Source organism: Talpa occidentalis, unplaced genomic scaffold (assembly GCF_014898055.3).
Source record: "Talpa occidentalis isolate TD23 unplaced genomic scaffold, MPIMG_talOcc4v2.1 talOcc4.3, whole genome shotgun sequence".
In the NCBI taxonomy this organism is placed as follows: Eukaryota; Metazoa; Chordata; class Mammalia; order Eulipotyphla; family Talpidae; genus Talpa; species Talpa occidentalis.
This window is the reverse complement of record NW_023603184.1, coordinates 53,699,268-53,771,356: the sequence shown is the minus strand read 5'-3', so window position 1 is coordinate 53,771,356 and position 72,089 is coordinate 53,699,268. Positions and strand designations below refer to the sequence as shown.

At 48.9% G+C, this 72,089-nt stretch overlaps 1 protein-coding gene and 1 pseudogene across 1 annotated transcript; both read left to right on the top strand.

The window, feature by feature from the left end:
- Window positions 1–4,157: 4,157 nt before the first annotated feature.
- Window positions 4,158–5,101, top strand: LOC119255074 (olfactory receptor 14A16-like; annotated as a pseudogene).
- Window positions 5,102–12,894: 7,793 nt separating this feature from the next.
- On the top strand, window positions 12,895–71,156 carry LOC119255073 (high mobility group protein B2-like). The gene is given in 4 exon segments (XM_054699448.1): window positions 12,895–12,980; window positions 13,804–13,939; window positions 70,340–70,992; window positions 70,994–71,156. Coding segments are annotated over 4 exon segments (1,038 nt in total).
- Window positions 71,157–72,089: the final 933 nt, after the last annotated feature.

Sequence of the window (72,089 nt, the reverse complement as noted above, 5' to 3'; positions counted from 1 at the left end):
GAGGCCAGAAAAAAGCTGCAGGAGAGCCAGTCAGCCCCTGGGTCAGCGTTAAAGACCTGACTAACTCTACCAAGGCCCCAAAAGCATCTTCATGTGTGAGAACCGACCACGACCCACGCAGCCACCGATGGCTGCACAATGGGGCCCAAACCAGGCTCCCAGAGCCCGTGTTGGAAGATAAATTAGCCTTTCAGGGACAGATGGTAACGCGGGAATTTCTCACTTCACTGGAGAAGCCGTTTTAATGTCGGTTCCCAACTACAAGACATAGTTTCAGTAACTCTTCTGTTACCGCAACATCACCGAGAGATATATTTAAATGGCCTGAAAATGGTGGAGGACATTGCGTAGGAAGAGTCTCACCCCAGCCTCTCAGCCTCAGCCACATGCACCGCCGTGGGATGGTCACGTGGAGGTGGGTGACAGCGGCTCCCAGGTGTGGCAGGACGCAGAGATCATCACAGGCACACGCCACACGCAGCCCCTCTGGTCAGAACTGTGGCATGATCTGCTCACTGAGGTACTGACCATTCCCAAGCATCTCACAGTCCAGGCCACACACAATAGTCCTCTTCCCACGGGGCTGAGGACACAGCAGGCATGATGGCCACCCAGGAGCCACACATCACACACAACAGCCCACGACCACGGCCACCGCCACGGCCCCTCCCCCGTGAAGACCACGGAGAATCTCCCACAAGCAGCAGCCATCACACCCCACCAGACTGGCAGGTGTGAGGCGGAGTAGCTATGCGTATGTGACCAAACACACACGCAGCAACACGTGAGGACACGAACCATTCCCTCTCAGAGGGTCCAGTTTCTTCCCTCTGTCGTTCATTCTGCTGAATTTTCCCCTGACATCCCCTCCCCTTTCCCCCGCCTCTCTTCCTTGCCTTTTCCCTTCCAACCTGTATTTCCCTTCCTCACCCTCATCCCCCACCCACATCCCAGGTCCCCCATGAAGGGCACACGTGAGCTATGGTGATTTTCCAGCTCCCTTTGGATGTGGTTCATCATGGCTTTGATAACAGAGCCACACCCAGGTCCCCCGAGACCGGTCAGTGATGATAAAAGAGACCTTTGAGGAAGATTAATTTCAAGCCTTTCCTACAGGGTCAAACGACATACAAAATTGCCTCTGACACACTCAGTGTGCTAATTACTCACTATGACATGTGACAGGATGACGCCAATTAACACAGTCAAGTAAACACGACACTATCCCTCTGGAGGAAGGGCCCTGAGGGCTGGAATCTGGTCAGTGCCCAACACACGGACACCAGCTCCAGAGCTTAAATAGTTCAGCCCTGAGGCCCTGCTCTGTCCATGAGGCGGCAGCAGGACGGGGTGGAACATCCTGTGAGTGCTCAGAGGCGGCCCCACAAGCCCTGACCATGGAGTGAAAGGCCAAGACACACTCTGTCCACGCCATGGGAACAACCTCAGGAGAGAGACAGGACAAGTCTGCTAGATCTTTCCCCTCAGACTGCAGGTATCTGCCCCTAGCCTTTGCAGGGGAGAATTCACTCAGACCTGAATGACTTTAGATCTCATCCTTTATTTCAGACTTGAGAAAGTGTCATAAAGTATTCATTTTATAAATAGTGAAAACTAATGCTAAAGTTACACAATGCGTTCAACTTCTCAATGCCGTATTGTGCTGAGATGACTTGCAATGTGAGAAAATATGTTTTCCTCTAACTTAAGGTGTTCAGAAGATTTTTCCTTGAACCCATTTGTGATATCAGAGGCATTTCACATACAGTGTCGCCTCACATGGGTGGCAGCCTTGGGGGCGGCGCGGGGCAGCGTAAAAATGACTCCAAGTGCAAGCAGAGAGACTCCTAGAGGGCCACGTGTCTGGACGTGACCGCTCCCTGTGGCAGATCTCACTAGTATTTGGGGGTCACACTCAGGCAAGGCAGGCAGTCCATGGAGGAAGGTGTGGGGAGCATGGCAGGTGGGGATGGGGATGCTAAATGTGTGGCACAAGTTGGGGGAGGGAATAGGAGCTGCTGTGGGGGCTCCATGTAGCAGCGCTCAGGACCTCCCATGTCTAGCCCTGTCACCACATCCTTCCTGTCATGGTGGTCACTTGTGAAGCTGCTCTGGCACCAGTGTCTGCCTGTGTTCCCAGCAGGTGTGCTCAAACCAAGACTTTGTCCTGAAGAGAGGCTCCTGCCTGACCTACATTAGCTCAATAATCAGCAGAACCTTCTGGGCACCAAACAACATCCCAAGAACAAGGGGGGGGTGGGGGCCCGACAATAGTCTATGTGACCATTACTGCTCATGACTGTGATGTGAGCGTAGAACACAGGGAGTAGCTAGAATGTGAAGCACAGTCACAACAGTCAGTGACGTGCCATCACTGTGAAAGTCAAGGGACACTTCTGGCTGGGAAGGGGCTGCGAACAGCCTGGCCTGGCTCTGGGCCACAGGGGGTCCTGCGCTCAGAGGAGCCCGTTCCCTAAAAACCCCAAATTTCCTCTCTTACCGGGGGAGGGGGATTGGGGGGTAAGAGGGTTGGGGTGGTGGGGGTGTCGGGAGGGCTCAGAAGGGGATGGCAGGGCAAGGGGCAGGGAGTGGAGACCTGGAGCAGACACAGGGCACATCTCACAGGGAGACGGCTCCTCAGTGGGGCGGGGGCTGCTCTGAGGACAGAGGTGCCGGGCATGTCAGTTGCCAGCAGGCTGTGGCATCAGGTGAGCGGACAGTCAAGGGGTTTCGAGGCAATTTCTGGTGAGACGGATCTTTCTCTCAACAAATGGCACAGCTGAGACTGTGTCTATTACTGGACATGAGCTTCGGGGTGATCGACCTCATCACCGTCCGAGTGCAGGACACTGTCTCACACTGTGAGGAGAAGCGGTTCCCGTATTTGATCAGGGCCAGGGCAGAGATGTGTCTTGTGTATTTTGTCATGAGACATTTGAGTTTTATGTCACTCAGAAGAATCCCAGGCCCTTGACCACAGCATGATCTCAATTATTCCCCTTTCAATTAAAACATCTGGGTCATTTCTACTAACCTTTCACAGTTATTTCAAATCAGCACATTCTCCTAAAAATCCTGCGCTCCCCAGGGCCTGCCCTTCTGTCACCCCACAGAGCAGGGAGAGGATGATATTGGGGAGGGGGAGCAGAGTGAGCAGGGCTGCCCCGTGTCCAGACGTCCCCACTCACTCACGGGCCTGGGGTGAGGAACAAACCTTCACACGGGGGAACCAGGTCCTTGGGACCTGCAGGGACAGCCACACGCACAGACCGTCTGGCTCAGCCCCGGAGCGGCCTTCTCCCTGCACAGATGTGCATGAGTCTGAGGGGGACAGAGGGGCTGGGGAGGGACCTGGGGATGGCCAAGCCCATCCTGAAGGAGGGATGTGTGGGTGTGACCCAGGAGGAGACTCTGCGGGAAACGTGGTCTCTGGGTCCTCAGATGTGGGGGAGTCAGGGGCAGGGAAATGAGGAGAGGAGGAGATGGACCAGGAGTCAGCAGTGAGGCCACAGGGGCAGGAATCTGACAGAGGAGGTATCAGGACACGCCACATGGGGACGCTGAGCCCAAATCATTCAGTTCCAGGACAGTGTCGGGTCCTGGGAAGCAGGAAAACAGGTACCCGCACACCCCATCTCCCTACACACCTGTCACAGTGGGGCCTCCCCAGACCAGGGCTGTGCTGGAGGAGCAGACACAGGCTCTCTAGGGTGGGGAGGGGCTGGGCATGGTCACGTGTCCTCTGGGAATGTGCCCTGGACAAACTCTGGGAGGTGTGCTGGGCTGAGACGCTGGGGCTTGGGCAGGAGGGAGGAGCAGTGGAACTGGGGAGGGGAGGGTGGGAGCTTTGTAAGTTAGGTTTGTTGAAAGAGAAGAGATTCTAATTTGTTCATGTTTTGTAGTGGTGAGTTGAAATTTTATTCTTCACCTATTGTGGGGGAATGTTTGTACAGTGTAATAATGGCGCATTCACATTATATGGAAATAAATGGGCAGGATGAAACAGTATACACAAATTATTGTGTTAGACTCCATAGTACCTCAAAGGAATAATTGTGTAGAAAAGAGATAGAATTATTATCTTATATTTATAACGCATTATATTTTTCAACACTGGAAGAATTAAGGCTTTATTTTTCTTCCTTTTTATACAGATGATGGCTCCAGTGGTGACCAATATCACGGTCATGACAGAATTCATCCTCCTGGGGTTCCCACCCACGGGACCATGGGCTTCTTGCACCCGCTGCTCTTCTCCTTGGTCTACCTGTGCGCCCTGCTGGGGAACGGGCTCATCATCCTCATCACCACCCTTGACCGGCACCTCCACACCCCCATGTACTTCTTCCTGAGGGGTCTGTCCTTCATGGACCTCTGCCTCATCTCAACCATAGTCCCCAAGTCCATTGCCAACTCTCTGAGGCACAGCAGTTCCATCTCATTCCCGGGCTGTGTCCTCCAGGTGTTTATGCTGGTTATTTCAGCAGCTGCAGAGATGACCCTCTTAACAGTGATGAGCTTTGACTGCTATGCTGCCATCTGCCACCCCCTGCACTATGACATCATCATGAGCAGGGACAGGTGTGTGCAGCTGACAGCTGTGTCCTGGCTGAGTGGGGGTATATTGGCTGTGATGCACACAGCTGGAACCTTCTCCTTGTCCTACTGTGGGTCCAACGTGGTCCACCAGTTCTTCTGTGATGTCCCTCAGTTATTGGCTATTTCCTGCTCAGAAAATGTAATGAAAAAACTTGGCCCAGTTCTTGTTAGTGCAGTGTTGAGTATCTGCTGTTTTATTTTCATCATCATTTCCTATGTCCATATCTTCTCTGCTGTCAGGAAGATCCCATCCACAGAAGGTCAGTCCAAAGTCTACTCCACGTGCCTTCCCCACCTGCTGGTTGTGGTGCTGTTTCTCTCCACTGGATGCTTTGCTTATCTGCAGCCAACATCAATGACCCAGTCCCTTTCTGACCTGGCTATTTCTATGTTCTACACTATGGTGCCCCCCACATTTAATCCCGTCATATACAGTCTGAGGAACCAAGCCTTGAAAATGGCTGTGGGGAGACTGATAAAAGGCCAATACACCAACAAGTGAGATATCACAATCTAAAATTATAACTCCTCATTCATTCTGTTTTTCCTCTCTAACTTTTACATGTCATCATTTATAAAGTGTAGACTCTTGCATTAGAAATTTTCCTTTTCCAGAAATTTATATTCTCATATTCTTCCATAAACTGTAGTTTCTTAAAATACTGCAAACATTTACCAAACCTCCAACTGTGTGATGTTCGTAAATTGAATTCTCACTCATTGTTTAACTATGCATTTGGTGTAGAACGAATATTCTAGAACTACACATTACGAACATTTATGTAGAGTGAAGCAATGGTGAACAGGATTGCTCCTTGGGAGCCTGTGGCTCACCAGACTGCAGTTCTGGGCTCTCAGTTCCTCCAGCCTGTATTGTCTCCACTGCAGGGCCCCCGTCCTAGTGGAGGGAAGGTGTGTACCGTTGAGTGGATCCCTCACCTTCATGAATGCAATGGGTCACCTCCCTCTGAGACAAATTAATATTTCTGTTCAAAGGACAAGGAGAATCTACTCCTGAATCTGCCAGAGATGGAAGGATCGAAGTATTCTTGGGGAAAAGGAATCTGTGATTGAAAGTGACAATTGATGTGAATATTAATCCCAGATGTCTGATTTGTTTCTAACAGGACTACTCTCTTTGATGTACTATAATGAAAGCAAAATATACGTGAATTCTTATTGAAACTACATCTGTACAGTGAAAGTGTTTAGCTAGGAGACAATGGTTTGTATGTGTGTATGTTTAAACTTCCTTAGCTTTCAAAATTGTATTTTTTTTTTAAAGATTTATTTATTTATTTATACAAGCACTGGGTACAGTCAGAAGCACGGGAGGGTGAGAGAATTCACCAGAGCCAGAGCGGGGAGCAGAGCAGGCAGAAGGACCGAAGTACACTGCTGAGGGGAGCAGCGGGCAGCAGGAGAGGTCTGCGCGCCATGTGGGACCCTCCTCTGGTGGCCGGGGAGCAGCCGGGGATCGAACCGGTGCCGCAGAGTCTGCGGGCAGCTTCGCAACCCAGCGCTCAACCGCTGCGCCACCGGGGAGGCCCCAAAATTGTATTTTGATGTCTCACACCTGGACTTCTTGTCAACTTTCCTGTGGATATTTGTCATTATTTTCTACTTTGGAACTATGTTATTTTTTACATTATGTAAAGTATATTACATAAAAATAAAGCATGGCAATATTTTCAATTTTTCATCTCCAGCAGCTTCTGTGCTATAAGTCCCCGGGCCCAGGGCTGTGTCTCCAAGCTGAGAACATGAGCTGGGGGTGAGGTTCCTCCTCTCCAGTCTTTTACTCTGGGAGCCAGTCACTGTGTCTCCAAACTCTCCTGACTGATTATAACACATGAGGTCCACAAAAATATCTCTTGGGGGGTGGGGATAATTCTTGACCATAGGTATTATTAACTTGTGGATGCGACACTTGCAGTTATGGCCACTGTGTCCACCACGACCACCTTGAGCAGCACCACAGCTGCCCCTTGGCCTCATGACCTCCCCTGAGCTCATAAAGACTGTCCCCAGAGGCGATGATCCCGCCCTGGCCCGTGCCTCCTGACCCCTTCTGAGTAGGAGAAAAGAGGGTGTCCCTCCCGGGAGTGCCTCTGGCTCCGAGGAGAGCCCAGGGTTTTGCGGTGACAACACCCTGGCGAGCGGGAGCCTAGGCTTAGGCTGCCCAGGTCAGGATGCCGCTGAGGAGCCAGGCCCGGCCCCTTGGTCCTGGAACTAGCAGGGGCAGCTGTGGGGCCAGAGGACCCCGGGAAAGGCGGGCGAGGCGAGAAGGGGCTGGTGCCTCAGGGCTCGGGGTCGGGGTCCCCAGGTCTCTCAAGTAGGCCACGCAGCACTGAGATAGGGGCCAAGCCCTCCCCTGGCCGCGGGGTGGGTCTTATCGCACGTCCACGTGTCGGCTTCTGGGGTCCCTTGTCTGGCACCGGCGACCAGCCCCCAGGCTCCCGGGCCCCCTCGTGATGCGCGCCCTTCCCAGCGCCCCGCTTTCGGGCTGGGCTGGTCTGAGGGCACCTGCGGGGTCAGGCCCTGCGGCCGAGGCCCAGGCGGCCCTGCCTTGGGGGAAACACCTGCAGGGGACTGGAGGGCTGCTCAGGAGGAGCCACCCCTGGGGGACCCGCCGCAGGCACCAAGGTTCGGGTGCTGCACCTCCCCCTGCAGTGACCCTCAGGGCTAATGGTTGTTGCCATGGTCCCTGAGGTCTGGCGTGGGCAAGGAAACATGCGCGCAGGGGGAGAACAGCAAACTCCCTAAGTTGCAGAGAAGCCGAATGCCTGCCAAGAGATAACGACCACCAGAAGCCGCAGCAAAGATTGTTAAGAGAAATGCTGACCAGACAGAACCTTTTCTCGCTGTCTCAGATCTACAAACTTTATTCTGCTATAACTGTATTTCTAAAATCTTTCCCTTTTTCTGGTCATTAGTTGCTAATTAAAAAATATATATAAAAAGGCTAATACAAATGAAACATTACTAAACTCTATGTAACAATAGAATTGTCAGTTTAATGATTTCTCTGTTGTGTCCTTGGCTTTGTTAGCTTTTATCTTAATGATAAAAATATTATTTTGTGAAAAGTATATTCACTGTTCCTATGCTTTTAGAGAACATATAAATACTGGCCACAAACCCAAAGAATATTACACTCAGATTTACACTCTCTCTTGAAGTGTGTCTGTTTGTCATTTCTTTAACCGAATCCCTGACCACCTTGCGCAGTCTCTCAACCCTGAGACGGCCTCATCGTCTACTGCTGTGCTGGTCCGCGGCAGTCCGGGCCTGTTTGTCAGGAAACATCTCATAAGTCACAGTTTCTCCTCATTTACATCATTTTCATTAAACTCTTGTTCTGCTGAGAGCACAGGTTTGTGGACGAGGAACGCTCAAAAGTATCCCTCCAGTTGAGCTAAAATGTCGCAACAGCATTTCATTTCAGGCCGCCCTGGGGGCCACGACAGGGCCCCACGCCCCGGGACAGGAGTTTTCCGGGCCCCGGACAGGGAAGCTACCAGCCGGGGAGGGGCTGGGGGGCTCGGGGGCATGAGCAGAGAGCAGGGGCGGGTTCGGGTTCACCCAAGCAGTGGGGGCCCTCGTCATCCAGTTACTGTCCTCACTCCTGATTCTAGACTAAGTGGGGAGCAACCTCACCCCCCCTTTTCTACTTGCCAAACGCCACCCAGAATCAGCGCCGAGCTCATTCAGGGGAGCTGGGGTGGGCATCCTCGGGGAGTGTCCAGGGTGCCCGAAGGCCTGGCCCCAGGGAGATGAGGCTCCCCCACCCTGGGTCACCTCCTCTTCCAACCAGGTCTCCAGTGCTAATTCTGTGTCTGACATACTTGTTCCCCTTTAAAATACCAAACAATATTATGAAGTTTTATAAATAAACGTTCCTGTGTAATAATTCTCCATCTCACATAACACTATTCACAAAGTTCCTATATGTTCTCTTTGGTTTTCTTCTATCTAAAATTAAAAGTACCCGTTCTCACTAAAAACAAACATTTAAGAACTTATCCTCAACCTGAAGCTGGAGGGACACTTTGGCTGAGGGGGGCAGATTGAATCCTACTATGATTTTCTTCTTATGCTTCTGCACCTTTTATATGTGAATAAAGTTTGGGCCTCCAGGGTAGTTGAGTTAAAAATCAGGCTTTTTTCCAGCATTCCTGCCATCAGCCTCTGTGGCTCGCCCCTGTGGTCTTGCACATGTGCCTGTGATGGTAGGCACCTGGGCCAGAGTGCACAGGGCATGCGCATGTACTGAGGACACCAGTGCCCTCGGGTGAGGGGGTGGAAGGTGTGGTGCCTCTAAATCCAGGGGGAGGGGAGATGGCCAGAGAAATGCTGAGGGCGAGAGCTGCTCAGTCCTGTCAGTCAGCACTAAAGACCTGAGAAATCTAAAGGCCACAAAATTCCCTTTTGTCTGTGAGAAGCGAGGATGCACCTCCTCGAGCTGAAGGCGTGGAAAACAAGTGGTGCAGGTGGCAGGAATTTATGCAAACAGAGAGAAGACAGAGCGAGTGGCCTCTGTCAATGGAGTCAAAGACATCATTGGAGTCTCTGGGGGAGCACAGCTGGTGGCCAACGTCCAGGAAGAGCGACCAAGCGCAGGAGGTGGACGAGGCCCGGGAGATGCAGAGCAAGCTGCTGTGGAACACCTGGGGCCTTGAGGGGAGGAGGAGACAGCCCGACTAGCACCTACCCCCCACCCCTGAGGCTGCAGACTTGACAGGGAAAGCGAGGCCCCCACCCATCATTTGGAGCTCCCCAATGACAAAGATCACACTGATGACCCCAACAGACAATCCTACTGAGGCAGGGGCTTGGACAGGTGGGAGGCTATAATTATGGGGCCTGGGGGGGACAGGGTCATCTGCATACCCCAGGACATGAAGATCCAAGGATGGCCACTGGGCCTTGCTGGCCTATTGCAGCCTATTGCAGGAACTGCCATGTGCTCAGCCTGGCGTGGCAGTGCGCCCTTGGGATGGCTGAGAGTGGGGGCAGGGCCAGCGTGACAGCACCCCAGGGCTGGCAGAGCTTGGCACCCTCGCCAGGTCTCTGCAGCCAGGCAGGAGATGCATCAGGAATCCAACTTGGAGAGGCCAACCACTGGTGCCAAGGTCAGGAAGTCCTGAGCGGTTGAGAAGCAGCCAAAGGGGATGCTGAAGAGGATAGTGAGCCTCTTAAAATCACCCATGGGTGATGCCTGGTCAATTTTGAGTAAGTGTCAGGTGCCAAAGAACCTATCCATTGGGGGACGGGCGGGGAACATGGCTTGTGCTGGAGACCACAGCTGGCAGGGGCCAGAGAGAGGCAGTGCAGGGTGCGGGGGTGGCGCTGTCCTCAGGTCCCCGCTTGTGATGCGCAGAGGGTTGGCTGCAGTTCACAAGACCCAGTTTTCTTTCCCTCTTCATTTAAATCAGATTCACTTTTCTTCCTTGCCTGCCCTTGTCTCCCGCCCTCCTCATGCCTGTCTCCTTAGTTCCTTCCTACCTTCATTTTCCCTTCTAACTTCCTGTCCCCCATCCACCTCCCAGGCCCCCAGGAGGGCGCACAGCAGGTGACAGTGACTTTCCAGCTCCCTGTGGACGGGCCTCATTCATGGCTCTGATGACAGGACCACACCCGGGTCCCCACGGCAATCAGGGGAGGTGATGATTCTGAGGGGGACCAGGTCCTTCTTGTGGAGTGTCCTTGGACCCCTGACAGTGCCATTGACTCGGGAGGCTCATTACTGGGGACTCAGTGGAGACGTCCACAGGGACAAGGAACACCGCGGGCCCTTGGTGTGAGGTCCCTGAGAGAGGGGACAGTGGGGAATGAGACAGTGAGCCCTACAACCCGTCTGCGGAGTTAGTGAGCCAGAGGCTTGGACCCCGGATGTCAGAGGCCAGCACAGCAGAGGGCAGCAGGTGACCAGGCCTTCAAGAGAGGTTTGCGTTTCCTCCTGTCTCTGCGAGGGTGAGAGTTTTGTGGGAAGCAACTTCTGGGTCAGTGGGCACATCAATCCAGACTGGACGTGTCTGTCAAAATTTTTTTAAAAAGTAAGGTTTTCAATTTTTTAATTACTGACATATTTCATTTAACCCCATACGTCAAAGTGTTAGTATTCAACATGAAATACTTATGTTATTGTTTGCTTCAAATAGTGACTTTATTTTCTTTCTTAAGGTAACATTTTTTTACCACACAGTATTGTTTCAAAATGTAGTTAAAATATTCATCTTATAAATGAAAACAAATAAATTATAAACTCAGACAAATAGTTCAGTTTCAGAATGCCCTGTTGTTCTGGGATGAGTTTCTAACAGAGAAAATACATTTTTTACTCTACGGTGTTCCACATATTGTGATCTTCACTGCATTTATCATTTTATAACATTTTGATTTATGGTATCTACAGTAATTTTATAACATTTTGATTTATGGTATCTACAGTAACTATAGTATAAAAACCATAGTATTTCAGCATTTGCAAACTGAGTTGAAACTATATAAATGTGAAATGAAATCTCACTTCATGTACACCTTTAGTAGGCAGTGAAGATGAAACTCAAGAGAAATTTAAATAGTACAATAGATCAGAAAGGAAAGCTACACATATTCATCACAAATTATTATAACAATGAAGTAAATCGGACAGAAATCCATGTCCTTTCCCATGATCTATGTTCATATACACATGTGATATCTATTTTGGACCTAATCTTGTATTTTAATTCCAACAGCAAAAGAGCTACGTGAAGCCTAATTTTGTCCATATAAATATGTATCTAAATCACTGGAAAAGTTTTTACATACGCAAAACTAGGTTCAGAGTTTATTTTGTCCTATTTTCCTGTTTTCATTATAATAGCTGAATTATTGTTCTAACCTCTTATACTTACTTCATATCAGCACATTCTCCTAAAAATCCTGCCTCCCCAGGGCCTGCCCCTCTGTCACCCCACAGAGGGTAGAGAGGATGAGATTGTGGGGGGAGAGTGGGCAGGGCTGCCCCATGTCCAGACGTCCCCACTCACGCATGGGCCTGGGGTGAGGAACAAACCTGCACCTGGGGGACCCGGGTCCCTGTGACCAGCAGGGACAGCCACATGCACAGACCATCTGGTTCAGCCCTGGAGTAGCCTCCTCCCTGCACAGATGTGCATGAGTCTGAGGGGGACAGAGGGGCTGGGGAGGGACCTGGGGGTGGACAAGCCCATTCTGCAGGAGTGACGTGTGGGTGTGACCCAGGAGGAGACTCTGCAGGAAACGTGGTCTCTGAGTCCTCAGATGTGGGGATCAGGTGCAGGGATACGAAGAGATGGACCAAGAGTCAGCAGTGAGGCCACAGGGGCAGGAATCTGACAGAGGAGGTGTCAGGACATGCCACACGGGGACACTAAGCCCAGATCATTCAGTTCCAGGACAGTGTCCGGTCCTGGGGAGTAGGAAAACAGGGACCCACACACCCCATCTCCCTGCACACCCATCACTGTGGGGCCTCCACAGACCAGGGCTGTGCTGGAGGAGCAGGGACAGGATCTCTAGGGTGGGAGGGGGGGCTGGGCATTGTCACGTGTTCACAGGGACTGTGTCCTGGACAACCTCTGGGAGGTGTGCTGGCCTGAGATGCTGGGGCCTGGGCAGGAGGCGGGAGAGCAGGGCTGGGGCGTTGGGGAGGGGCTGCTAGTGGGGCTATGAGATAAACCAGAGCAGAATCCTACGATCAGCTAAAATGTCCCTCATTCCCAATCCCTGATCCTATGCTATAAAGGCGTGTTTCTGAAGCTGAAAGCAAAAGGTCCAACAGAAAGCGAGAGACACGAGGCTCCTCCACTCCACACCCTAAGAGTGACCTGAGAGTGACCTGTCCTTGTAGGTGTCATCTAGACTCAGACTAGAAGGCTTCACTCTCATATTATTCTGCTCAATATTATTACACAGTGGTGACCAATTATTACTCCAGTGGTGACCAATCTCACAGCCGTGATGGAATTCGTCCTCCTGGGGTTCCCCACCCAGAGGACCATGGGCTTCTTGCACCCGCTGCTCTTCTCCCTGGTCTACCTGTGCACCCTGCTGGGGAACAGGCTCATCATCCTCATCACCACCCTGGACCGGCACCTTCACACCCCCATGTACTTCTTCCTGAGGAATCTGTCATTCACGGACCTCTGCCTCATCTCAGAAATAGTCCCCAAGTCCATTGCCAACTCTCTGAGGCACAGCAGCTCCATCTCCTTCCCGGACTGTGTCCTCCAGGTCTTTATGCTGATTCTTTCAGCAGGTGCAAAGATGAGCCTCCTCACTGTGATGAGCCTTGACCGCTATGCTGCCATCTGCCACGCCCTGCACTATGATACCATCATGAGCAGGGACAGGTGTGTGCAGCTGACAGCTGTTTCCTGCCTGGGTGGGGGTCTCTATGCTGTGATGCACACAGCTGGAACGTTCTCCTTGTCCTTCTGTGGGTCCAACGTGGTCCATCAGTTTCTGTGACGTCCCACAGTTACTGGCTATTTCCTGCTCAGGAAATTTGATGAACAAACTTGTCCCCATTCTCATTAGTGTGGTCTGGAGTATCTGCTGTTTCATTTTCATAGTCATTTCCTATGTCCACATCTTCTCTGCTGTCAGGAAGATCCCATCCACAGAAGGTAAGGCCAAAGTCTACTCCACCTGCCTTCCCCACCTGCTGGTTGTGGTGCTGTTTCTCTGTACTGGATTCTTTGCTTATTTAAAGCCAACCTCAGAGAACATGACCATGTCTGACCTGGTCATTTCTATGTTCTACACGATGGTGCCCCCAACCTTTAATCCTGTCATACACATTGTGAGGAACCAAGCCATGAAGTCGGCTGTGGGGAGACTGATGAAGGGCCATTTCACCAGCAAGAAAAGCTCGACCTTCTTTTCCTCAGTCACAGTGACTGTCTACAAGTGCACACCCATGTCCTCCAGCCAGACACATGTAGTTATGTCACAGGGACACCAGTCCCTCTTTGTCCCCCACGTCTTCCCCTGCCTTCTTAGAGCCCTCAGGAAGTTGTTCCCCAAGACTATTACAGTGTTTCCTGCTCAAATGCCTGTTCTCTGCAACTCCCCCCCCTGTGTGTGTCCATGTATGACCTGCTTTGTTGCATGTATTTCTCAAACCCTCTCCTTTCACAGGACTCTGACCTCTCCCTGTCGGTGCCTGCCCAGGTGTGGATGCGCCACCATCTGGTCCTTGTCCAGTGGGGCGAGTGGGGCTGCTGTGGATGACGCCGCCGTGATGATTGCAGAGCCGTGGGAGAGTCCTGCTCTGCCCGTGCCCGCGTGTGACCTGCTGCTGGAATCTGTCCTGCATTTTTTAAGGAAATGTGGGGTGCTCTATGTAAATTTTCACTGTCCTTGTCCACTAGCAGTACAACAGTGGCCTTTCTCCACACCTTCTACTGCCTCTGGGCCCCTATGACAAAGCTGTTGTCCTGGAGTGTGAGGGTGTCTCCTTGTCTCAATCTACCTGTCACCTATGTGCAGTGGGGCAGCTTATTACCCCATAAAATCAGGGTTCTACAGGGGGAACTGCCCCTCCCATAGGCAGCCCGGTCCAGACAAGGTTGGGGGCTGGTGTCCTGGGTAGCCTGCCCGAGTCAAGCACTAACTATCCTTTGCCCAAATCCCAGGGGGTCATCATCAGACCTGGATCAGTGACCATGGCCTGGGCTCTGGCTTCCTCCATGGCTGAGCAGCCCGGCCCATTGCCCCACAGGAGCTGTGACCTGGGTACTCTGGCACAGCTGGTTGGGGTTTTAGGGAACAAGAGAGAAAGGCTCAGGGAGGTCTGGGACATGGGTCAGGTGGGTCCACTCTCAGCCTCGCACATACAGCAGTGCTGCCCATTCACCACAATGGACACAGGGCTGGGGTGGACGCTGTATCCTGGGCTGGTCGGATCGGGGCCCAGGCCGACCCAGGGCCCCCATGGGTGTGGGTACATGCCCAGTCGGGAAACCGATGTTGGTGTGTGGCCTCAGGATGGCGGGCCCAGAAGAGGGTGGTGAGGCTGTCAGAGGGTCCAAGGGCAGGGGCTGTGGCAGAGCCTAGGGAGCAGCACCCCAGAGCACCCTCAAGCTGGGATGCGCCCCCCCAACCATGCCCACCCCAGGGCTCTGGCTCTGCTTCCCTCATGGCAGAGCCATATTGCTGGGCAGTTGGCATGGCCTGGCAGATGCTGCAGAGACTGGCAGGACCGTAGGTGGGCCCTGGGACTGTACTGTGTCTCTTTCACCAATACCCCCTGTTGTCTGTGAGCGCTCACAGGGAGCTGGAAAGTCTGTGAGCATGGGGAGAGCCACACTCGGGAGAGGGATCCCCAATTTGCTGTGTCAGAGTCTGAGACACAGACCACCCCGTGGATACGTTGACAGCGCCGTCTCAGGACTGACCCACATTGGGAGATAAACACAAACCTCTGTCACAAACACAACAGTTCAAATGTAGTGACAGATTTATAGGTGCTGAAAATAAATGGCATTTTTAAATAAACAAATTCTGAGAGACATGAACAAATTCTCATGTTAGAAGATTCAGGTGCTTCCCCTTTTGGCTCTTGGGGAATTTCTCCCTGGTTTTCCTCCTTCGCTCCCTCTCCTGCCTCCACCACTGCCCTATCACCCTCCCCCACCTCCGACCTCCCCCATGAAGGGTGCACAGTGGGTGACAGTGACTTTCCAGCTCCCTGTGGATGTGGCTCATCTGTGGCTCTGACCACAGGGCCACACCAAGTCCCCACATTGGTCAGGGGAGGGGATGGGGCCTGAGGGGGAACCAGGTCCAGTCTTCCCTGGGTAATAACTAAGGAAATCACCTCTGATACACTCAGTGCCCTAACTGCTCAGTGATGGTTATTTTAGGTTGAGGCCAATTAAGCAGGTGAGCGAGGAGAGAGCACAGCCCTCCTCCCCAGGGATGAGCCTGGGTCGGGATCGAGGACGGAGAGCACCCGGAGGACCAGCAGGAAGGTCAAAGCTCCTCAGGCCCCTGCCCTGGAGTCAGACTCTTGACTGCCCTGAGTTTTCTGAGGCCTCAGAGCCGGCATCATGGCCGCACAGCTGGGATCTGACATGTCCTCTGTGCACGCCACTCGCTGGCTTAGCAGGAAGCAAAATTTAAAAGACAACTTTCCTCCACAGGCTGTGGGGGTTGTGCTGGCGTGTGTCTGGGAAAGTCACTTGGGTTAAGGGGATGGTGCTGTCATGGAAGCCAGAGTTGAAAGAGACCCAGAGGCCCTCCGGGGCGGCCCAGAGCCAAACCGGAGCTGAACCAGTCACCGACGTGCCGGGCAGGACCACAGGTGCAGGGGACAGGGCAGTAGATGAGGCCAGGTGAGGTCTGTGGTGCTGGGGTAATGGGTGTGGAGACGCCGCAGCTGGGGGGCTACCCCCTAGGCCATGTTCACCCTGTCAAGCGATATTACCTCAGCGATGAAAACATTGCAATTTTTAAAAATCCATAGGTTTTAGGGCTTCCCCGGTGGCGCAGCGGTTGAGCGCTGGGCTGCGCAGCTGCCCACAGCCTCTGCAGCGCTGGTTTGATCCCCGGCCCCGGCGAGGGTCCCACACAGAGTGCAGACCTCTCCTGCCACGTCTGCTGCTGCCCTCAGTAGTGTCCTCCGTCTGTCTGCCTGTTCTGTTCCCTGCTCTGGCACTGGGGAATTCTATCACCCTCCCATGCTTCTGACTGTATCCAGTGTTTGCATAAATACATAAATAAATAAATAAATACATCCATAGGTTTTAAAATTTCTAGATTTGAGAACAAAGTAGAAATTGTTCATTTCACAATAAATGTAGTAATATCTAAAGGGGTATTTTTATTGCCTTTTGCAAAAATTGTGCAGTTTTCTTTTTTCTTTTTAGATTTATTTATGCACACAAGAACTGGGGTACAGGCCAGAGGTGTAGGGGTGAGAGGATCCACCAGAGACAGAGCAGGGAACAGAACAGGCAGACTGACTGAAATACACTTTAAGGGGAGCAGCAGGGAGACAGGAGAGGTCTACTGAGCCATTGTTAGTAGAGGGCTTACCAGCAGAGGGACCTGGGGTAGTGGTTGCTTCCACTCAAGCATGATTCAGCAAAAGCTGATGCAATAATAACCGGATGTTATAAGATCCACGTAAAGCTCATGTGCAGGCCACGTAAAGCGCATGTGCAGACTTTCCTTTATCTATCCCCGCCCCTCGGTAATAAAGAGAGTTCCTGCTTCCAGCCAAGTGAGTGTATGCATCTTTCATCCCCAGGCCCTCCGCTGTGTTCCCAAACCCCGTCAGCCTGTGGGACGAACGGACAAGTGGCTCCCAGCGTGGGACATGAGTGCGAGGGATCCTCTGAGGGACCGATCAATCAGTAAGGTAAGGATTTGGTAAGTGATTGGCATCATGGGCAATACCATGTCCAAGGGCCAACTTGTTAGAGCCCTACAACTTCTCCCTAAAAATTATGTAACTCCTGTAAATTTAGACCCTTCATAATCTAGTCACAGTCCTCGCAAATACCAGCAAATGGTTCCTTCAGCAGGACACGGTTTCTGTACAAAATTGGGAAAAGGTCAAGGCAGATCTTCTTCTTCACAGGGATCTCTACGGAGCCCAAACAGTCCCCCGCCCCCCGTATCCTTTTGGTGTGGCAGTTAATTCACAATACCCTCAGTGAAGGGGGACAGGCTGCTTGCGAACTGGCGGCTGAGGCCCTACGCTCCGTGGCCCAATCCGAAAGTGAAACTCCACCCGCAGCATGCGCAGCCACGGAGGCCGCGGCCGTTTCCGTGTCCCATTCCCATTCCACAAAGCTGATGGAGGACTCTTCCTCCGACGAGGGGGATGTGGAGGACAATACAGACGATCCACCTCCCTATGATAGACCACCACCGTCAACCAAAAATTGGCGGTATCCCTCCCTTTCTTTCCTTTTCTTTTTCCTGTCACCTTCTTTTCCTTCCTCGCCTTCCTCATTTCCTCTCCTTCCATTCTTTCCTTCAAAATACCATGGACATTTACTCTACTGTACAAACTTAATACATTTAATATCTAAATAACTCAGCATTTAATATCTAAGTATCTTCCTTATGAGAAAGAAATTGCCTTTAAATTTCACATGACTTTGAAGAAATTATACACAGATGATGAGAACAAATTAAGCTAAAACTTAGTAGAAGGAAATAATATATGGCAATGAGAATGAAAGCAAATGAAATAGAGACTAAAAAGACCATAAAAATACAGCAAAACTAAGTTAAAAAAAAAAAACAAAATAGTGAAAACTTTAGCTAGATTAACCAAGAAAAATAGAGATGCTCAAATGAAATTGGTCATGAAAAAGTAGACATTATACCTGATACCACAGAAATATAAAGGATCATAATATTCTATTATGAGCAAATATACACTAACACATTTGGCTATCTAGAAGAAATAGATTAATTCCTAGAAATATGTACTCTTCCAAGTCTGATTCAAAGAAATAGAAAATCTGAACAGATAGATTTTTAGTAAGGAGATTGAATCAGCAATTTAAAAAACAAACACACATACAAAAATCCCCCAAAATGCTCAACTAAGAAAACTCTAGGATGATACGATTTCACCTGTATCCCTCCCTTCCCACTCTACTTCTGGGGGCTTGTGCTCTTTCAAAATTCATCTCCTCAAGCCCTTCTCAAACATCCCGTGAGGATCTTTCCTCCAGGTCAACCTCAGCCTCGTTGGATCCCTCTTTGGCTGACCTTCTGAAGATGATCCTCCACCTGCTACTACTCTTCCATCTCCAACTGCAAGCACCCCCCCTCCTTTGCAACACGATTCACTGGACGATAGTTAATAATCCTCCTTTCCTTCTGCTGGTTTCCAGAAAGGGGGGTATTCTCCCATCATTCTTGTCTACCAATTCCACCACTGGACTCCCTTCTACACCCTTGACCTCCGCTAGTAACTTTACCAGCCCCTCTACTATTTATTTGTCATCACTACATCTTACCGCAACCACACAGAATATCACCTTTCCCCCTTGCATTCCCCTTACTATAATGACGACCGCTGACATAAACTGGACAAAAGGTAGTCTCTCCTTCTTTGGTCCCCATCCCCCCTCCGTGCCTACGGTGCTCCATAGAGAACCCCACTCCACTGAAGGACAACATCCCATTCGCTCTGGCTGGTTTCTCTGCAATTCCCTTCCTATAATGCTACCTATGGTAACCATCCCAGCACTCTCTCTGACAATGCCACTCTCAGTTCCAAAGTTAATTTTACTGTTCAAGCAGGTGTTTGCGTCCTGTCTCCTTTTTATATAGTGTCTTTCAATCTATCGTTCAACAATCAATCCTCCTTCAATTGTAGCTGTCACCTTTCCTCTTGTTGGTCCAGAACCCTCAGCAATTCCTTTGTTGTCATGCATTTCCCTAAGGTTGTTATTATGCCTGTCAATGTGTCTGAGTCTACTTCTCAGGTAATCATCCAAAATCGACAAGCAGGTCCACCATTGGTTGTTGGCGCCTTGATCTCCGTCTTCTCGACGCTGGCAGCTGCGGCCGTGGTGGTCGGCGGCCTAGCTCTATCCAACTCCAAACTCAACGCAGATACCATCAACCTTCTCTCAGAAAGAGTCTCCAGCGCCTTTCTCACACAAAATTCCATCAACAACCATCTCGCAGTTGGACTACTCCAGTTGAATCAACAAGTTTCCTTAATACAGGAAGAAATTGACTTATTGACTTTAACTGCTCATGTTCCTTGTATTCCTACCTATGTCTTCACGTGTGTTACACCTGCCAACCTTTCCAACCATTCCTTTCAAGTTCATACCCTTAATGCCTACCTGCGCGGCCCGTGGAACCAAAACTTTCTCAATTTTACTGCACAATTGGCTAATCACAAAGGCCTGGGGACTGACAAAATCCTTGGGGTGAGCAATATCACTCCTAGGTACAATCCTCTTCTACCTGGGAATCATCTTCTACATCCTGTGGCACCAGTGCTAAAGACGCAGGGCCCTACGACTGGCTCTGCAACAGGTACGGTACTCTCCGTTACAATGCACTGCAGACCCTGGCGTGTGGGTCAATATTGCCCTTGACCACCTGCAGGCCAATGACGGGTAAGATGGCGGTGTAATCCGTTGCAACCTAAGACAGCTCCACTACCTTACCTAGGAATCTGATGGTGGGTGGCCATGATAGGTAAGCATGTGAACATGACCGCCACAACCTAAGACAGGCCCCGGTGCGTCCCCCCTCCTTTTTTCTTTAAACGTAAAAACGGGGGAGCTGTTAGTACAGGGCTCACCAGCAGAGGGACCTGGGGTAGTGGTTGCTTCCGCTGAAGCATGATTCGGCAAAAGCTGATGCAATAATAACCGGATGTTATAAGATCCACGTAAAGCACATGTGCAGGCCACGTAAAGCACATGTGCAGGCCACATAAAGCGCATGTGCAGACTTTCCTATATATATATATATATATATATATATATATATATATATATATCCCTGCCCCTCAGTAATAAAGAGAGTTCCTGCTTCCAGCCAAGTGAGTGTATGTATCTTTCATTCCCAGCCCCTTTGCCGTGTTCCCTAACCCCGTCGGCCTGCGGGACGGACCGACAAGCCATGGGGGTTAGCTTCCTGGCTGGGGCTCGAACTCATGCTGCAGTGGCTGTGGACAGCTTCACAGTGCTGTGCTTAACCCCTTGCACCACCAGGGAGGCCCAGAAATTGTGCAGTTTTCAATGCCAACTGTTGGGAGCAGTTTCAGTGAAGAAAATAGTTTTTTCTCTCTTTAAATGAAGTTGTAGCTCTGATTGTGATTTTAATAGTTTTGCCCCATTACTGAGTACATATTACAATCATCTGGTTCTATAGCTGCCCTAGTATATGATATGACTGAGTCAGATGGAAATTCAAGAGTGTTGAGGAGGGCCTCCCCGGTGGCGCAGCGGTTGAGCGCTGGGTTGCGAAGCTGCCCGCGGCCTCTGCGGCGCCGGTTCGATCCCCGGCTGCTCCCCGGCCACCGGAGGAGGATCCCACATGGTGCGCAGACCTCTCCTGCCACCCGCTGCTCCCCTCAGCAGTGTACTTCAGCCCTTCTGCCTGCTCTGCTCCCCGCTCTGGCTCTGGTGAATTCTCTCACCCTCCCGCGCTTCTGACTGTACCCAGTGCATGTATAAACAAGACAAACAAATATAATAAATAAATAAATAAAAACATGCCTCTATAAAAAAAAAAAAAAACTATTTAAAAAAAAAATAAAAAAAAAAATAAAAAAAAGAGTGTTGAGGCAATGTCTGATGACTTGAGACCTTTCATGTGGTGGTGAATATTGATTTTGTAATGAGACAAGCACAGTCAGTTCAGTGTCTCCTTAACCTCCTAGTAAAATCTCAGAGCTTTGAGCCCCTCTGCATGGGGTTTTGCAGACAGCAGGCAGGGACGTGTCACGTGGGGCGGGTAGAGCAGCTTCTGGCACAGGGTGCTGCTCGCCGGGGCTTGCTGATTTTGGATTCCTGGATGGCGGGCCATGGGCTGGCTTGGCACAGCCCGGGAGGAAAGGACAGACACAGGCAGGCCCGGTCCTCTGGTCGTTCGATTTATTGGAAAATATGGGAGGGTATTTCTAGGTCTTGTTACTACTGTAAGTTGAAATTTCAAATCTTTAGTGTGTTTCATATGAAAAGCTTGGACGATGTAACAGCACATTCAGAGTGAAAATGCAATTTTTAAAGATTTATCTATTTATACAAGAACCAGGGTACAGACCAGACGTGTGGGAGGGCGAGAGGATTCACCAGAGACAGAGCAGGGAAAAGAACAGGCAGGCTGATGAAACACATTGCTGAGGGGAGCAGCGGGCGTGACAGGAGAGGTTTGCTGCACCATGTGGGACCCTCGCCAGCTGGCCGGGATTGAACCAGTGCTGCAGAGGCTACTGTCAGCTTCATAGTGCGGTGCTCAACCACCTGTGCCACCAGGGGAGGCCCGAAAATGCAATTTTTTGACAGGACGAAGCTACTCAGAGAATGACTGGGGATGAGACATGGGAAGACCAGGAGTGTGGGTGGTGAGCAGTTGCTGTGATTGTTGTGAGGCGCTCAGTTACACAGCCTAGGGAGACCGGACAGGGCTGATTTCTTCCACATTTTCATGCAGATGATGTCTCCAGTGGTTCCGAATCTCATAGCTGTGACAGAATTCGTCCTCCTGGGGTTCCCCACCCATGGGACCATGGGCTTCTTGCACCCACTGTTCTTCTCCCTGGTCTACCTGTGCGCCCTGCTGGGGAACGGGCTCATCGTCGTCATCACGACCCTGGACTGGCACCTCCACACCCTCATGTACTTCTTCCTGAGGAGTCTGTCCTTCACGGAACTCTGCCTCATCTCAGTCACGGTCCTCAAGTCCATTGCCAGCTCTCTCAGGCACAGCAGCTCCATTTCGTTCCCAGGCTGTGTCCTCCAGGTCTTCATGATGGTTATGTCAGCAGTTACAGAACTTTACCTGCTCACGGTGATGAGCCTTGACTGCTATGCTGCCATCTGCCACCCCCTGCACTATGACGTCATCATGAGCAGGGACAGGTGTGTGCAGCTGACAGCTGTATCCTGGCTGGGTGGGGGGGTGTCTCTATACTGTGATGAACACAGCTGGAACCTTCTCCTTGTCCTACTGTGGGTCCAACGTGGTCCACCAGTTCTTTTGTGACGTTGTCCCCCAGTTAATGGCTATTTCCTGCTCAGAAAATCTGATGAATGAACTTGTCCACAGTGTTGGTTATCTGCCATTTCATATCCATCATCATTTCCTATGTCCACATATTCTCTGCTGTCAGGAAGATCCCATCCACAGAAGGTAAGGCCAAGGCCTACTCCACGTGCCTTCCCCACCTGCTGGTTGTGATACTGTATTTATTTACTGCATGCTTTGCTTATATGAAGCCGACCTCAGGGATTCCGTCCATGTCTGACCTGATCATTTCTATGTTCTACACGGTGGTGCCCCCCACCTTTAATCCCCTCATATACAGTCTGAGGAACCAAGCCATGAGTCGGCTGTGGGGAGACTGATGAAGGGGAGACTAAGGAGTAATGCCTCTGCCTACTGCTCTTTCAGTATTAGATTCCACTTGTAATTACTCAGTAATATTTCAGAATATTTACCTTAAATGTTATTTTCAGACTTTAGTTTTTAGACCATTTTAAAATTTATGAATTTGGCAGGAGGGTCAGAGAGTTTCCTTCTAGCCTCTAAACCTGCCAATGGGTGCCCTCATCCACAGCACATAACATCAAGGTGCTCCTCTCTCCCACACAGGCGCAGAGACCTGCGGCCTCATCCACACCCCTAGCCTGCATCAGGGCTTCTCACCTGGCTTTTTATCTTCTATGCTGGGGACAATCCTGCAGTGACACATTCATTATGGTGATATCACTCAGCACCTTTCACTCGCCCACCCCCTCTGGCACTGCTGTTTGTGTCCTGCCTCATCTGCTGGCCAACACTGACCCTCCATGTGTGTTCCGGTGGCTTTTTTTGAATGTTGTAGCATTGACATCACACAATACACACATTCGCATCTCTCCGTGTACTTAGCAGTAATTAGAGTTTTAATTTCTCCTATGTCTAGTCATGGCTGCATCAGGATGGAGGAGCTGCTAACACGCTTGTGAGAGCTGGTGCTTCCCATGCCCCTCCACCCCTGTGCTGAGTGTGAGCTCATCGCTCTGGCGGGTGGACACTCACCAGAGGGGAGAGGGGCAGGGCCGGGTACTCTAGGCAGCAGGACTGGCTCAGGCAGGTCCAGGCTCTGAGCTGGGCTGGGCACTGGTGGATCTTAGCCTGACCCGGGGTGTCAGAGGGGTGTCTGGCACGCGGAGCAGCCCGCGTTGGGGGCGGGGTGCGGCCTCTCTCCTGTGGCTCCACCAGCAGCTGCTCCTGGCCCTGGCGCCTCAGGGCCCTTGTGTGGAGAGCCGCACTTTCGGGACGGGAGTGGACCAATCAGGCGCCAGGGCGGACAGGCCCTGGCCCAATCAGATGCAGGGTTGAAACGAGGTCTCATGGGGCTTGTGGGCGGGGCAGCCCAAGAGGTGCTGCCCATGGCTGAGGGGGTCCACCCAGGAGGGCCGTGGCCTGAGGAGGGAGCTGCGCGTGCGCCCGTGCAAGGAGAGATGGGCCGGCCTCTGAGGAGAGGGGGGACTGCGCGCCCGGGGTCAGGGAAGGGGACACGGAGGCTGAGGGAGAAAGAAGAGCCCGCGGCCGCCGCAGGGGCAGGCAGAGAAGCCGAAGCCCGTCCAGACGCGGCCTCGGGTCCATCCTGCGTCCCCGCTGGCCGAGGCGGCCCGAGGCCCGGCCCGCGCCTCAGAGTGTGGGTGCTGTCCGGACTCCCCAGAGCTGTGGACACTCTGGCTCTGATGCCGCCTCTGGGGCCAGGGGGGACCTCGCACGAGCGCCCCCTGACCCGAGCTGCCCGGCCTTGCGGTGACCGGTGGTGACCACAATACTGGCCAGTGCTGCCCGTGTGCCTAGTGCAGCTCACGCTTCTGGGGGCACCGCCGGGACGAGACACCTGGCGCCTGGCACAGGCAGCCGCTGGCCGGCGGGGGCAGGTGGCCGCGGGCTTTGGGGCAGGTGCTGAAGCCTGAGCTGACTGAACGGGGCCCAGGCTGACCCCCGCTGGCGCACACTGGTGCAGAGTGTGGCCCCAGTGGTTTTTCCTGTGGCCCTCAGGGTGGGCAGGTCCTCAACCGGGTTGGAGGGACTTTGAGGGTCAGGAGCCAGGCTGCAGAGGGGCCTTGGGGCAGTGTCTGTGAGCCTAGCACAGCCCAGGGCTTGGTCTCCCTCCCCTCCCCACCCCAGGGTGTCCAGCTCAGCCTCCCCCTGTGGCGGGCACCATCTTGCTGAAGCAGCTGTAGGCTGGCCCTGGTGTTCACAGGGCATGGGGCAGGACAGTGCATGGGGCCCAGGACTGCCCCGTCTCCCTCCCCAAATAGCCGGTTGTCTGTGCACCCTGCCCCGGTGGGTATGAGCACACACAGTGGGAGAGGGTCCCCCCCACTGCTGTTTCAGAGCCCAAGACACAGACCAGGAAGTGGACATGCCAAAGACAGCACCCCTTCAGGACTCCCCGAATTGTAAGAGAAACACAAGATTTAGTTGAATACAAGGATTCAGGTTGTATCACATTTATAGGTACTGAGAATAAAATGGCATTTAAATAAAAATATTTAGTAACATGAGCAAATTCACATATTTCTTGGTTTTCCTCCTCTCCCTCCCCACCTCCTGCCTCCACATTTCTACATCTTCCTCACGCCCATCTCTCAGGTCTCCCCACAGAGAGCACACAGTGGGTGACAGTGACTTTCTAGCGCCCGTTGGAGTTGGCTCATCATGTGCTCAACACCCAGGTCCCCCGTGGCCAGTCTGTGGAGGGTGATGGAGCCTGGAGGAGGAGGAGCCGCAGTCCTGTCCACACAAATGTAAACAACTAATGAAATTGGCTCTGGCACGCTCATTGTACTAATTATCACTGAATGGGCTATAGGACGACGCCAATTAAGACAGTGAACTCAAAAAGGGCACTTGTCCCTCTGGAGGAAGGTCCCTGAGGGCTGGAATCTGGACAGTGTCCAACATGTGGACACCAGCTCCAGAGCTCAAATAGCCCAGCCCTGAGGCCCTGCTCTGTCCATGAGGTGGCAGCAGGACGGGGTGGAACATCCTGTGAGTGCTCAGAGGCAACTCCATGAGCCCCGGCCATGGAGTGAGAGGCCCGGATGCCCTCTGTCCACGCCATGGCCACAACCTCAGGAGAGACAGGATACGGCAGCAGGAACTTCCCCCCAGACTGCAGGTATCTGCTACCAGTTGTTTACAGAGGAGAATCAATTCAGAATTGAAAATTTTTCTATTTCAAACTTCATTTTTGACTTGAAGAGCAGTTAAAATACTCATTTTGTAGATTATAAAAACTAATAAATTCTAAAGATGCACAAGTTGCTGATTTCCACAATTCCCTATTCTGGCATGAATTGCAATGAGAGGAAATAATGGTTTTTCATGTAACTATTCTAAATATTTTGAATTTTAATAGCATCATCAGATTTTGATTTGTGATAAAAACTAAACCTGAGTTGAAATTAAAATTTTATTATAAAAAATCAGAATATTATTCCTTTGTGTCCCAAAAGGTGATGAGATCTGTAAGAGTCAAGTAGAAATTCATTAACTTTTTACAGCAACATTGGTGACAGTTTCATGGCTCTGATACTGAAGTGAGGGTGCCATGGACATAGACTATGGACAAGAACTTGGGATTTTTCCCCAAATCCATCACTCAGAGATTGTAAATGATATTGTCAGAGGAAGAAGTAACAGTTTTTTTTTTTTTTTTTAAAGCCAGGAAGGGGTTTGATCAAAACATATTTTGTCAATATATTTACTGTAATCAAAAGATTTCTACATCTAGACCACTTTAGCAACTGATTTAGTTTATTATTTTTATTAAACTATTTTTAATTGTTTGCAGTAAGCTTAATCACCACATTTTCCTTAAAAATACTGCCATCACCAGGGCCTGTCCCTCTGTCATCCCCACAGAGGGGGGAGAGGATGAAATTGGGGGGAGGAGAGTGGGCAGGGATGCCCCGTGACCAGACATCCCCACTCACACAGGGGCCTGGGGAGAGGAACAAACCTGCACCTGGGGGACCCGGGTCCCCGTGACCGGCAGGGACAGCCACACACACAGACCGTCTGGCTCAGCTCTGGAGCTGCCTCCTCCCTGCACAGATGTGCATGAGTCTGAGGGGGACAGAGGGGCCGGGAGGTACCCGGGGGTGGATGAGCCCATCCTGCAGGAGGGATGTGTGGGTGTGACCTAGGAGGAGACTCTGCAGGAAACATGGTCTCTGAGTCCTCAGATGTGGGGGAGTCAGGTTCAGGGAGATGAGGAGACGAGGAGACGGAGCAGGAGTCAGCAGTGAGGCCACAGGGGCAGGAATTTGACAGAGGCGGCGTCAGGACATGCCGCATGGGGATGCTTAGCCCAGATCATTCAGTTCCATGACAGTGTTGGGTCCTGGGAAGCAGGAAAACAGGGACCCGCACACCCCATTACCCTGCTAACCTGTCACCGTGGGGCCTCCCCAGACCAGGGCTGTGCTGGAGGAGCAGGGACAGACTCTCCAGGGTGAGGAGGGGGGCTGGACATGGTCACTGTGCCCTGGACAACCTCTGGGAGGCGTGCTGAGCTAAGATGCTGGGGCCTGGGCATGATGTAGGAGAGCAAGACTAGGGAAAAATAGGGAGGGCTGTCACTTGGGTTTGTTGACACATGAGATTCTTATTTGTTCAGGTTTATAAGGGAGTTGACATTTTTCCTCTTTACCAAATTTCAGAGACAAGTTGGACAAAATAAAATGACACATGAGATGGTTAAAAAAAAGGTTGAGTACAGCAGACACACTGTTGAAGATTTAGACTCCGCCAAACCTCAAAGGAGTAATTACCTGGTAAATAGACTGAATTATTATCCTATGCTTATGAACAATTTTATATTCAATATTGGAAGATTTGATTTTTTTCCTGTTTCCTTTTTTTACAGATGATATCGCCAGTGGTGACTAATCTCTCGACCATGACAGAATTCATCCTCCTGGGGTTCGCCACCCATGGGACCATGGAATTCTTGCACCCACTGCTCTTTTCCCTGGTCTACCTGTGCACCCTGCTGGGGAGTGGGCTCATCGTCCTCATCACCACTCTGGACCAGCACCTCCAAACCCCCATGTACTTCTTCCTGAGGAGTATGTCCTTCATGGACCTCTGCCTCATCTCAGCCATGGTCCCCAAGTCCATTGCCAACTCTCTGAGGCACAGCAGCTCCATCTCATTCCCGGGCTGTGTCCTCCAGGTCTTCATGATGGTTATGTCAGCAGGTACAGAACTTCACCTGCTCACGGTGATGAGCCTTGACCGCTATGCTGCCATCTGCCACCCCCTGCACTATGACGTCATCATGAGGAAGGACAGGTGTGTGCAGCTGACAGCTGTGTCCTGGCTGGGTGGGGGTATCTATGCTGTGATGTTCACAGCTGGAACCTTCTTGTCCTACTGCGGGTCTATCGTGGTCCACCAGTTCTTCTGTGATGTCCCCCAGTTATTGGCTATTTCCTGCTCAGAAAACCTTATGAGTGGATTTGTCCCCATTCTCATTAGTGTGGGGTTGAGCACATGCTTTTTCATTTTCATCATCATTTCCTATGTCCACATCTTCTCTGCTGTCAGGAAGATTCCTTCCATAGAAGGTAAGGCTAAAGTCTACTCCACCTGCCTTCCCCACCTGCTGGTTGTGGTGCTGTATCTCTCCACTGGATTCTTTGCTTACCTGAAGCCGACCTCAGAGACTCCATCCATGTCTGACCTGGTCATTTCTATGTTCTACACGATGGTGCCCCCCACCTTTAATCCTGTCATATACAGTCTGAGGAACCAAGCCATGAAGTCGGCTGTGGGGAGACTGATAAATGGCCAGTACTCCAAGATGTGAGATATCATAGTCTACAGTTATAACCCCTCATTTATTGTTTTTCCCCTCTAACTCTTGCATGTCATCACTTAGAATGTATAGACTTCTTGCATTAGGATTTCTCCTTTGACAGAAATTTGTTATCATATTTTTCCATTAGCTCTAGTTTCCCCCAAAACACAATTCTTTGCCCAACCTCAATCTGTGTGATATTCATAAACTATATCCAGTTCATTGTAAAAACAGTGTATTTGGTGTGGAAAGAATGTTCTAGAACTCACACATGACCAACATTCATGTAAAATGATGCAGTGGGAAATGTTGTCTGTCCTTGGGATTACTTGGTTCATGGGACCCCAGTCCTGGGCACTTGGTTCCCACAGCCCGTGTCTGTCTCCACTGAGGGCCCCGTCCTTATGGAGGGGAGGGGAGACAGTTGAGAGTGGCATCCCCAACCCTTACAATTCCTAAAGGAGTGTCTTCCTCTAAGAGACATTCATGTTTCTGTTCAAAAGACAAGGAAATCTCCTCCTGAATCTGCCAGGGATGTGCAGATGGAAGGATGGAAGCATCCTTGGGGAATCGGAGTCCATGCTGAACCCCACAACGGATGTGAATGTTCATTTATATGATGTCTGATTTGATCTAACAGGACTGCACTGTTGGATGGACTGTCATAAAAGTAAAAAAAGTGTATGAATTTTGCTGAGGAACTGCATTTCTACTTTTAAAATATGTGTTTTTTTATACATTTGTCTGTGTGTTTACTTTCAGGTTCCCTTAGTATTCCCAGTTGTATTTTGAGTCTCATACCAGGACTTCTTTCGACACTCGGGTAGATGACATTTCCTTCCCTTCCCTTCTACCTTGGAACCTGCTGTTTATTATGCCATGTAAAGAGTGCTATGTAAAGGTCAGCACGATACTATATGTCAGTTTTCATTCTCCAGCAGCTTCTGTGCAGTAGACCCCGGGGCCTCACGGCAGCTTGCCCACCCTGAGAACATGAGCTGGGGTGATGTTCCTCCCTCAGGCCTTTCCCGGGAGCAGGTCACAGTGACCCCTGCACTTCCTACTGATCATGACATGCTAAGTCCATGAAAACTTTTCTTAAAAAATGTTTGTACACCACAGCACTTGAGTCAATTGAAATTTCAGAATAAAAAATGTGTTAGAAAATCTCTCAAATTATTGTCATTTCTACGAATGTCTTTGAGCAAAGATTTCTATTCCCTGGGACACTTACATCAGGCCCTGGTCAGATTTCTTAAATATTTTCTATTTTCCTGTGGACCAAACTTCTAAATCTCTGTTGAGCCAGAAAGTTGATTTCATCAGTGGCATCGCGTGAGGTTATGCAAATTTACAACTTGCCACCATCCCAGAAATGCTTTATTCACGGGTTTTGGTTGCTTTAATATTGGGGTTAATTTCCCACTCTGTGGGCACAGTGCCCCCCGCAGTCCACACAACACCCGTTAGTGCCTCCTCTTCTTCCATGCGTGTCCCCTTGCTTCTCTCTGTTCCCTCAAGTACAGCACATTTTTTCACTAAGCCTGACATCTGCTTTTGCTGCATTTGGTGATGGAGCTTCTCTGTATTTCTGTTCCACAGATGAGTGAGACCATCCTCGTCTGTCTCTCACTCTCTCGCTCATTTCACTTCTTAAAATCACCTCAGTATCCAGCCATGCTGTCGAAAATGACATGATTTCATCCTTTCAGAGCTGGGTGGTACCCACTGAGTGTGGACCCACACTATGTATTCATTGCTGTGGCTGGCACTTTGTTGGGGCCAGGACCGGCCATGGTGGATGGTTCTGCTTTGACCACAGGTGCACGTGGTCTGCCATGACTCCCACCCCAGAGTGTTGTGAGGACACACTCCAAGGAGAAGGGCATGAGGGCACATGGACTAGTGGCCCCACACCCTAGAAAGCATTTGCGCCTCAAAGACGCCATCCCCGAAATAGGCCCCTGCGCTGGGTCTTGCATGTGTGTCTGTGATGTGGACACCAGGGCCAGAACATGAACACACACGTTAATGGGGACCGTGTACCAAGGGACACAGGGATGTGAGGGCAGCATCGTCTGAGACCCAGAGTGCCGGAGACACCAGAGAAATGCTGCGGGAGAGCCGGTCAGACCCTGGGTCAGCGTTACAGGCCTGAAAACTCGATCAAGGCCACAAAAGCATCTTCATGTTTGAGAACTGACCACGACCCATGTGGCCTGCGATGGCTGCACAATGGGGCCCAAACCAGGCTCCCAGAGCCCATGTTGGAAGATAAATTAGCCTTTCAGGGGTGGATGGTAACGGCGGCATTTCTTACTTCACTGGAGAAGTCATTTTAATGTCCGTGCCCAACTACAGAAAATAGTCACAGTAACTCTTTCATCACCGCAACATCACTGAGAGATTTACTTAAACGACCTGGAAATGGTGGAGGATGTTGCGTAGGAAGAATCGCAGCCCAGCCTCTCAGTCTCGGCCACATGCACCACCTCTGACGTGGAGGTGGTGACGGCGGCTCCCGGGTGTGGCAGGACTCAGAGACCATCACACGCACATGCCACACGCAGCCTCTCTGGTCAGCACTGTAGCATGATCTGCTCGCTGAGGTACTGACCGTTCCCAAGCATCTCACAGTCCAGGCCACACACAAAAGGCCTCTTCCCACGGGGCTGAGGACCCAGCAGGCATGACGGCCACCCAGGAGCCGCACACCACGCACAACCACCCATGACCATGGCCAACACCATGGCCCCTCCCCACGTGAAGACCGCAGAGAACCTCCCACGAGCAGCAGCTACTCAGATTCCAACCAGACAGGCAGGCGTGAGGCGGAGCAGCCATGCATATGTGACCAAACACACACAAAGGAACTCATGAGGGCATGAAACACCCCACTTCAGAGGGTCCAGTTTTCTTTGCTCTGTTGTTCATTCTGGTGAATTTCTCTTTGTCTTCCTTCCCACTTTCCATTAGTTCCATCCTACTTTATTCATTTCCCTTCCTCCAACCTCAACCTCTTCACGAGCACCTCTGCATATCCCCCCAAGAAGTGCGCACAGGGGTGATGGTCATTTGCCCACTCCCTGTGGATGTGGCTCATCTGTGGCTTTTGACAGGGCCACATCTGGATCCCCATGGCTGGTCAGTGGATGATGAAGGAGGCCTCAGATGAAGATTAATTACAAGCTTTTTACAGAGTGCAGACGACACACAAAATTGCCTCTGACAACTCGGTGAACCAATTATCACTGAATGTGGGACAGGATGATGTCAATTAAGACAGTGAACTCAAAAAGGGCATTTGTCCCTCTGGAATAAAGTCACTTGATAGACAGAATCTTGGACAGTGTCCAACACATGGACACCAGCTCCAGCTCAAAAAGCCCAGCCCTGAGGCCCTGCTCTGTCCATGAGGTGGCAGCAGGACGGGGTGGAACATCCGGTGAGTGCTCAGAGGCGACCCCCACGAGCCCCAACCATGGAGTGAGAGGCCGGGACACCCTCTGTCCACGCCATGGGGAGACCCTCTGTCAAGCCTCAGGAGAGAGACTCGATAAACCTGGAAGTTTCCACTCAGGTATCTGCCCCCCAGCCATTGTCAGAGGAAAATGTATTCTGATTATAAAGTTTAAAAATTTCAAAAACTTCAAGCTTCATTTTAGTTTTGAGAAAGTACCATAATTAAAATACTGATTAATAAAGAAAACAATTAAAATAAAAGGTGGATAAAAAGTTGAATTTCACAGTGCTGTATTAATCTGTGATATGTTTCAATGAGGGAAAATATTTTTTCTTTACATTGTCCCAAAGATTATGGCATTTTAATACATTTAAGATATCAAGAAATATTGATTTATGGCATAAGACAATTATTGGTTCATAACTGTAATTTTAGCATTCACCACATGAAGTGGGAGTGTATTAAGTAAGGAATAAATCACAAATGAATGAACTTAAATTGAAATAAAGATATAATGAGAACAAAATTAAAAAAATAATACTTCTTATTCCATTTCAGATTGTTGTTTGTTTTTGTCCCTAAATATTATGCCACATGAAAGACAAGTGGGAATTAAATAACTTTTACAGAAACGTTGTGAACTGTTAGTGGCTTGGACACTGAAGTGAAGATGAGTGTGGAAATCCGAGTATTGTCAACGTGAACTTGAATTTTTAACTCCATCGGTGATGAATTTTTATTCATATTTTCAAATGGAGAAGTCACAGATTTTAAAAGAACCAGGAAGAGAATATTTATCAACATATCATAATTATATTTATTTTAAATCAGTGAAATGTTGTCTACATGTAGGAACACCACTTATCCTGATTTATTAACTTGTTTTTATTAGAACTATTTGAAATTATTTCCACTAATCTATTACAATTATTTTCTATTATTACATTCTTCTAAAAATACTTCCTCACCAGGGCCTGCCCCTCCTTCACCCCATAGAGGGGGGAGAGGATGAGATTGGGGAGGAGAGAGGGCAGGGCTTCCCCGTGTCCAGATGTGCCCACTTACGCATGGGCCTGGGTGAGGAACAAACCTGCACACGGGGGACCTGGGTCCCTGTGACTAGCACACCCCACCCCATCTCCCTGTGCTCACCTGTCACCATGGGAGACTCCCCAGACCAGGGTTTTACTGGAGAAACAGGGACAATCTCTCTAGATGGAGGAGGGGCTGTGCATGGTCAAGGGTCCTCTAGGACTGTGCACTGGACAACCTCTGAAAGGTGTGCTGGGCTGAGACAATGGGGCCAGGGCAGGAGGCAGAAGCAACGGGGCTGTGGTGGTAGGGAGGGGTTGAGTTTGTTGTCAGTTGAGTTTGTTGACACATACGATATTTTAACTTGTTAATGTTTTGTACAGAGAGTTGAAATTTTCAGTTCTTTACTAAATTTCAGAGACAAGTTGGACAACATAATAAAGATAAGTGAAATGGAAATGAAATGTTGAATACAGCAGGACACGCAGATCAGAATATTAGACTCCATAGGACCTAGAAGATGTAATTACCCAGTAGAGAAATTGAATCCATTATCCTATGCTGATAACCCATTTCATGTTCAATACTGGTAGATTTGACAATGTTTTCTTGCTCTGCTGCAGGAGGCCTTGTTGCCCCAGCCAGATAGGATACTGACAAGCAGCAAAGAGAAAGGGCCTCACACCATGGGGCTGAAGATCTGGCATCCCTTTGCTTTTTGTTCTTGGTCATAGAGAAAAATTTATCAGAAAGTATATTAGGCAATAAATTATATGTATCAGCATACTGTAAGTAAATAGCATGAAAAATGTTTGTTTAGAAATTAGTTGTTGGGCAGTTTGGCCCACTTGACAATGGGAGACAAGTTATTGAACATGCCTGACAAGCATTACAATACAACTATTATTGTAAGTCCTTCTTTTGCCTTCTCTTGAAGTTTCTTGGGAAAGTTTTTGAATGAAGCTATTTGAGTTAAGGAGTTTCTAGGTAGAGGCAGTTCTGATAGCTGAGTAGCAGCCAGCCCCTGCTGTGAAGGCCATGAGAATAAGAAAAGTCTTCTTCTTGCTTAGGCTTTAGCTGATAGGGATGTACTGGCGGCTATCTACTGTCTTAGGTTATTGTTTAGCTGAAACAATGAATTTTAGTGTAAGACTTAGTTTTTTATTAACCTTGAAGGTTGCCTTCTTGCTGAGAGCACGGAAAAAGAGATGCACTAATTGTTTCTGCTTTGTTTCTATGCACTTGAAATCTCAATGCTTGCAAAAAATGTATAAATAAAGAACCTGCTGAGCCTGCAGAAGATACTAACACCACACCAAGTGTCGGTGTCTTCTCATTCCCTTCCCCTCAGTCCCTAAGTTTCAGATCATTCGTATTCGCCAAGGCTGTCTCATCCTTTCAGGAGCCCTGACACGACATTTTGCCGGAGGCTGGTCCCCGGCATTGCTCTTTATTTTTTTTTACACAGATAATGTCTCCAGTGGTGCCAAATCTCATGGCCATGACAGAATTCATCCTCCTGGGGTTGCCCACCCAGGGGACCATGGGCTTCTTGAACCCACTGCTCTTCTCCCTGTTCTACCTGTGTGCTCTGCTGGGGAACGGACTCATCGTCCTCATCATGACCCTGGACCTGCACCTCCACACCCTCGTGTACTTCTTCCTGAGGGGTCTGTCCTTCACGGACCTCTGCCTCCTCTCAGACACGGTCCACATGTCCATTGCCAGCTCTCTGAAGCATAGCAGCTCCATCTCATTCCCAGGCTGTGTCATCCTGGTCTTCAAGGTGATTATTTTAGCAGGTGCGGAGCTGAACCTGCTCACGGTTATGAGCCTCGACCGCTATGCTGCCATCTGCCACCCCCTGCACTATGACGTCATCATGAGCAGGCACAGGTGTGTGCAGCTGACAGATGTGTCCAGGCTGGGTGGGGGGGGGTCTCTATGCTGTGATGCTCACAGCTGGAACCTTCTCCTTATCCTGCTGAAGGTGTAACTTGGCCCACCAGTTCTTCTGTGACATCCCCCAGTTACTGGCTATTTCCTGCTCAGAAAATGCAATGAAAGAATATGTCCCTATTCTCATTAATGCAGTGATAGAATTTGGCTGTTTTACCTTTATCGTAATTCCCTGTGTCAACATCTTCTCTGTTGTCTGGAATATGCCATCCACAGAAGATAAGGCCAAGGCCTACTGCACCTGCCTTCCCCACCTGCTGGTTATGGTGCTGTTTCTCTGGATGCTTTTTTTATCTGAAGCCGACTTCAGGGACTCCGCCCATGTCTGACCTGCTCATTTCTATGTTCCACATGGTGGTGCCCCCCAACTTTAATCCCCCTCATATACAGCCTGAGGAACCAAGCCATGAAGTCAGCTGTGGGGAGACTGACAAAGGGCTAATACTACAAAATGTGAGATATCACAATCTAAAATCAACTCTTCATTTGGATTTTCCCCTGTAATTCTTACATGTCATCATTTATAAAGCATAGACTTCTTGCATTAGAATTTTTCCTTTTCCAACTATTTATATTCTCATAATCTTCCATAAACTCCTGTTTTCTAAAATACTGCAATCCTTTCCCCAACCCCTTCCTGTGTGATTTTCATAAAGTGAATGTGGCTTTCAGTTAAAAATATGTATATGGTGTACAAAGAATGTTCTAGAACTCACACATCACCAACATTTATGCAAAACAAAGCAGTAGTAAGGTTGGGGGGGTGTCTGTCCTCAGGCACACACAGTCACAGGACCCCCAGTCCTGGGATCTCGGTCCTTACAGCCTATGTGTGTCTCTACAGAGGGCCCCGTTCCCTGTGGGGGGGAGGGGAGACAGCTGAATGGGGTCCCCCACCCCTCATGATTCCTAATGGGGCATCTTCCTCTAAGAGATATTCATGTTTTTGTTCAAAAGACAAGGAGCATCTACTCTTGAATCTGATGGAGCTGGGAGGAGGGACGTGTCCTTGGGGAAAAGGAATCTGTGATTGAAAGCAACAACTGGTGTGAATATTAATTCCTAGATGTCTGATTTGATTATAACAGGACTGGACTGTGTGACATACTTTAATAAAATTAAAATGCATGTGAAATATTATTGAGGAACTACATATATACAGTTAAAATGTGTAGGTTTTAGACAATTTTTTTTTTGTGTTTATGTTTAGATTCCCTTAGCTTTCAAAATTGTATTTGATGTCTCACAGCTGGACTTCTTTTTCTTTAAAATATATTTATTTCTACATTGAAGAAGTGGGGTGTGGGCCAGAGGTGCAGGGGTGGGGGGTAAGAGGATTCCCCAGAGACAGAGTGGGGAGAAAACTGAAATCCACTGCTGAGGGGAGCAGCGGGTAGACAGGAGAGGTCTGCTGTGCCATGTGGGTAGCTCCCTGGCAGAGAATCAAACTCCTGCTGCAGTGGCTGCTGATAGCTTGATAGCACTGTATCTAACCCCTGCACCACTGGGAGTCCCTCACACCTGGACTTCTTGTCAGTGTTCCTATAGATAATATTTAAGTCCTTTTCTTCTACAATGGAACTATGCTTTTTTTAATATTATGTAAAGATCTTTATATAAAGTAAAGCATGGCAGCAATGAGAATTTTTATTCTCCAGCAACTTCTGTGCTGTCAACGCCGGGGGTCTCACGGCTGCTCACCCACCCTGAGAACATGAGCTGGGGTGATTTTTCTCACGCGTTCTCTCTGCAGTAGGTCACTGTGTCTCCAAACGCCCCGATGGATCACAACATGAAAATATTTCTTGCCGTAGATTTACAAGCTGTGGACACAGTATTTCCTTTGATGATCCAGCTGGCCCTGGCCCCTCGAGCAGCACCACAGCTGCCCCTTGGCCTCATGACCTTCCCCTGAGCCCATAACAGACTCTCTTCCCCAGGGCACAGACCCGGCCCTGCACCCTGTCGCCCACACCCCCCTGCTGAGCAGGAGAAAATGGGGTGTCCTCTCCTGGGAGTGCCTCTGGCTCAAGGAGAGCCCAGGGTGTTGTGGTGACAACAAACTGGTGAGTGGGAGCCAGGAGCAGGCTGCACAGGGCAGGACACTGCTGAAAGAGCCAGGCCTGGCCTTCTTAGTCCTGGAACAAGTGCACGGAGCAGCTGTGGGGCTGGAGGACACCGGGAAAGGAGGGCAAGGCGAGAAACGTGCTGGCATCTGAGGTCAGGTTTGGGGTCCCCAGGCCTCTCACTGAGGGGCTACTGAGCACTGAGATGGGGACCAAACCATCCCCTGGCCACGGTTTCAGTCTTATCACGGTGTCCATGCATCAGCCTATGGGGTCCCTTGTCCTGCATCAGTTAACAGCCCCCGACGTTCCGGGTCACCCCTCATGATGCACACCCTTCCCTGTGCCCCGCTTTCTGCGCTTGGTTGGGCTCCGTGACTGTGGGACTGGGGGACCGGGCAGCCCTTACCCTGTACAGAAAACACCTGCAGGTGACAGTGATGGGGCCGCTCAGGAGGAACAGACCACAGGGGTCAACCCTACTACGGGCGAGTCCTTCTGCAGGTCTGGCAGAAGCACCAGGTGCACCTCCTGTCTCAGCCACAATCCTGACCACTGCTGGGCAGTGTGTGTCCTCGTGCCCCTCAGCCTCAGGCTTTTTGCCTGAGCATGTAGAGGGGCGTCTCCATCACTGCACTGCTGGGGGCTGGTTTCCTGTCTAGTTAGAACTTCTTTCTTGGATAATGTTATCAAGTTCTAGTCACCTTTGTCAGAAAATAATTCACAAGTCATATTTTTTCCTGATTTTACATCATTTTCATTAAACTCTTATTTCACTTAAGAGCACACCATTTGTGAATGTAGAAATGTGCAAAATATTTCCCTTCAGTTGGGCTAAAATGTTACAATATCATTTTATTTTAAGCTGCCCTGTTGGACACCACGACTGGGGGGATCCTCGAGTCTCAGGAGAGGAATTTCTCGAAGCACCAGGATAAGGGCAGCTCCACAGCTGGTTAAGGACAGCTGGAGAGCCTGGGCAGAGTTGGGAGGGGGTGAGCAGCAGAGCAGCAGGCAGCTCAGGGGTCTCTCTAGCAGGGGGAGGGGACCTTGGAATTGAGTCACTGTGCTGCCCCCACTCCTGGTTCTGGACTAAGTGGGGAGCCTCTGACCACCTCCCCCTTTTCCACTTGCCAGACGCCATCCAGAACAGAGCCAAGCCCAGTCATGGGAGCCAGGGCGGCATCCTCGGGCTAGTGTCCAAGCTGCCGGGAAGGCCTGGTCCCGGAGGGGATGAGGCTCTCTCACCCTGGGGCACCTCCTCTTCCAACCAGGCCCCGAGTGTTGATTCTGTGTCTGACATGCTTTTTTCCCCTTTAAAATACCAAACAATATTATGAAGTTTTATAAATAAATGTTCCTTGTGTAATAATTCTGCCTCTTGCATAACACTACTCTCAAGTTTCTATATGTTCTCTTTGCTTTTCTTCTATCTAAAATTAAAAGTAACAATTCTCACTAAAAACACACATTTTTCTTTTATTTCCTCTAACATCTCTCATCATACCTGTTAAGGATGGAAACTAGGTGTGATTTCTCTTTTATTTCCTAAAAACACACATTTAATAACTTATCCTCAACCTGAAGATGGAGGGATGGTTTGCCTGAGAGGAGCAGTTTGAATCCTAGTATGATTTTCTACTTGTACGTCAGCACCTTCAATATGAATTACTAAAGTTTTAGCCTGTAGGGAAAATGACTTAAAAGTCAGTCTTATTCTCAGCATCCTGCCATCAGCCTCTATGTCTGGCCCCTGTGGTCTTGCACATGTGCCTGTGATTGTGGGCACCTGGGTCAGAGCTCAAGGGCATGCACATATATAATGGGGACACCAGTGACAACAGGCGAGGGGGTGTAAGGGTGTTGTCCCTGTGAGATCCAGAGGCCAGGGAGATGGCCAGAGAAATGGAGGGAAAGAACTGGTCAATCCCATGAATCAGCATTAAAGGCCTGAAAAATCTACCAAAGGTGACAAATTAACCTTTGTCTGTGAGAAGCCACAATGGACCTACTTGAGCTAAATGGGTGGAAAACAAGTGGCAGAGTTGGCAGGATATTATGAAAACAGAGAAGACCCACCAAGTGGCCTCTGTCAATGGAGTCAAAGACATTGTTGGAGTCGCTGCGGGAGCACAGCTGGTGGCCAACGTCCAGGAAGAGTGGCTGAGTGCAAGTGGTGGACCAGGCCTGGGAGATGCAGGACAAGCTGCTGTGGAATACCTGGGACCTTGTGGGGAGGAGGAAAAAACCTGATGAGGACCCATACACTAACCCTGAGGCTGCAGACTTGACAGGAAAATGAGCTCTTCTGCCCGTCATTCAGAGCTCGCCCTGTGGCAAAAATCACACTGACTGACTCCAAGAGAAAATCCTACGGAGGCAGGGTCTTTGGGAAGTTTACAACTATGATTATGGGGCCTGGGGGGGACAGGGTCATCTGCAGACCCCAGTACATGAAGATCCAAGGATGGCCGCTGGGCCTTGCTGGCCTATTGCAGCCTACTGCAGGAGCTGCCATGTGCTCAGCCTGGCGTGGCAGTGCGCCCTTGGGACAGCTGAGAGTGGGGGCAGGGCCAGCGTGACAGCAGCCCAGGGCTGGCAGAGCGTGGCACCCTCACCAGGTCTCTGCAGCCAGGCAGGAGATGCATCAGAAAGCCAATTTGGAGAAGGTCAAACACTGGTGCCAAGGTCAGGAAGTCCTGAGCGGTTGAGAAGCAGCTGAAAGGGATGCTGAAGTGGGCAGTGAGTCTCTTAAAATCACCCGTGGGTGATGCCTGGTCATTTTTGAGTAAGTGTCAGGTGCCAAAGAACCTATCCATTGGGGGACGGGCTGGGAACGTGGCTTGTGCTGGAGACCACAGCTGGCAGGGGCCAGGGTGAGGCAGCGAGGGGCAGGAGGGTACTGTCCTTGGGTCCCCGCCTGTGACATGGTGAGGGTTGGCTGCAGTTCACAAGACCCAGTTTTCTTTCCCTCTTCATTTAAATCAGATTCACTTTTCTTCCTTGCCTGCCCTTGTCTCCTTCCCTCCTCTTGCCTGTCTCCTTAGTTCCTTCCTACCTTTATTTTTCCCTTCTACCTGCCCTGTCCCCCACCTACCTCCCAGGGCCCCAGGAAGGGTGCACAGTGGGTGATGGTGACTTTCCAGCTCCCTGTGGACGAGGCTCATTCTGGTTCTGATGACGGGGCCACACCCGGGTCCCCTTAGTGGTCAGGGGAGGTTATAGGGCCTGAGGGGGTGATATGTCCTGGTCGCAAAGTCTCCTGGGACCCCTGATGGGGCCACTGACTCCAGAGGCTCATTACCGGGGATGCCACTGAAGTCCACAGGGAAGAGGGACACCCAGTACCCTTCAGGTGAGGTCCCTGAGGAAGGGAATTGTGGACACAACAGGGCCCAGGAGGAGTGGGGGATGAGACAGTGAGTCCTACAACCTCTATGTGGAGTCAGTGCACTGGAGGCCTGGACCCCAGACATCAGAGGCCAGCACAGCAGAGGGCAGCGGGTGACCGGGCCTTCGAGAGAGGTTTGCTTTTCCTCCTGTCTCTGTGAGGGCGAGAGTTTTGTGGGAAGCAACTTCTGGGTCAGCGGGCGCATCACGCCAGACTGGATGTGTCGGTCAAACACTTTTTTAAAAAGTAAGGTTTTCAAATTTTTAATTTTTAAATTACTGACATATTTCATTTAACCCCATACGACAAAGTGTTAGTATTCAACATGAAATACTTATGTTATTGTTTGCTTCAAATAGTGACTTTATTTTCTTTACTGAAGTAACATTTCTTACCACAATGCATTTCAAAATGCATTTTGTATTTCAAAAGCACTGTATTTGGGCCTCCCTGGTGGCACAGTGGTTGAGCGCTGTGTTGCGAAGCTGCCCGCAGCCTCTACAGCGCCGTTTTGATCCCCGGCTGCTCCCTGGCTACCAGAGGAGGGTCCCACATGGCGCGCAGACCTCTCCTGCTGCCCGCTGCTCCCCTCAGCAGTGTACTTCGGTCCTTCTGCCTGCTCTGCTCCCCGCTCTGCTCTGGCTCTGGTGAATTCTCTCACCCTCCCGCGCTTCTGACTGTACCCAGTGCTTGTATAAATAAATAAATCTTAAAAAAAAACAAAAAAACAAAAGCACTGTAGTTAAAATATTCATCTTATAAATGAAAACAAATGAATTATAAACGCAGACAAATAGTTCAGTTTCAGAATGCCCTGTTGTTCTGGGATGAGTTTCTAACAGAGAAAATACATTTTTTACTTTAAGGTGTTCCACATGTTATGATATTCACTGCATTTATCATTTTATAACATTTTGATTTGTGGTATCTACAGTAACTATAGTATACAAAAAAATTAAGGATTTTGCACTCTTTCTGAGTTGAAACTATATAAATGTTAAATGAAATCACTCTTAATGGACACATTTTGGAAGCAGTGAAGAAGAAACCCAAGAGAAATTTAAAATAATAGAATGGTTTAGAAAGTAAAGCTACACATATTCATCACAAAATATTATAAAAATTAAGTGAATTGGACAGAAATGCATGTCTTTTTCCCATGATCTATGTTGATATACACATGTAGATATCTATTTTGGAACTGATTTTGTTTTATTTTAACTGAAAACAGCAACAGAGATACATAAAACCTAAATTTGTCAATATTATGTGTCTAAATCACTGGAAAACTTTTTACATAGGTTACAGCAGGTTCCAAGTTTAATTTCCTGTTTTCATTGTAAAAGCTGAATTGTTGCTTAAAACTCTTACAGTTATTTCATATCAGCACATTCCCCTAAAGATCCTGCTCCCCAGGGCCTGCCCCTCCGCCACCCCACAGAGGGAGGAGAGGATGAGATTGGGGAGGAGGAGAGAGGGCAGTGCTGCCCCGTGTCCAGACAAGAGGTAGGAACAGCGGGACTAGTGTTGCAAAGAGGGGTGTTGTCAGTTGAGTTTGTTGACAGATATGAGATTTTCAATTTTTCGTATTTTGTAGGGAAAAGTTGAATTTTTTCAGTTTTCTTGAGTTTTCAGGACTTGTAAGAAAATGTAATAATGACACATTCACATGAGTGGAAATACATGGACTGAATAATGAAGTCTATGCCGATGATCATTTTTGACTCAACAGGAGCTAGAAGGAGTAATTATGTAGAAAGTACACTGAATTATTACCCAGTGTGATAACCCATATATTCTACCTTGGAAGATTTTGACATTCTCTTTCCTTCTCCTTTCTCAATACAGATGATGTCTCCAGGGGTGACCAATCTCATGGTCATAACAGAATTCGTCCTCTTGGGGTTCCCCACCCAGAGGACCATGGGCTTCTGGCACCCACTGCTCTTCTCCCTGGTCTACCTGTGTGCCCTGCTGGGGAACAGGCTCATCGTCCTCATCACGACCCTGGACTGGCACCTCCACACCCCCATGTACTTCTTCCTGAGGAGTCTGTCCTTCACGGACCTCTGCCTCATCTCAGCCACGGTCCCCAAGTCCATTGCCAACTCTCTGAGGCACAGAAACTCCATCTTGTTCCTGGGCTGTGTAGTCCAAGTCTTCATGATTGTTATTTCAGAAACTACAGAGTTTTACCTACTCACAGCAATGAGCCTTGTCCTCTATGCTGCCATCTGCCACCCCCTGGACTATGATGTCATCATGAGCAGGGACAGGTGTGTGCAGCTGACAGCTGTGTCCTGGCTGGAGGCAACATCTATGTGATGCTCAAAGCAGGTACCTTTTCCTTGTCCTACTGTGGGTCCAACGTGGTGCATCATTTCTTCTGTGACATCCCTCAGTTATTGGCTATTTCCTTTTCAGGAAATTTAATCCACAAATTTGTCCCCCTTCTTATTAGTGTGACATTGGATATGTATTGTTTTATTTTCATCGTCATTTCCTATGTCCACATCTTCTCTGCTGTCAGGAAGATCCCATCCACAGATGGTAAGGCCAACGTCTACTTCACCTGCCTCCCCCACCTGCTGGTTGTGGTGCTGTTTCTCTCCACTGGATTCTTTGCTTATCTGAAGCCGACCTCAGAGACTCCGTCCATATCTGACCTGGTCATTTCTATGTTCTACACGATGGTGCCCCCCACCTTTAATCCCCTCATATACAGTCTGAGGAACCAAGCCATGAAGTTGGCATTGTGGGACTGATGAAGGGCCATTACACCAGCAAGTAAAGCTCGCCATTCTTTCCCTTAGCCACACAGACCGTGTACAAGTGCATGCCCGTGTCCTCAAGCCACGATCACAGGTGGTTGTGTCACAAGGGCACCAGCGCCCCCTTGTCCTCTGAGCCCTCCCCTCCTTTCTCAGAGGCCTCAGGAGGTTCTTCCCCAAGACTTTTCAAGTGTTTCCCTGCTCACATGCCTGTTTTCTGCCACCTGGAGTGCATGTCCCCTGGGCAGCTGGTCCTAAGGACTCTGGTGCCACCGGTTGGGGTTTTAGGGAAAGGAGAGAAAGGCCCAGGCAGGTGTGGACGGGGTCAGGTGGCCCCAGCATTGGTCTCACAGACACAGCGGAGCTGCCCACCAGCCACAGTGGACTCAGGGCTGGGCTGGATGCAGCATCCCGCGCTGATCTAGAGGGGCCAGGCCGACCCCAGACCCCACAGGCGTGGGCGCACATCCTTCGGGAACTTCTGGTGGCGTGTGGCCTCAGGGATGGCAGGCTTGGAAGGGGTGGATAGGCCTTCGGGGGTCCAGGAACCAGGGCTGCTGGGGGGCCTCAGGAGCAGCGACCACACGCACCCCCATATAAGGATCGCCCCCCCAACCCCACCCACCTAGGCCTCCGGCTCCCCCATCCTCAAGGTGGTGCCATTTTTTGCTGGGCTGCTGTGGGCTTGGCCTGGTGGTTGCTGTGGACCCAGGGTGGGGGGGAACAGCATGTGGGCCCGTGACCGTCCATCCCCATGTCCTCTTCCAGTACCCCCCATTGTCTCTGCCTGGCTTGGTGGGGCCCCTGAACACACAGGGGGAACTCATAGCCAGGAGAGTGTCCCCTAATCTGCTGTGTCAGAGCTGAGTCACAAACCACCCTATGGACACGCAGACAGTGCCGCCTCGGGACTGACCAACGTTGGAAGGTAAACACAAACTTCCCTCACACATGACAACAGTTCCAGTGTAATGGCAAAGTTACAGGTGCTGAGAGTAAATGGCACTTTTAAATAAAATAATTCTGAGAGACACGAACAAATTCCTGTGACAGACGATCCAGGTGCTTCCCCTTCTTGCTCCTGGGGGATTTCTTGGTTTCCCTCCTTCCCTCCCTCCCTCCCTCCCTCCCCCTCCCACCTCCACATGCCCATCCCCCACCTGCCAGGCCCAGGAGGGCAAACAGTGGGTGATGGTGACTTTTCAGCTCCCTGTGGATGTGGCTCATCCGTGGCTCTGACCACAGGGCCACACCAAGTCCCTGCGGGGTCAGGGGAGGGGATGGGGCCTGAGGGGGGACCAGGTCCTGTCCTCCCTGGGTAAAAAGTAAGGAAATCACCTCTGGCACACTCAGTGCCCTAATTGCTCAGTGGCAGTTATTTTAGGTTGAGGCCAATTAAGCAGATGAGTGGGGAGAGAGCACAGCCCTCCTCCCGGGGGATGACCTGAGTGGGGCTGGCAGACGGAGAGCACCTGGGGGACCAGCAGGAAGGTCAAAGCTCCTCAGGCCCCTGCTCTGGAGTCAGACTCGTGCCTGTCCTGAGTTTTCTGAGGCCGCAGAGCCGGTATCACTGCCGCACAGCTGGAATCTGACATGTCCTCTGTGCACGCCACTTGCTGGCTTTGCAGGAAGCAAAATTTAAAAGACCTGGGAATGGTGCTAAGTCACGTAAGCCAGAGTTGGAAGAGACCCAGAGACCCTCCAGGGTGGCCCAGAGCCAAACGTATAGCTGACTGAGTCACCAAGGTGCCCGGCAGGACCACAGCCACAGGGGACCGGGCAGCGGCTGAGGCAGGTGAGGCCTGTGGTGCTAGGGTGGTGGGTGTGGAGACACCGTGGCCAGGGACTACACCCTAGGTCATGTGCACCTCGTCATGCAATGTTACCTCAGTGATGAAAAGACCACAATTTCAAAAAATCCATAGATTAAAAAATTCTAGATTTGAGAACAAAGTCGAAATTGTTCATTTCACAATAGTAGTAACCACAACAAAATATTTCACAATAAAAGTAGTAATAGCTAAAGGGGTATTTTTATTGCCTGGTGCAGAAACTGTGCAGTTTTCACAGTCAACTGTCAGGAGCAGTTTCAGTGGAGAAAACTTTTTTTCTCTTTAATTGAAGGTGTAGCTCTGATTGTGATTTTAATAGATTTGCGTCTTTACTGCGTATGTATGACAAATATCTGGTTCCAGAGCTGCCCGCTATGTGTTCAACACACTGAGCACACTAAGGGACTTTGTGTTAAATTCTAAGTAAAATCATAAGAATTAATGACAAGACATTAAACTCAATGAAACCGAACAAATAAGGCTAAAGATAAAACGCTAACACTGTCCTTCCCAGTCTCTAGTAAATCAATGACATATTTGATTCGAATGGAAATTCAGGAGCATGGAGGCAATGCCTGATGACTTGAGACCTTTCATGTTGTGGTGAATATTGATTCTGTGAATGAGGCAAGCACAGCCAGGTCAGTGTCTCCTTAATCTGCTAGTAAAAGCCCAGAGGGTAGAATCCCCTGCGTGTGGGTTTTGCAGACAGCAGGTGGTGGGGGGGTGTCTCGTGGGGTGGGTAGAGCAGATTCTGGCACAGGGCACTGCTCTCCAGGCATTGCTGATGTTGGATTCCCAGACAGCAGGCACATGGGCTGGCTTGGCAGGGCCTGGGAGGAAGGGACCGACACAGGCAGGCCTGGTCCACTGGTCATTCCGTTTTTTGGAAAATATAGGAGGGTTCTCCAGGTCTTGTTAGTGTAAGTTGAAATTTCAAATCTTTGTGTCTTTCATATGAAAGCTTGGACGATGCAACAGGGCACATCCAGAGTGAAAATGCAATTCTTGGCAGGACGACACTACTCAGAGACCAGCTAGGGATCAGACTCAGGAGTGTGATTAGTGAGAAGCTGCTGTGATTGTTGTACAAGGCGCACAGTTATGCTCAGTCTGGGGAGACTGGACAGCACTGATTTCTTCCTCCCAACATTTTTATATAGTGATGGTGCCAGTGGTGACCAATCTCACGCCGTGACAGAATTCATCCTCCTGGGGTTCCCCACCCAGGGGACCATGGGCTTCTTGCACCTGCTGCTCTTCTCCCTGGTCTACCTGTGCACTCTGCTGGGGAATGGGCTCATCGTCCTCATCACTACCCTGGACCAGCACCTCCACACCCCCATGTACTTCTTCCTGAGGAGTCTGTCCTTCACAGATCTCTGCCTCCTCTCGGCCATGGTCCCCAAGTCCATTGCCAACTCTCTAAGGCACAGCAGCTCCATCTCCTTCCTGGGATGTGTCCTCCAGGTCTTCATGATGCTTATGCCAGCAGTTACAGAGCTGATCCTGCTCACGGTGATGAGCCATGACTGCTATGCTGCCATCAGCCATCTGTCCCCATTCTCATTGGTGTGGTGTTGAGCACCTGATATTTTATTTTCATCATCATTTCCTATGTCCACATCTTCTCTGCTGTCAGGAAGATCCCATCCACAGAAGGTAAAGCCAAAGTCTACTCCACGTGCCTCCCCCACCTGCTGGTTGTGGTGCTATTTGTCTCTGCTGGATGCTTTGCTTATCTGAAGCCGACCTCAGGGTCCCCATCCATGTGTGACCTGGTCATTTCTATGTTCTACACAGTGGTGACCCCACCTTTAATCCCGTCATATACAGTCTGAGGAACCAAGCCATGAAGCCAGCTATGGGGAGACTGATGAAGGAGAGACTCACCAAGGAATAATGGGAAAGTCGAGGTCGTGACTCCATTATGACACTCTTATTTTAAATTTTCTCATAACGCGGTTGACAGAACCATGAGGGGAACCAAGGAGGCTGTTGGAGGCCTCACTGGGGATGGTGGCCTAAGTAGAAAAAGTGGATTTACTTATTATCCTCCTGCAGGAGTCTAGGGCAGATGCTGGTGTCTGTGGAGGAGGAAGTTGAGGCAGGTTTAGTCTCTGAACTTGGGGCTTCCTGAGGTGGTACCCCAGGTCTTTGTGGCCTGGAGCCCATGCAGGCATCAGGGGAATGCCCCATATCCTCGGAATTCCCATCAGCCCTTGCAGCTGTAGATGGGCTGGGCCCTGCTGGTGACCATGATGAGATCCCCATCTCCCAGGTCTCAGGGCTGTTCCACGCGACCCCTCAGTTCCCTGGTCTGTTGGGAACTCTCTGCTGGGCCGAGGACACTGACCTTGTTACCCATAAACCCAGGGTCTTGCAGGGGGTTGCTGACACTCCCACAAGCAGCTGGGTCCACCCAGGCAGAGGGGGGGGGCAGGTGTCCTGGGTTTGCTGTTCAGGCCAAGCACTAACTGTCCTTTGCCCAAATCCCAGGGGACATTATCAGACCTGGACGAGTGACCATGGCCTGGGCTTGGCTTCCCCAACAGCCCCGGGCCCCACTGAGTAGCCTGGCCAGTCCCCTCAGAGCTGGTCCTGGGGACTCTGGCGCTGCTGGTTGGGGTTTCAGGGAAAGGAGAGAAAGGCCCAGGCAGGTCTGGCCTCGGTTCACAGACACAGCAGAGCTGCCCACCGCCTGCAGTAGACACAGGGCTGGTCTAGAGGGGCCAGGCTGACCCTAGGCCCCACGGGCACAGGTGCATACCACATCAGGAGCCGCTGAGTGGTACATGGCCTCAGGATGGGCGGGCCCAGAAGAGGGTGGACAGGCCATCGGGGGTTCCAGGAGCCGGGGCTGCCAAAGGGCCTTGGGAGCAGTGCCCACGTGCACCCACAAGCCAGGATGAGTCCCCAAACCCGCCCAACCCAGGCCTCTGGCTCTGCCTCCCCCATGGCAGCATCATCTCTTTGGGCGCTGTGGGCTTGGCCTGGTGGACATTGTGGACATGGGGGGACAGCGCGTGGGGCCCGGGACTGTCTATCCCCTTTGTCCTATGCCAGTAATCCCTGCTGTCTGCTCCTAGCCTAGTGGGGCCATGAGGACTCTGGGGAGACCCACAGCCGGGAGAGGGTCCCCCCCACTCTGCTGTGTCGGAGCCGAGTCACAGACCACGCCGAGGATACGCTGTACAGCGCTGCCTTGGGACTGATCCGCAGTGGAAGATAATCCCTAGCTTCCCTTACATACGGCAACAGTTCAAATGTAATGACAGAGTTACAGTTGCTAAGAATAAATGGCGTTTTTAAATAAAAGCATTTCTTAAAGACATGAATAAATTCATGTGTGAGAAGACCCAGGTGCTTCCCCTTCTCGCTCCTGTGGGAATTTTGTCCTGGTTTTCCTCCCTCCCTCCCCCTCCTGCCTCCACACTGCCCCGTCCCCCACCTGCCAGGCCCAGGAGGGCACACAGGGGGTGGCGGTGACTTTCCAGCTCCCTGTGGATGGGGCTCATCTTGGCTCTGACGACAGGGCCACCCCCAGTACACGAAGCGGTCATGGGAGGTGATGGGGTCTGAGGAGGAACCACGGTACCGGCCACACAGGGGTAAAAACTAAGAAGTCGCCTCTGGCACCCTCAGTGCCCTAATTGCTCACTGGGATGTGCTACAGGACAACACCAATTAAGACAGTGAACAACAGAAAAAAATATGCACTTTTCCCTCTGGAATAAGGGCCCTGGTGGCCGGAGCCCCTGGACAACAAGCGCATGGAGACCATAGGACAGACAACAGCTCCTCAGGCCCCTGGTCCTGTCCACTTAATCTTCCCAGCAGCCAGAGGCTTAAATATTCGGAGATTTCCGAGGAATCTACACAGTTACCATGATGGGAGTCTAACATTGTATCCCATGCTGCAAAGATTCCAGGAGACACCAACTCCACAGGACAAGTTGACTTTCCTCCGCAGGCTGCAGGGGTTGTGCTGGCGTGTGTCCGGGAAAGTTACTTGGGTTAAGGGGACAGTGCTAAGTCACAGAAGCCAGAGTTGAAGAGACCCAGAGGCCCTCCAGGGTGGCCCAGAGCCAAATGCGGAGCTGACTGCGTCACCAAGGTGCCCAGCAGGACCGCAGGTGTAGGGGACTGGGCAGCGGCCGAGGCGGGTGAGGCCTGTGGTGCCGGGGTGGTGGGTGTGGAGACACTGTGGCAGTGCAGCTACCCCCTAGGTTGTGTGCACCGGCTAAAGCAATGTTACCTCAGCAATGAAAAGATTAAAAACTTTGTTAATATTACTTAATCATTCTAAAATGAGAAAAACTATATCAAATCATTCATTTTACAAATAATTAAACTAAAATATCTAAAGGGATATTGTTGTTTTCTGATGCACAGATTGTTCAATTTAATACCGACTTATTCTAGGATGAGTTTCAATGGATTTTTTCCCCTTTAATTGAGACTGTAACATTGATGGAGAACTTAATCGCTTTGTGACCTCATTTAGTGTATTTATGACAACTGCTGAGTTGTGTGACTGTCAGGACAGCAAACCACATCGAGCACACTGAGGCGAAAGTGTGTTCAATAACAAGTGAAGTCATAAATCCTGAGAAGAGAGTAAAGAATGAAAGGACACTCAAAACAATAATGCTGAGGATTGAAAATGCTGGTGTTACACTTTCCAGTCCCGAAACAGCAATGACATACACGTGAGTCAGGGAGAAGCCCACGGGCTCTCTGAGGGGCCATCTCCTGCTCAGTTTAGCTCTTGCTGGACGTGGTGGTCAACAGTGGAGTCTGACCCTGGTGGACATGCATCTGGCTCTGTCATCAGGGCTGCTGTTGTCTTGTAGGTCCTAACTTTCGACAGGGACGCACCCCGTCTCATGTCATCACTGCAAACAAGATTTAAGTCTTTCAAGACTTTTATGTTTCTGACTGGAATTCATCCCATGTTGTTTTGTTGTTTCAATACAATGTGACCCATTGGGTCCTCTAATAATGATAAACATTTCATGTCACAGCTTCCCCGATCTACCCACCAGCACCTTCTGTCGCTCCCCACGATCCATCCAGCAGAGAGCTCGAGCACAACATTCGAGGGTCAAACTGTAAAGAGAGCAGGAATGTCACATAGCACAGGATTAACACCTCCCTAACTTATGTGTGGGCAATACTGACAGAACCTGCACACGGGGTGCCCTGGGTCTCTGTGACCGGCAGGGACAGCCACACACACAGACTGTCTGGCTCAGCCCTGGTGCGGCCTCCTCCCTGCACAGATTTGCATGAGTCTGAGGGGGACAGAGGGGCCGGGGAGGACCCAGGGGTGGATGAGCCCATCCTGCAGGAGGGACGTGTGGGTGTGACCCAGGAGGAGACTCTGCAGGAAAAAGTTTTTAAGGCATCAGAGATGGGAGGAAGTTTGTTTGAATGGCAAAATAACAAAGTGAATTACTTAGTGCCTAGAGTTCCAGCAATCTCAGCTCAGGGAGTGTGGACTTGTAGTGACTCCAATGCCGGAGAAGCGTGACAGGGATCTGGACTTTAAGACAAATATTTTCAGGAGAGGCTGTGTACTGCAAATGAGGAAGACACAGCTACATAAATCTCTCTTGAAATTTTGGATGTTAGAGTTTCTCTAAATTGAGTGTTTTGAGGATACTCAGTAAATGAAAGTTTTGGGGGAGAGACCGAAGAGGTCCTGTGATAGCTCACATTCCCTAAGCCTTATTGACAGTTTAGCTTCTTGGGCATTGTGCTGACCTTGGATGTTTGAAGATGGGAGAGGAGATGGGAACAGCAAGATCGGGGCAAAATGTAGCAGTGTTGGCTGCATCCTGTTGTTTTATTGAAAGAACTGGAAAGGCTACACTAAGGTTCTGATGGGGTGGGTTGAAACTTCATAACCTTCAGTGCCTTTTGAAGACCCGTTGGACAAACAACAGTGCATAGCACAGTAGAGCACCGCTCAGGTGATGAAAGGTGTTGAGGCTCAAGAGAAGGAAAGAATGATGAGTGGTGAATGGATGGTGAGGTTATCCTATGGACACGCCCAGTTAGGTCCAACATGGGGAGACTGGACAGTGGCATTTTATTTCTCTTTGTTTACACAGATGATATCTCCAGTGGTGCTGAATCTCACAACTGTGACAGAATTTGTCCTTCTGGGGTTCCCCACCCAGGGGAACACGGACTTCTTGTACCCACTGGTGTTCTCCCTGGCCCACCTGTGCGCCCTGCTGGGGAACGGGCTCATTGTCCTCATCACGACCCTGGACCGGCACCTCCACACCCCCATGTACTTCTTCGTGAGGAGTCTGTCCTTCACAGATCTCTGCCTCATCTCAGCCACGGTCCCCAAGTCCACAGCACAGCAGCTCCATCTCGTTCCCAGGCTGTGTCCTCCAGGTCTTTATGATGGTTATGTCAGCAGCTACAGACTTCATCTGCTCATGGTGATGAGCCTCGACTGCTATGCTACCATCTGCCACCCCTGCACTGTGATGACATCATGAGAAGGGACAGGTGTGTGCAGCTGACAGCTGTGTCCTGGCTGTGTGGTGGGTGTCATCTCGCGATGCACACAGCTGGAACCTTCTCCTTGTCCTACTGTGGGTCCAATGTGGTCCACCAGTTCTTCTGTGACATCCCCCAGTTATTGGTTATTTCCTGCTCTGAAAATCTGATAACGGAGCTTGTCCCCCATTCTCATTAGTGTGGTATTAAGTATCTGCTATTTTATTTTCATCATCATTTCCTATGTCCACATTTTCTGTGCTGTCAGGAAGATCCCATCCACAGAAGGTAAGGCCAAAGTCTACTCCATGTGCCTTCCCCACCTTCTGGTTGTGGTGCTGTTTCTCTCCACTGGATTCTTTGCTTATCTGAAGCCGACCTCAGAGACACTGTCCATGTCTGACCTGGTCATTTCTATGTTCTACACGGTGGTGCCCCCCACCTTTAATACCATCATATACAGTCTGAGGAACCAAGCCATGAAGTTGGCGGTGACCATGATGTTCAAGGGGATACTCACCAAAATGTGAAAACTCTACTTCTTCTTTAAAATAAGAGTTACCTTGTACAGCTGTATTTCCAATATTTCTTAATATTTTAATTCAAATATTTGCTTTCCAAAACTTGAATATTTGCAGTACTTTCTAAACAATAATAGTGTGAGGGTGATGCAGGTTTTCCAAACATCTCTTCAACCCACAAATGCACCATCTCCCTCCCAAAGCAGCATGGTTCATCAGAATCCTGCAGGTAAAACCAAGGTTGTGTCCACTTTGGCGCCTCGTAATGGAGTCCAGCCCATGGCTCACTCTAGGGCTTCCCCCTTGGTGTTTTGCAGACACTCATCATCACGGCACCCAGTGCGCCTCACCAGTCCCACGACTATCTGCACCCTGCCGCTGTCACCCTCTTGCCCTGCAGACCACTGATCTTCTCCCTGTCTCCATCATTCAGGTCTTTCCAGAAAGCCATAGAGATGGAGTTGGGCACTCACAGCCTTTTCAGTTTGACTTCTACTTAGCAAAGTGCAGCTCAGCTTCCTTCATTTCCTTCTTAGGTAGGGAGCTCCCTCCACTATCACTGGATGACAGCTGTCATCTGCATGCCTGGCCACCATTTATCCATTCTGAGGCATGACTCGCTTCCTTCCAAATGTTGGCAAGAAGAATAAAGTTACCATAAACACTTGTGAAGCTTTGTGTGAGTACAGAAGTTTCTCCCTCCTTTGGGTAAACGCAGAGTAAGTGAATGCTTGACAATGTGGTGAGAGACTCTTCAGTTTCCTCTGACCTCCATTAAACTGTCTTATTACTGAGTGTCCAGTGGGTTTCTTCCCACAGGGGATATGTGAGAGGCCCTGATGTTCCTTTCATCATTAGTGTGTGGGGTTTGGTTTCTGGGCAGGTGGGTGAGGCCATCTCAAATGCCCTCTGTGGCTCTTGGCGATGGAGGAGGGGAAATGACTTTCAGCAGCCTGCTTGGCAGATGCCTGCTCTGTGGAGTGCCTAGTGAGCTTTCTGGCCCCTCTGGTGGAACCATCTCTGTTCTTGTTGAGTGTTATGAGCATTTGCTTATTTTGTATAAAGGTTTTTTGCCAAGTGCATCTTTGGGAGGTATTTTCTCACAGACTGTGGCTTTTTTCTCCTCTCTTGATATTTTCCTCCCCAGGGAAGTTTTTGATTTTCCTGAACTCCAGGGTATCATTTTTCCTTTTCATGCTTCATGTCTTTGGAAATGTATCTACAAAGAATCACCACACTCAAGGTTACCTAGACTTCAGGCTGTGTCAAGTGCTGTGTTTATGCTATGGTGTTTTACATAAGGCCAGTGACCCATTTAGAGTTAAATTTTGTATAGGTTCTGGTCAAATCAATGTAATATAAATGAAGGGAATATTATAAAATTAATTGAATAGATTCATAAGGAACAATTGGCAAGACACAACATCCATTTGATCAGAAAAAAATCTTCTAAATAAAATGGGTATAAGAAACAAGTAGTAACAATAAATAAATCATAAATGATGATCCATACCTAACATCACAGTTGGTGGCAAAAAAAAATACAAACAAAATAACTGAAAGCTCTTCCTCTATGGTCAGGAGGGAGACTGAGTGGACTCTTTCACCAGTGCTGTACAACCTGGTGCTGCAGGTCCCGGCAGAGGGGTCAGGCAGGTACGAGACAAAAAGGGTATCCAGACTGGAGTAAAGTAGCTCCTCTATGCAGGTGACATGGAGGCAGACTCAAGCAACAAACTGAAAATAATAAATAGTGCAAAGTTGCACACTACAAAATCACTATACAAATTTCAGTTGTGTTTCTGTACACAGACAAAAACTACCTGAAAGATAAATAAAGGCAAGCCCATTACAATGACATTAATAAGAATAAAATACCTAGGATAAGTTTAATCAGTGGGTTAAACATCCACACACTAAGATCTATGACAGCAATGAAATAAATCAGAAAGGACAAAGAAATAGGAAAACATACTTTTCTCATGGATCAGAAAAATTAAAATTTTAAATGGACATTATCCATAAAGCAATCTACATATTCATAAAATGCCTATCAAATCCCAATGTTATTCTTCACAGAATTAGAACAAAAAAATCACTAACATTTGTAAGAAGCACAAAAGATTTTGACTAGCAAAGCATTTGAGCAATAAAAGCAAAATGGAGGATGCTCCCTGATTCAAACCATACTACAAAGTGATAGTAATCAAAAGAGCATGTTGTTGGGAGGAAACCACTCATGGATCAATGGAACAAGGTCCCACACATATATACACACAGCTCTTGCAGCAATGACTAACAGGGTCTCTTTCAATAAATGGTGCTGGGGAGACTGGACAACCACATGCAAGAGAATGAAACTAGAGCATTATCTCACACTATATACAAAAGTTAATAAATGTGCTTATTATTTTAATGTAAGATATAAAACAATAAAATACAGGGAAGAAAACATAGACAATGAACTCTTTGACTTCAGCTTCAGAGATGTTTGTGTGGATTCAAAGCCACCAGCAAAGGAAACAAAAGCAAAAACCAGGATTATATCAGAGCAAGAATTCCTCCACTTCCAACATCCAAAAGAAAAAGTCAACTTACTGAACGGGGGGAGCTATTTGCAAACAACCATTCCACCAAGGCTTAATAACCAAGAAATATAAACACTCAAACAAAGAGTCAACAAAAAAACAAACAACTCAATGAAAAACAGACATAAGATCTACAGAAACACTGGACCAAAGATGAAAGTCCCCCCAAGCTGGGAGCATGGACTGAATGGGATGTGGCCTGCTCCCCAGGCCAGGCCACTCTAGGTCCTGCACAACCCACAGTGCACAGGTCTTCTGTTCTTTAGAAATTAATAAAGTATTGACTTTACTAATGCATTTCCTTTACTGTGTGTTTTGAAAGGGTATTGAAATTATCTTCAGTAGTTGATGGAAAATGAGGTTAATCTAAGTTTGTCATAAATGCTACTGTAACATCTGTGTCATGTTGAAATATAAGCAGAACTACTTCGAGCCCACGATAACCCATCGCATATGTGTATTAACAGACGCTGGGATTTTCGGCAGATAACACCATACATGCCACGGGATTTGGCGGAACCATAGAGGTCACTTATCACCTGTGCTCCAACCTCCCAACAAGGAAAGTGCAAAGACCATGCACGTGTGCACACCCACACACCCGCGTGTGCACACACATGTACACATGCACACCCATGCACACATGTACATGCAGTCACCTTGAATCTAGCTAATGTTGTCATATAAATATGTCTTTAATTTTTATGAGCCTGATTCTAACCATATTACACTATTTAAATCCATAAATAAAAATAAAAAAAGGTCTTTTCCAAGAACTTTCCAACATGAAAAGCCACTCAAATCATGAGATCAATACCCCAGTAAAAGCCGCCATGCACAGAAGTCCAAAAACTATCTCATTTATTAAGGTAAAGGCAAAATACTTAACAATAATAACTACGCAAGCTGAAATGCAGAGTTACAGGTATTGAGAGTAGAACAAATCTCATAAATAATATTTAAGTGACATGAAGACACACATTTCAGAAGATCCAGGCTCCACCCATTAAACTTCACATCTGTTGAGTTTTTCCTTGTCTGTCCACCTCACTACCTCCCACTCATTGCCCCCTGCCTCACCCCTGCCCCATCACCCTCCCCAACCGGTGCGCAGCTCCCTTTGGATGTGGCACATCATGTGGCTTTTAAGGACGGCTTTTAAGGCTTTTAAGGAAATAAAAGCAAAAACCAGGATTATATCAGAGCAAGAGCCTGAAGTCTGCTGGTGCACATCCAGGTTCCCCGTGGCTGGTCAGTAGAGGGTGATGGAGACTGGAAAGGAGTAAAAAATGACGTGTCCTTTCAGGTGTAAAAACTAAAAAAATTGTCTCTGACACACTCAGTGCACTAATTGCTCACTGAATGCGCTACAGGACGACACCATATAACACAGTCAAGTAAACACGGCACTTTCCCTCTGGAGGAAGGTCCTTGAGGGCTGGAATCTGGACAGTGTCCAACACATCGACACCAGCTCCAGAGCTCAAATAGCCCAGCCCTGAGGGCCTGCTCTGTCCATGAGGTGGCGCAGGACAGGGTGGAATATCCTGTAGGTGCTCAGAGGCGTCCCCACCAACTCTGACTATGGAGTGAGAGGCCAGGACGCCCACTGTCCTGCCATGGGGACAGCCTCAGGAGAGAGACTCCACATGGCGGCTAGAAACCACCCCCCCCCCAGACTACAGGTATTCTGTTCGTAAACAGTTTTCAGAATAGAAATCGTTCAAACTTGAAAGTTTTTACATTGCAAGCTTCATTGTAGATTATAGAAAACACATCATCCAAAATATTCATTTCATAAATAATGAAAACTATTACTTCTAGAGTTGAACAAGTTCCTGAATGATACACTGCCATATCATGCTGGGGTTAAGATTCAATGACAGAAAATAACTTTTTTTAATTAAAAATACAAATATTATGAATTTTAATAGCATCATCATATTAGTAGATTTTAATATAGGATGCATATAACTTCATAACTATGATCTGGGCACTCAGCTCAAAGAGTCAGTGTGTTTTAAGTATCAAATAAAATAAAAAAAATTGATGCAATTAAATTTGGGATTAAAAAACTCAAAATGAAATAAAAAATACTTATAGGTAAAAATCAGAATGATAAGGCATTTTGTTCTGATATGTTGCAACAGATATAAGAGACAAGCGGAAATTCAAAAATTTTACAGCAGCATGATCACCACTTCATGGCTCTAACACTAAAGGGAGGGTGGCATGGACGTCTGCTGCTAATGGACATGAAATTGGGATTTTTCCCCAACTCCATCACTCAGGGATTGTTAGCCATATTAAAATGAAAAAACACAGTATTTTCACAATGTGGGGAGAGAGATGTATCAAAAATTATTCCATCATTAAAATAATATTTTAAATCACTCCTAAGAAGTTTACATGTATAACCACCTGGTATTTTCATTATCTTCTAGTTTTATTAAATTACTTTGAATTGTATACACACTGACGTATATCCACAAGTCTATTCTCCACATTCTCCTTAAAAATCCTGCCTCCCCAGGGGCTGCCCCTCTGTCACCCCACAGAGGGGGAGAGGATGAGATTGGGGATGGGGAGGAGAGAGGGCAAGGTTGCCCCATGTCCAGACGTCTCCACTCATGCACGGGCCTGGGGAGAGGAACAAACCTGCACCCTGGGGACCTGGGTCCCTGTGACTGGCAGGGACAGCCACACACACAGACTGTCTGGCTCAGCCCTGGAGCAGCCTCCTCCCTGCACAGATGTGCATGAGTCTGAGGGGGACAGAAGGGCCAGGGAGGGACCCGGGGGTGGAAGAGCCCATCCTGCAGGAGTGACGTGTGGGTGTGACCCAAGAGGAGACTCTGCAGGAAACGTGGTCTCTGAGTCCTCAGATGGGGGGAGTCAGGTGCAGGGAGATGAGGAAAGGAGGAGACGGACCAGGAGTCAGCAGTGAGGCCACAGGGTCAGGAATCTGACAGAGAGGGCTCCAGGACATGCCGCACAGGGACGCTGAGCCCAGATCATTCAGTTCCATGACAGTGTCGGTCCTGGGAAGCAAGAAAACAGGGACCTGCACACCCCATCTCCCTGCACACCTGTCACTGTGGGGCCTCCCCAGACCAGGGCTGTACTGGAGGAGCAGGGACAGGCTCTTTGGATGGGGAGGGACTGGGCATGGTCATGTGTCCTCTGGGATTGTGCCCTGGATAACCTCTGGGAGGTGTGCTGGGCTGAGATGCTGGGGCCTGGGCAGGATGTGGGAGAGGAGGATGGGGTGGTGGGGAGGGGCTGTTAGTTGGGCTATGAGATCAACCAGAGCAGAATCCTATGATCACTGAAATGTCCCTCCTGCCTGATCCCATTTCCAGTGTGATAAAGGTGCATTTCTGGAGCTGAACGTAAAAGGCTCAACAGAGAGCGAGAGGCATGGAGCTGCTCCACTCCACAGCCTTAGAGTGACTGCATGGACAAGCCTGGGACTGTCCTTGTAGGTGTCATGTTTTATTCAGCTTGATGTTTTTTACACAGATGATGGCTCCAGGGGGGATGAATCTCATGGCCATGACAGAATTCGTCCTCCTGGGGTTTCCTACCCAGGGGACCATGGGCTTTTTCACCCGCTGCTCTTCTCCCTGGTCTACCTGTGCGCCCTGCTGGGGAACGGGCTCATCGTCCTCATCACAACCTTGGACCAGCAACTTCACACCCCCTTGAACTTCTTCCTGAGGGGTCTTTCCTTCACGGATCTCTGCCTCATCTCAGCCATGGTCCCCAAGTCCATTGCAGCTCTCTGAGGCACAGCAGCTCCATCTCTTTCCCAGGCTGTGTCCTCCAGGTCTTCATGATGGTGGTTTTAGGAGCTACGGAGCTTCACCTCTCACGATGATGAGCCTTGACCACTATGCTGCCATCTACCACCCCCTGCACTATGACGTCTTCATGAGCAGGGACAGGTGTGTGCAGCTGACAGCTGTGTCCTGGCTGGGTAGGGGGGTCTTTATGCTGTGATGCTCACAGCTGGAACCTTCTCCTTGTCCTTCTGTGGGTCCAACATGGTCCACCAGTTCTTCTGTGATGTCCCCCAGTTATTGACTGTTTCCTGCTCAGGAAATTTAATCAACAAATTTGTCCCTATTCTCACTGGTACAGTGATGGGTTCCTTTTGTTTCATTTTCATCGTCATTTCCTATGTCCACATCTTCTCTGTTGTCAGGAAGATCCCATCCACAGAAGGTAAGGCCAAAATCTACTCCACATGCCTTCCCTCACTGCTGGTTGTGGTGCTGTTTCTCTCCACTGCATTCTTTGCTTATCTGAAGCCAACTTCAGGGACCAGATCCATGTCTGACCTGGTCATTTCTAGTCTACACGGTGGTGCCCCCCACCTTTAATCCCGTTCATATACAGCCTGAGGAACCAAGTCATGAAGTCGGCCGTGGGGAGACTGATGAAGGGGACACTTACCAAAATGTGATAGAGAAGAGTAGTTCATGACTCCATTATGAGACATTTATTTTAAATTTTCACATTATTGTCCCATTTATATTCTTATAATTTCATATAATTCTATTGTACAATTTATATATATATATGCTCATTTTAAAATTATATTTATGATGACTTCATATACTCTTCTGCTCATTTACTCGATTAGCATTGAGTGTTCCTCTTTTTAACACTTAGTTGCACTTTGATATTCTCTGTACAATGAAGGTCACTGAACTTCAGCATCTGTCTGCTGTTCTCCATTTATGTGCTCCCGGCCGAGTGGTGATGGTTGGTTTTCATTTCAGTGTTCAGCAGAAGTTCTCTCACTGGGGCAGCATCTCCAGTCTCTAAAGTGGCTTCCCCTTTCATGTCACTGACCCTTGCGGTCACGTGTAGGATTAGGGACAGAGGCCCCTGTACCTGGCCCAAGTTGGAAACTGAGTGGTCACAACCTTCTGTGGACAAGGACCCACACATGATGGGGTAAAGACCCTCCCAGAGGCTCTGGTGTGGGTGCTGCCGGCATTTAACATAAACACACTCAGTGCACAGTAGACACCAGAAATAAGACAGTGGCTGTGAAAGCTGCTAATTTCATGTGCACTATTACTAAAAATTTACTAAAATACAGTGAGTAGGGTTTTTCAAGAAACAATAAAGGAACTTTGGAAGCTATAATGGTAAAAAAAAATACTAGCACTAGCTAGTGGACTATGTAATATTCTAATATTTCCAGAGATAGTTGAGGAAGGGCAGTCACAACATCACACTGCACTTTCCTCCAGTGTTTATCCCCATATATTTAATTTCCTAGAATTTCTGGGAATTGGAGGACAACGTCCTTTGGCCACATTATTATGGGATCTCAGAGTGTTTGTGTTTCCATGTGGAGTAATTCAAACAAGAAAACTCATCGGATTTACATATCATAAATAACACTATCATTTAGTATCGATGCAAAGACAAAGAATTTGAAGAAGATTTAAAATTGGGAAGTGAAATGCCCAAGTGTGTAGCTGCTCTCTGGCCTCAGCTCTTATCTGCTGACTGCATCGACCCCTGCTTGCCCATATGTGACGTCCAATGTTTGAAAATTTCACACCAAAATATTTCATGATAATATGTATTTCCAACTGGATATCAGACATTTAACTCATTCTCAGATATTCACCCTCTGAGGGTGCTAATCAGACTGACCTTGCCTTCAGTCCAGTTGAGTCCCATGTGGGCACAATGTCAGAATGGAATCAGCCAGGAATAATTAAAAGATGGCAAAAACTCGATACATAAACTTCTATGTTGACAACTTGCTGCTGTTCTTTTAAATAATTGGCACTTTTATTTTTTTTCTGATGATAGATAACTTTCTTAATATTAATTCTAGTTACTGTCATAGTTTACAGGTCAATAAAAGTTATGGGACATAAAGAGAATAAGGTTATGGGATAATGAGAATTCAATACAGATATTGAATGAAGAAGCTGAATCAAACTATTATAAACATATATGGAGACTATTCATTGCCTACATTTTGTGTAACATAATTAAAATTTTTAAATTAATAAAACATTAACTGACTCTAGGTTGTATGGATTTAAACATTTCAGCACAATTAAAACTGTTGTGGACAACGTAATATACAGTAAAAAACCAAAATATTCCACTGAAAAAACAAATTAAAAGAATAAGCCACTTCAGTGTAGTTGAAAGCTTAAAAAATCAACACACAGGGCCTCCCCAGTGGTGCAGCAATTGAGCACTGGGCTGCATAGCTGCCGTCAGCCTCTGCAGCGCTGGTTCAATCCCCGGCCACCGACGAGGGTCCCTCATAGTGTGCAGACCTCTCCTGCCATGTCCGCTGCTCCCCTCAGCAGCCCTGCTCTGGCTCTGGTGGATTCTTTCAACCTCCCACACTTCTGACTGTACCAAGTGCTTGTATAAATAAATAAACAAACAAACAAAAACAAATAAATAAATAAATAAATAAATACAATGTTGTCAACTTGTGTTAATAAATAAAACAACCTTTAAAAAAAACCCACAAAAATCAATTGCCTTCTATATGCACAAAATTAACTAGAAAAGAAGTTAAGAAAACAATTCCACATATAATCATGAGATGAAGTAGCATGGAATAAACATAACAAAGGAGGTAAAGATACAAAGAAAAGAGTAAGATATTGTTAACAGAAATAGAAAACACAAAAATGGAACTATATTCCCTGCCCTTGGCTTGAAGAATCAACATTACCAAATGCGCATCTGACCCAATGCAATGTACAGATTCAGTGTAATCACATTAAGAACTTCAATGGCATTTTCCAAAGATATAAAAAAAAAAAATTGCTCAAAGACCCCAAACAGCCAAAACATCCTGACAAAAATGAGGAAGCATGGTGGAGGTAGCACATTCCAGACTCCAGTTCACACAATAAAGCTCTAATACTTAAAGCAGCATGGTGCTGGGACAAAAACAGACACACAGACCACTGGAATATAATGAGGGTCCAGGAATACACCCTCATCAAGATGGACAGTGACTCTATGACAGAGTAGCCAGAGCTCGCACTAGAACACGGAAAGTGGGGAAATGGTGCTGGGAAAGGAAGACAGACACACACAACAGAATGAAACCAGGTCACTGCCCCACACCCTACAGAAGAGTAAACTCAAACAGATAAACACCTGTTTCCAAATGTGTGAAGTCACCATAGTCAAGCAGCAAACCTAAGTATATGAAACCATGAGCAGAAACCCTAATACTCTACTCTCTTTTGTTAAGGGTAAAAGTAAAAAATTCCCAACATAATAACAGTTCTAATTTAAGTGCAGTGACAGGTGCTGTGGTGGAAAAGAACCGCAGGATACACAATTTCAGAGATGAGTGAAGTTTCTCTTTCTGAAGGGCTGGTGACCCCCATGGTCACTCATTTGTGCTGGACATCCATTGTCTTTCCGCCCCACTCCCCCTCCCTTGACTCCCTCCTGCCTCTCTCCGTGTCCCTTCCCTCCTGCCTCAGGCCTTTCCGAATCCCCCTCACGCCCATCTCCAGGGCCTTTCCGTGAAGGGCACATGGTGGGTGACGGGCGACTGTCCAGAGGTCTAGACAGGGACTCAGGGCACTGTAATGACTGATGGTGCCCACCACGGCGGAAACGACAGGTGGGGAATGGAACCTGGAAATGAGGATTTTTCTATTCACTTCCATAGAGGCGTGAGCCAGAGGAAAAAATCACATCTACACACCAAGTGTGATAATTACTGGCTGAGATGCACTGCAGGACTCCAATTAACACAGTCAAGTAAACACGGCACTTTCCCTCTGGAGGAAGGTCCCTGAGGGCTGGAATCTGGACGGTGTCCAACACATGGACACCAGCTCCAGAGCTCAAATAGCCCAGCCCTGAGGCCCTGCTCTGTCCATGAGGCGGTGCAGCACTGGGTGGAACATCCTGTGAGTGCTCAGAGGCATCCCCATGAGCCCCAACCATGGAGTGAGAGGCTGGGACACCCTCTGTCTGAGCCATGGGGACAACCTCAGGACAAGAGACTCAACATGGCACCCAGACTGCATGTATTCCCTTCTTAAACAGTTTTCAGAATAGAAATCATTCAGGGCCTCCCTGGTGGCTCAGTGGTTGAGCTCTGGGCTGCGAAGCTGCCCGCAGCCTCTGGTGCCAGTTTGATCCCCAGTCACTGGCAAGGATCCCCCATGCAGCACAGACCTGTCATGCTGCCCGCTGCTCCTCTCAGCAGTGTACTTCAGTCCTTCTGCCTGCTCTGCTCCCCACTCTGGCTCTGGTGAATTCTCTCACCCTCCCATGCTTCTGACTGTACCCAGTGCTTGTATAAGTAAATAAATAAATCTTTTTTTTTTTAAAGACTAGAAATCACTCAGACTTGAAAGGTTTTGGATTTCAAGCTTCATTTTAAATGTGAGAAAGAATAGCAATTAAAATATTCATTATATAATTAATGAAAATGAATAAGTTCTGGAGGTGCACAAGTTTCTCAATACCCCACTGCTTTATCATGCTGGATGAATCTCAGTGAGAGAGAATATATTCACTTTTAATATAAGAACTCAAAAATATAATGACTTTAGTACATTTATCTAATTAAAAGATTTTCATTCATGATACATGTGATAATTATTGCTTCATACTTTTGATTTTAGTATCAGCACACTGAGTGTGTTCTGGGAACCCGATAAAATCACAAAAAATAACGGAATTAGATTGTAATGAAGGAATTCCAGAGAGAGTTGAAAATAATACTTATTGTTAAAATGCAGAATGTTATGATTTTTTAAGGCTACATATGATGGCAGACATGAGTCAAGCAGAGATTCAATAAATTTTATTTTTTTAAGATTTTTTTTATGCATTCAAGAAATGAGGTACAGGCCAGAGGTGCAGGGGTGAGCGGATTCCCCAGAGACAGAGTGGGGACCAGAACAGGAGGATCCACTGAAACACACTGCTGAGGGGAACATCAGGGAGTCAGGAGAGGTCGGCTGCACCGTGAGGAGCAGCTCCCTGGCCGGGGATGGACTGGTGCTGCAGTGGCTGGTGACAGCCTCACAGAGCTGAGACTTACCCCTGCACCACCACGGCAGCCCCAATTCAGTAAATATTACATCAATGTTTATGACCATGCGGTGGCTCTGGCAAGAAGAGAAAATGGGTGCACACTCCTGTCTATGGACATGAACTGCTTTTTTTTTTTTTTCCTAATTCCACCATTCAGGGATGTGAGATTACAAAATGAAGAAGACACAGTATTTAACAGACACAGGAAAAGACATAGGTCAAAAAATTTCATTATTTAAAATATGTATTTATATCACTCAAAATGTCAACATCTTTGACCATATCATATCATGATTTATTTCCTTGATTTTATTAAATTTTTGGAATTATTCCCATCAATGTGTTGCAATTATTTTATATTACTATATTCTTGTAAAATTCCTGCCCTCCCCAGGGCCTGCCCCTCCGTCACCCCACAGAGGGGGGAGAGGATGAGATTGGGGAGGGGGAGGAGAGAGGGCAGGGCTGCCCCGTGTCCAGACGTCCCCACTCACACACGGGCCTGGGGTGAGGAACAAACCTGCACCCAGGGGACCCGGGTCTCTGGGACCGGCAGGGACAGCCACATGCACAGACCGTCTGGCTCAGCCCATGAGCGGCCTCCTCCCTGCACAGATGTGCATGAGTCTGAGGGGGACAGAGGGACCGGGGAGGGACCCGGGGGTGGACGAGCCCATCCTGCAGGAGTGACATGTGGGTGTGACCCAGGAGGATACTCTGCAGGAAATGTGGTCTCTGAGTCCTCAAATGTGGGGGAGTCAGGTGCAGGGAGATGATGAGACAAGGAGACGGACCAGGAGTCAGCAGTGAGGCCACAGGAGCAGGAATCTGACAGAGGAGGCGTCAGGACACACCACACGAGGACGCTGAGCCCAGATCATTCAGTTCCATGACAGTGTTGGGTCCCGGGGAGCACGAAAACAGGGACCCATACACTCCATCTCCCTGCACACCCGTCACTGTGGGGCCTCCCCAGAACAGGGCTGTGCTGAAGGAGCAGGGACAGGCTCTCTCGTGTGGGGAGGGGCTGTGCAAGGTCACGTATCCTCTGGGAATGTGCCCTGGACAACCTCTGGGAGGTGTGCTTGGCTGAGATGCTGGGACCTGGGCAGGAGGAGGGAAAGCAGGGTTGAGGCGGTAGGGAGGGGCTGTCATTTGGGTTTGTTGAGAGATTTGAGATTGTAATTTTTTTTTTTCAATAGAGGCATGCTTTATTTATTTATTTATTTATTTATTCATTTGTTTGTTTTGTTTATACATGCACTGGGTACAGTCAGAAGCGCGCGAGGGTGAGAGAATTCACCAGAGCCAGAGCGGGGAGCAGAGCAGGCAGAAGGACCGAAGTACACTGCTGAGGGGAGCAGCAGGCGGCAGGAGAGGTCTGCGCGCCATGCGGGACCCTCCTCTGGTGGCTGGGGAGCAGCCGGGGATCGAACCGGCGCCGCAGAGGCTGCTGGCAGCTTCGCAACCCAGCGCTCAACCACTGCGCCACTGGGGAGGCCCTAAATGTTTTTTTTTTTAAATATTTATTTATTTATTTATGCAAGCACTGGTTACAGTCAGAAGTGCGGGAGGGTGAGCAGATTCACCAGAGCCAGAGCAGGGAAGTGAACAGAAAGACTGACGAAATACACTGCTGAGGGGAGCAGAGGGTGGCAGGAGAGGTCTGTGCTCCATGTGGGACCCTTGCCCAGCGACTGAGGATCGAACCAGCACTGCAGAGGCTGCGGGCAGCTTCACAACCCAGCGCTCAACCACTGTGCCACCAGGGAAGCCCAAGATTGTAATTCTTAAAATTTTATAGGGTCAATTGAAATCTTAGAGCCTTTACCAATATTCTGGGACTTGTTTGGACAGTATAATAATGTCCCCTTAACATGAGATGGAAATGAAAAGCTGAATACAGCAGCAGCAGCACATGCAAAGATAATATTAGACACCATAGGACCTAGAAGGAGTAATTACCGGGTAAATAGATTGAATCATTATCCTATGCTGATAACCCATTTATGTTCAATATCGGAAGATTTGACAATTTTTCTTCCTCTTTATTTTTTTTTTTACACAGATGTTGGCTCCAGGGGTGAACAATATCACAGCTGTGACAGAATTTGTCCTCCTAGGGTTCCCCACCCATGGGACCATGGCCTTCTTGCACCCACTGTTCTTCTCCCTGGTCTACCTGTGTGCCCTGCTGGGGAACGGGCTCATCGTCCTCATCAGCACCCTGGACCGGCACCTCCACAACCCCATGTACTTCTTCCTAAGGAGTCCGTGCTTCATGGACCTCTGCCTCCTCTCAGCCATGGTCCCCAAGTCCATTGCCAGCTCTCTGATGCACAGCAGGTCCATCTCGGTCCTGGGCTGTGTCCTCCAGGTCTTCATGATGGTTATTTGAGCAGCTACAGAGCTTCACCTGCTCACGGTGATGAGCCTCGACTGCTATGCTGCCATCTGCCACCCCTGCACTATGACGTCATCATGAGCAGGTGTGTGCAGCTGACAGCTGTGTCCTGGCTGGGTGGGTGGTCTCTATGCTGTGATGCATACAGTTGGAACTTTCTCCTTGTCCTTCTGTGGGTCCAACGTGGTCCACCAGTTCTTCTGTGATGTTGTCCCCCAGTTACTGGCTATTTCTTGCTCAGGAAATCTAATGAATTAACTTGTCCCCATTCTCATTACTTTAATGTTGAACATCTGCTATTTCATTTCTATCATTTCCTATGTCCACATCTTCTCTGTTGTCAGGAAGATCCATCCCCAGAATGTAGGGCCAAAGTCTACTCCATGTGCCTTCCCCACTTGCTGGTTTTGGTGCGGTTTCTCTCCACTGGATGCTTTGCTCACACAAAGCCAGCTTCAGAGACTCCATACATGTCTGACCTGGTCATTTCTATGTTCTACACGGTAGTGACCCCCTACTTTTAATCCTGTCATATACAGTCTGAGCAACCAAGCCATGAAGACGGCTGTGAGACTCAGCAGGGGAGACTCAGCAAAATGTAAGAGAGAATTTGACTTCATGACTCCATTATGAGACATATATTGTAAGTTTTCACATTATATGCCTGGGCCCCTTGGGGAGGCCCGTGAGCTTGCGGGCCTGCGCCTGGTGGACACCGTGGCTGGAGTCCCGGGTGCATGAGGTCGCTCAGGTGGCTCAGATGCACAGGGGGCCCCCTGTACTCCGACAGGAAGCCCCGCGGGTGAACACAGCACAGCCAGGGAGAGTGTCCCCCGAGGATGAAGCTCCGCCCGGCGAGCTGTGGCCAGCCCAGCGTGGGCCCCGAGGGCGTCAGGGCCGCAGGGGCGCCCTCCCCACCCCGCACCCACGCCTCACGCTGCCCCTGGACTCTTGTTGCCTTCCCTGGGCAGCCTCACCCCGGCCGTGGGGGACCCGGGGTGGGAGGCGCCTTCGCACTCCCTGAGTCCGTTTCTCCGGGCTGTGCCGAGCGCCCCTTTTATTCATGCTGTGGCACAGCCCGGACACAGCTCCGCGTGTAGGAATATAAACCCGCGTCCAAGTGACCAAAATATCATTTTCATTAAGTATATTTAGGTGATATGGCTATTTAGCACGATAAATCTCTTGATGCAATAACATTTCTGGACTCTTAGGGACTAAAGAGAATCATTACATCTCAGAAAAACTAATATATTGAACACAAATATAGTTTCTTTGCTGATTTTAATAAAATGGCTAAAGATCATGAAATATTTTCATTAAATAAAAGAAGTATGATCCATCAACAAAAGGAAATTGTAACTGATCAAATGGGGAAAGGCATTTGCAAATTATATATTTGATAAGACATAATTTCCAAAAACATTAACAACTCATACACCCAGTAGCAAAGCCTCAAAAATCAGACTGAAAAACAGGGAGAAGATCTGAACAGTCATGGCCAACAGGCCCTTCAGAAAGTGCTTGGCATCACCCATCCCCAGGGAACACAGTCAAATCACAAGGCAACCGCAGTCAGCTGGGAGTCAGGGGATGTGGGGAGAAGGGAGCGCCTGGCACTGCTGGTGAAGGTACAGATCAGTGCCCTCATGTGGAAAGCTGTGGAGGCTTCTTTTAAAAATTAAGATCATAAATGTTACATGACCTGGTTATTCCACTCTACAGATACACACATATTGGACAACAAAGATACACAAACTCCTGAGTCAGTGCAACACATAAATGAAATAAATAGTAGAAAAATCCACACACAAAAAAAATGAGAGCTTTTCTGTGAAAGATAGGCAAGCCCTTAGTGAGACTGGGGGGGAGGGAGGGGAAATACAGGAGCTGAATAAAATAAAAAATAAAAGGGGGATTGCAGCCTTTACCACAGAAATAAAAAAGAGAAGAATGGCTGATTGTGAATAATTACATATCGTGCAATCTGGCAGGAATGCCTGAGTCCCCGAAGCATGCTTTGTGCCAACATAGAATAATGGAAAATTGGACCAGACAAGCCAATTAAGAGACCATGTGATGGAAGCACTAATTAGGAAGTTCCCCAAGAGGAATGAAAACCAAGTGCAATTAAGGGAAACGGTTCTCGAAATGACTAAGGTGGCAGCAGAAAGCAGCCTTGGAGACACCTGGCTTTGCAAAGTGGTGGCAGGGGGTGGGTTATCCACAATAGAGATCTTCATTGAAAAGAGACTCTATCTTGAAGACCCTGGTTGCATCTCAAGATCTTTTACAAAATTCAAGTGAGCAGCTTTAGATTAAATTGGTATGATAACGGGTAGAGGTCCTTTATGGAAAAACTGACTCCTTTAAAAACGAGTATTCAAGACCTTTCAAATCCTCTGCATCCCTTCCCAGGGAAGCTCAGCTGCGCACCAGCTCTGCCCATGTGCAGACTCCCCTGCCAACGTCCCACCTCCAATTATGAACTGAGAGACTAGTGTTGCACAGGGAGTGTGAGAAGCTTCTGATTTGAAAGTAAAGGGAAAAGTAGCTTGATATAAATTGACAGAAGAAATCCAGTGGAAACTATGTGTAGCAGTGAACAGAAGAAAAAGGCTTAGAAAGGTGTATTCATATTCTTTGTCACTTCAAAGTGGGGAATTTAGCTTTTCCCTTTGAGTTGTACGAGATCCTTATACATTATATATTAATCATTTATCAAATATATGGTTTGCAAACTTTTCTCCCACTCCCTGGAAGCCTTTACATTCTGCTGTTGCTGCTCCCTTTGCCATGCAGAAACTTTGTACTTTCATGTAGCCCGGTATGTTTATTTATTTATTTTTTTCTTGTGGATTGTGCTTTTGGTAGCACTTTCCAAAGATCATTTCCAGCACCAATGTAAAGAATGCTTTCCCGTGTTTCCTCTAGGATTGTTACAATTCCACCTCTTATGTTTAGTGTTTTATTCATTTGAGCTGACTTTTATGTACAATTTGAGATTAGAGTCCAATTTTTTCTATTGATTGTGGATGTTGTGTTGTGCAACACCACACTGATGAAGACATAGGAGTCATGGAACAGGCTGCACAAGGCAGGATGCTGCTGAGAGCAAGATCCTGGCTGTTTTTATTGATAGAATAATCTTAAAGCATCAGCCACTTGTATTAGGAGGACAAGGAAAAAAGGATGGGTGAAACTCAGGAATGCTATCTAGGGCTTGGGGGACATGAGTCTGCTGACCATGTTATCACCTTGATGACCAAGTGTTGTCATTGAAACTAGACCCCAGGACCCCTGAGCACGGTGCTAATCTTATCAACAAGGCATTACACTGATCAGTTTCTGGGATCCCTTGTCATATATCGGTTCTTGCACCCCCCTTCCCTGGTGTTCCCAGTCATACCTCATGATGCATGAGTTGGGAGTAAGTTCATGCATCTGGCCTCAGTCCCCTGGGCATTCCCAGTCATACCTCTTGATGCATACCCTACCCAGAGTGATCAAGCTTTCTGCTCTTGATTGACAGGAAAGACACCTTGTAAGGTTTGGCTCATATGACTATGACAGGACAGTTCTGACCTTTGTATAGGGCTTCATCATTATTAGTATTAAGAAGAGCAGAGGGGATGTCTTGGACTGGGAGGTTACAGGTAAGGAGTCAGAAATGATATTAAGTGACTGTGAAGGAAATAACGAAAGAGCCAAAATAGCATCTGCTAGTTCAGTGCGTGGGGCCGAAGGGGCAGGTGCGGGGCTGGCAGTAGGTTGTGGGGCAGCTGCCTGGGTGCTGGACCATGACTCCACTGCCTGGGGCGGAGGCACCCTCTATGAGGATGGGGAAAGCCTGGGGATGGGAGAACTGACCACAACATTGAAGGAATGACGAGGGAGAAGATGTGGGGATAAATTCGTTTATCGGGTGGGTGGAAGAAAAGAACGATCCATCATAATCTTGGACAACAATCTGAAATTGCTGTGACTGAGCGAGGAGCCATTCTGTGTCCTGCTTGGCTTGCAGAGGCCTGTGGAAATAGAGCCGGGATCACAGCCAGATAAGGACTAACAAAGAAAATGGTCTTTTTGTAATAAGGAACATCTTTGAGAAAAATAAGTAGATAAGCTATTTTTTTGGCTGGGAGGGAAGGAAAAGCCATTCAATCATGTGAAAAGGTGAGGTTACAGTTTTTCCATTTATTGACGAGACTATTATTTCCCCATGGTGTATTTTACTGGAAATCCAATAAGGCAAGAAAAAAAAAAAATAAAGGAATCCAACATCAGAAAAGAAGAATTAAAACTGTGTCTCTTTGCAGACAGAATAGCCATTTATAAAAAGGCAGCCAAGAAACCCCCTCAAAAGACAGAACTGACAAACTCAGGAAGGTTCCCGGATACAAAGCCAACTTATAAAAAATAGTTATGTTTCTAATACTAATAATCCAAAAGAAAGAAAACAATTCCCTTTAGACAAGCCTCAAAAAGAATAAATATTGAGGAAGATGTTTAACCAAAGTTTTAGTGTCTGCTAAAAACTGCAGAAACTCCCGGCTCGTCAAGTTGCCGTGGCGCGGAGAAGTCTGCAAAACAAGAGGCTGCGGGCTGCGTTAGCGAGAAACCAGTTCTCACCGGAGCCCGCGGGAGGAGGCCCATGGGAGCCGCCGCTCGGCAGGACTCTGAGGAAAAGCTGCCCCAGGTCGCGCCGCCGTCAGCATGGCAAGGGAGACCTCAACAAGCCGCGGGACAAGATGTCCTCGTGCGCCTTCTTCGTGCAGACCTGCCGCGAGGAGCACAAGAAGCAGCGCCCGGACTCGCCCATGAACTTGGCCGAGTTCTCCAAGAAGTGCTCGGAGAGCTGGAAGGCCATGTCCGCGAAGGGGAGGTCCAAGTTCGAGGACATGGCCAAGAGCGACACGGCCCGCTACGACCGGGAGATGAAGAACCACGTGCCGCCCAAGGGCGACAAGAAGGGGAAGAAGAAGGACCCCAACGCCCCCAAAAGGCCACCGTCCGCCTTCTTCCTGTTCTGCTCCGAGCATCGCCCCAAGATCAAAAGTGAGCACCCCGGCCTGTCCATCGGGGACACGGCCAGGAAGCGGGGCCAGATGTGGTCCGAGCAGTCCGCCGAGGAGGAGCAGCCGTCCGAGCAGAAGGCGGCCGAGCTGAAGGAGAAGTGTGCGAAGGACATTGCTGCACCGCGCCAAGGGCAAGAGTGGAGCAGGAGAGAAGGGCCCTGGCAGGCCAACAGGCTCGAAGAAGAAAAATGAGCCAGAAGATGAGGAGGAGGAGGAAGAGGAGGAAGAAGACGAGGACGACCAGGAGGAGGATGAAGATGAGGAGTCAATGGCTGTCCTGTGATGGTGCGCCTGGCGGGTGCATGCGTGCTCAGGCGGCTGTTTTGCTAAGAATGTGAATTCAAGTGCAGCTCAATATTAGCTTCAGTATAAAAACTGTACAGATTTTTGTATAGCTGATAAAGATTCTTTGTAGAGAAAATACTTTTTTTAAAATGCAGGTTTGTAGCTTTTTGAGGGGCTACTACATACAGCTAGATTTTAAAGCTTCTGATGTTGAATGTTTCTAAATATTTAATGGTTTCTTTAATTTCTTGACTTGTGTTTGGTAGCACAGAAAACTTGTAGGAATTAGTATGGATAGAAAATTTTGGGTTGTTTAGAATGTTTTATTTTGTTTTTTTTTTAATTTTGTAATAAAATTGTGTATATTAAAAATAATAAAAAATAAATAAAGAAAAACTACAGACACTAACAAATAAAATTGAAGGAGATACACATACATGGAAAGAGACCCCAAGTTTATGAATCAGAAGAAAGTGTCAAAAGGCCAAGAGCCATCTACCAATTAACAGCACACCCTGTGAGAATTCTGACAACCCTTTCACAGATCCAGAATAAATAATTTGAAAACATCACAGAAGCACAACCCTGGGCCGTTCAAGGCAACCCTGAGAAAGGACTAAACTGGAGGCACCGGCTTCTCGTCTTCAAATCCAAAGCTGACATCATCCGGGAGGCAGGACGGGTCACCTGTCACTGGCCATGCCCTCCTGCTGGGCCGCCTCTGAGTCTCCCACCGTTCTGTCCGGCCCCCTGGTCTTGGCCTCTGGTGACCTCACAAGCCCACTTCTGACACAGGATGCTGTAAGTTTTGCAAAGCGGTGCCACAGGAGGGTCCGACCTCAACCTAGGATGAATGAGCATCGGAAACTGGGGCCCACAGCAGACTTGCCCACAGGAAAGAGCACAGTGGCGATGGGAAGCTGGGAGGGCC